The following is a 72,089-nucleotide window of genomic DNA, read 5'->3' as shown; positions in this document are numbered from 1 at the left end:
ATGACACTTTCCACTGAGTATCTGGTACTTGGGTATGTGGGTATGCTTATTAGGGGTGTGAGTATGCTTACAATGGCATATTGCAAATAATAAACTTCTATCTCAAGAAAATTGATGAAGTTTACTATTAATCAGTATTGTATCAAAGTTCCAAACTGATTATGTATAAAATTGAGCTTGATGAACAACAAGCTGATATGCAAAAAAAAATCAAAACAAAAGATCAGAAATCTTGATCAAGATGCCTAGCTATATGATGCTTTCCATTGAGTACCCATTACTTGGGTATGCATACCAACAATGTGTGTACACATGAACAAGAAGATCATAAATCATATAATAATGACATGTTGCAAATGATAAACTTTTGACTTGAACAATGATGAAGTTTATTGTTAATCAATATTTTATCAAAATTTCAAACTGATTATGTATCAAATTGAACTTGATAAACAAAAAGCTCATATGCAAACAAAAGTCAAAAATCTTAATCAAGTTGCTTAGCTATGATGATTTCCATCGAGTATCTAGTAGTTGGGTATGTGGGTATGCTTAATAGGGGTGTGGAAATGTACCCATGAAACATGGAAAAAAATGCTAATGGATGCAAATGGAACTAACAAGACTAAGTAGAAATTAACAATAAAGTTTTATGATACATGGCTTAAAATCCAAAAAACCAACCCATTCATGTTCAAAATGTGATAAGCTTGGACTCAAATTCTAGTTTTAATGCAATGAGTCTTTTTGTGATGTTTTGGATCTTCTGATCATAGTGGTCCAATAAAATTTGAACCAAGAAAGGCAAATCTGAAATGTCAAAACTATAGTTTGGCAACAACTCTTTGGAGAAGAAGAGACCTCCTAGGCTAAGATGGAATTTTAGTTGATTATGCATAGACTAGCTTTCCACTTTTGAAGAGGGGAGAAAAAGTGGATTACTTAAATTGACAAAGAAATAAGTAGCATTCATATGAATCATAATTCTACATCTAAGGAAGTTACCATGACAAGAAAAAGATAATGGGTGCAAATGGATCTAACAAGAGTAAGTAAACATTATGAGTTTTACTGAATAAAAGTTATATTAGTAGCTAGATGCCACAAGCATAGAGAATAAATGGATCATAAGGAAAGTTTGCATCTGTTTCTAGAAGTGTCACCATAAAATACATCATTGATTTAAGTGTCTAGTTAAAATAAAATCCCCATGTTGTTTATGTCAAAAATACTTTCTTTATTGAAAATTTGATTAAGGAAAGGTGTACAAATTAGTTATCTAGAAATGCTAAGAAAATCCAAGCACCTTGTGTCATCACAAAAAGATAACATTCGAGTTGAATGCCTCTAGAGCATGGTATCTTAAGATCAATGAATATTTAATTCTAGATCATTTTGAGTAGTCTCTAGAAAACCCATATCGGTATACTAAGGTTGGGAAGACTAGGTGATTACAAAGTTAAAATATCTATTTTGTCACTTGTGTATTCATTATATGTTCATCAAGAACTCTTTGTTTCTCAAACCAATATGAGAAATAGTTAAAAATATAAAAAAAAACCTACCAATACCAGTTCTAGTATAGAAGTTACAAGATAACTTAAACATTTCAGACCTTGTCATAAAACTCATACTCATTGGTATATTTATTATTGGTTTTGAAAGAGCTTCAATTAGGTACCATTGATGATGTGTTAAAGGATTTTTTTTTTAGTATAAAGTAAAAGGTATCATTTCTATTATCTTGTGTGTCTTGGTTTAGTACATAAAAAATTGAAAACTCAAGTCACAATTCAAGGAATTTTCTAGCATTTTGATTATTGATATTTGTTGCCACACATAGATTGGTAGCTATTTGTTCATGTGATTTTTTTTTCATTGTTATCCTAGATCAATAGAGTACTTGCAAATTGCAACATGTTGAATATGTTGTCTCTCTAGATATAACCATACTAATTGTCTTTTTATTGCTAAGTTTGTAGAATATTGTCCAAGATATAGTAAGATAGAGGATATAACCCTATAAATGTGTAACCCTATCCCCACAAGAAATAACTTGATCACTTCAACTTTAACTAATTAAATCAAAATCCAAACTAGATCCATAGCCTCCCCTCAAAGAATGCATCAACATTAATGCCACCAACCAATAACATTAGCAAGCTACCCATGTTTAAGTAGATAAAACCCTACATCTAATACACTTGATCATGTGGTAGGGAAAATCAATTATTGTGCCAAATGGTAGGTGTAGATCCCCAACTTTTCAATATAAAAGTCCAACCCCTTCCCATCCATAACATGGTCAAGCCCTCCATTACTAAAACCAAAAGAGAAGGAAAAGGAAACCTTACCTTGTCATTATCACAGCCAAATCTTACAAACTCAATACATTCCTCTTTAAATTGCCTAACATCATTCTTGGTGCCCTCAAGCAGAAGTTGCACTTGTGCTAGCATTAAATAGTTGGGCTCATTGTCAAAAATGTGAGTCCCTAATATCATTCTCTGAATGCAATAATATTTTCCAAGAGGTTCATCTCTCTCAAGAGGCCACTGCACCATAAGCAAGGGTCATTCTAGGCCATGGGTGATCACTAGATCATACAAAAATGACATGTTTTTCTTTGGTATACTCGTTCACTGAGAATTCCTCTACTTCCCTCTAAAATGTATCTTTTCTTTCAACATTCATGAAGGGAAAGATGACAAAAGAATTATTTTTTTCTACAAGCCAAATGAATATGAAGAGGTTTATGATTTTTAAATTTTATTGCATACAAATATATTTGCTATATTTTGTGTTTTATTTCAAAATATTGACACAAGGTTTGTTCTTTTTGTTGCCAGTGAAAAATTCAAAGCCTTTTGGAGGTAAAATATTTTTAAAAACAATTTGTGGAAATTAGACTTGAAATAGCAGGAACAAAAACATCATGTTCTAAACTCTTATTCATAATTATAGGATGTCTAAACATTTAATTTAGAGTTTTGGTAAGTATTTTTATAGAGGTATAATGTCATAGTTTTTAACATATGTAAATTAGCAATTGCATCTAGGTATGCAATGTGACATTAAATAGGTATGGAAGGTTGATTACTATGACATTTATTAAATGGTGTTATTAAATATATTTTATAAAAAATAATATTTATATATATTTAAGAAATATAGTTTTAACTATTAGCATTACATATGTTAATAATTCTTTTTATTATGAATATTGGAATAAAAATTTGAGAATCTAAATGAGTAATAGAAATAAATGAGAATTAAATTAAGAATAAAATTATCAATCCATCCATTTATTAATATACCTCTCAGAAGAAAATTGAATCAATTTACAATAGTGATTGAAGAGTCCAAAATGATGAATAAAATTTCTTGGGCCATTTAACAAAGTGTCTAGTATCTGGGAAGATGTAAAGTGAAACTATATTTAGTATGAGAAAAAGAAGGTCCAAGGGTCATAAATGAGTTATGAAAAATAAAAATAAATGTAATCCATTAATAAAAAAATCTTAGAAAAATTGAAGAGAGAAAGTACAAATGACTAATTATTAGTGACTAATTATCAAGTCACTTATTTATTCACTTGTGTTTCAATGACTAATTATTACCAAATAATTATCTACTCACTCAGTTAGTCAGTTATTAAGTAGTGTATTTAGTTATTTCTAGTTGGTTGATCTTGTGATATTACTTGGTGACCGAATTAGTCACTTATTTAGTCACCTATGCCAATAAATTGCAAAGAAATAGTGAAATTTGATCAGTTTTATTCATATGACTAAAATTTTTAATGGTGTAACTAAATGTTTTAGACACATAGTCACATATTTGCCAAAATATACTAGTGATACTAAATTTACTGGTTACTTTTGGAAAACAATTTGTAATAAGTTGAATACAGATTTGATGTTTAGTTCTACATTTCACCCTCAAACATATGGACAAACTAAAGTTGTGAATAGAAGTTTGGGTAACTTATTGAGATGTTTGATTGGGGATAAGCCTAGTAATTGGGATTTAGTTCTAGCACAAGAAAAATTTGCACATAATAATTCTTTGAATAGAAGTACTAAGAAAACATTATTTGAGATTGTTATTGGAATCCTAAGGGAACCACAAAGTTGAGATATTTTCCTACTGAGACAAGAAAAAGTGTTGAAGCTGAGGATTTTGCAATTTTCATGAGCACTTTGCATGATGAAGTCAAAAGGAATTTGGAAGATAGTAATCTAAAATATAAATAACTAGAAAATAAGAGGAAGAGACATAAATATTTTGAGGTTGGAGATGAGGTTATGATTTATTTGATGAAGAATAGTTTTTCAGTTGGTACCTACAATAAGCTAAAAACGAAGAAGTTTGGACCTTGTAAGATTTTGAAGAAATTTGACAGTGGAAATGCTTATGAAGTGGAACTGCTAGAAGACATGGATATTTCACCTGTATTAAATATTGTAAATATCTTTGAGTACTTTGAGTTAGATGGGGAAATGGAAGATAACTTGGATTATCCTAAAAAGAAGAACGACAACATTGAGAAAATTCTAAATAATAGAATAGGCAAAAGAACAAGAGGAAAATATTACATGGAATACCTAATTCAATGGAAAGACAAACCAATTGAAGATAGTTCATGGATTACACAAATTGAGTTGGATCTTTATGATTCAAGTTAGAAAATGAGTAGTGCCTAATGTGGACATCAGTTCTTTATTAATCCCAAGTACCTGATGGAGGAGCATCTTGGGTCTTGGAGCAATCTTTCATCAACCAAAAATATCTCCTATTTTTTGTACCAGTTTGTTGTTTGTGAGGTATCCATTGCTAATGTTGGTTTCATGTTATGCATGGTTAACATGATGATGATGACTTATCCTTGATCCTCCTCCTAAGTGCACAAGCCTTGATCATTTGTATTTATCAAGTGGTGAACTACTTTTTACAATCCCTATTTCTTATGTTTCTCTTCCAACATGGCATGTTGTATGGGTAAAAGCACAAACTTGTGTCACCCTTTTGTAAAGGAAAAGGCTAACAAAAGTATACATGTTCATCTTCAATGACATAAAACTAGAACTATTATTTATAATTTGAAAACAAATTAAACTAATGAAATGTGTACAAATGGATGAAGTTTAGGATTGCAATTTTGTATAGTTATTTGGAATAAGAATTGATATATTTTCATAATTTTTATAGATAATTTTTTAGTTGCTAGAAAATGCTGAAAATTAGGGGTTTATTGTAGGAATTATTTACAATAGCTGGGGGCGCTGGGGGGCTGAATTAGTTATCTAAGGTCCAAATGTATAAATAAAACTTTTCAATGCTTAGTAGACCCATATCCATAAAATGTTATCATGCATGTATCTATTAGATCATACAATACTTAAATTTTGTATGTTACTATTCTAGGTCAAAACAACTTTCCAGGAATGTGAACATGAAGAAACATACGAACATTCACACAATTTGAGACAAGGATTTTACATGGAAACCCAATTTTGGAAAATCCACTAGTAACATGCTACTAATTCTCACTCTTCTAAAGTTATGCCCTATGAAAAGCCAACCCTATTAAAGGTTACAATACACACTATTAAATGTGACTTGGTTAAAGGATTTCAATCACCCTGTTAGGAGTGAGCCTTATTAGAGGACTATAGACCATTTCATTAGAATGTGACCTAGTTAAAGGACTTACAAATGAATGATAGGTCAACCTTAATCCAAATAATTTACCCTAGACTAATACAATGATTAGAAAGTAATAGTAAGGATTGATCTAATAATAAATTACAACTCACTTGCAAATTACCAATCTTTGTTTCAGTCCTCCATTCTACTTAGCATTGATACACTTTGGCTCTGATAGCTTGTTCACCCTTCAAACATTCAGACTCTTAAGCCTTCTTTCTTTGCATGCCAACTGTAGTCACTTCTATTCAATCATTGAATGAAGAAATACCCTACACTCCTTGTCTTCCTTAGGTTCTCACACATGAAAATCTTTTATTTTGACCAGCTATCTCTATAATTAGAGAATTAAGATCTTTTGCTACTTAACCATAATCATCCATTTTAGGGTTAGGTAGGATAAAATAAATCCACCCACTTTTCCATTTGGTTCCTTTAGAAACTTCTTCTACAATCTTCCTTGAATTCACCTCAAAATGGTTTATCTTGAATTTTGTGCCACCAGCTCATCATAGCTATCTTCCACACACTTCACACAATTTCAAGAAAACAAAATAGGTAGCTTAGATTCATCAAATCTTTGATTTAACATTTTTTTTTGTCACATGGGAACTATATTGTTATGTCACTCAGCCAACAATAGTTTACTCAGAAAATAGTAAATTTTACTAATTCTCAACACCAACTAAACTTTACTTGGCATATACTAACAATCACTCGGCTTGCACTATTTTTCATCTTTGCTTGGCACCTCTTGATTTTCACTCAGCTTCCACTAATTTTTGCTTGGCTTGCACTGATTGCTCAGCAAGGTTTGGTAAACACTTTTCTTACTTGATCTTCTTCTAGTCTTGTCTTGAGTAACCTTTCATTCTAGACTTTAAGTAGATAAATAATACACTATAGTGTCAATGTCTTACTTGACCTTAGTGCTTCTTTTACATACCAAATAACTCAACCTTTCCCTAGTTACTATTGTTATCTCTTCTTTTCAAATCCTCTTCATCAATCAACTAAATGATAGCTTTCAGACCAAAAAGAAATTGTCTCACTAGCAGGTAGCAAGTTTGACATCATTGAAAAAATAATGATTGTTCCGTTGCATGTTCTTTTCTTCAATCTTATATAAACATTTAATTTCCACCACAAAACTATATGGAAATAAACTTATTTCCATGTGAACTTGAACTATGTTATAGATAAAATATATGGCTGAAACAATCAAATATAAAATATCTTTAGACCTATATTTTCTCTTTTATAATGATTTAAGTTTTAACTCACCTGACATCAATAGTTTTCATCTCCTACCACATTTTTCAAAACAAATATTTTCTAACCAGAAGAAAAATTATACATTCTGGAAGAGGACTCTCTCCTCTAGAACATCATATAATTTTTAATTCTTTTTTATATGATTTAATATTTTTTCTTTCTCAAAATCATCATCTTTTCGAGTGTTAAAATATGTGCTTGTAGAATTTTTAATTATAATAAATTATATCTAATTAAAACACTATAAAATCTATATGAGAATATTCTTGACTTTGAGCTCTATAAAATGGTGTTTATACATTACTAAAAAAATATCATAAAAAATAGTAAGAGTTATTGAAATGTTAGATTTTCCAAAATAATTATATTTCTTTAGTAATTGGATACTCTAATGAAATAACTTACACTATAGAAGAAATAATATAAAATATTATATAAATATTTGATAATAACAGAGAGTAATAGGCCACTTTGAGGGGGCAACATCCAAATATCTCCAATGAGAACACACTTCACAATATGATGATGAAATAAGACTCACAACCTCCTATATATACCTAATTATGCTTAGGTTGAATAGACACAACCCTAGATAATAGCTAGGCCAACCTACCTAATATAATAATGATGACATGACTTAATTAAGGATTAAGATAGCCACAAGTTAACTATTCATAACCCTATATACACCAATATTAAGGGCATAGCATGTCCCCTCTCTTTAAAGAAGTATTTTCCTCAATGCTAACCAAGTGTGGATTCTTATGAATGAACTCCTCATCCTCCCATGTGGCCTCTTCAACTAGTAAATTCTTCCATTGGATGAGATACTGAGTCAGGGTTTTGTTCCTCAACTTCTTTGTGCATGTTTGAAGAATGCATTCTAGTTCCAAAATTATTCTTCCTTTTTCATCAAGTTCTAGTAGTACTATTTGAGTGGAATATTCTGCCCAATTACCTTTTTCAAACAAGAAATATGAGAAATTGGATTTATCTTTTTTGGTGGTGAGTCAAGCTTGTAGGAAACACTACCAATATTTTGCATGATTTGGTATGGTCCATAATATCTTGGAGACAACTTATTATTCATTTTTTGTTGCTTCATTGAGATTTTTTTATAAGGTTGCAATCTCAAGAAGATCCAGCCCCCAACTTCAAAATTTCTTTCACTACAATGTTGGTCTACTTGTTGTTTCATTAAAAAATTTCATAGCTAAATTCTCCTTAAGTCTTGAAAGTACCCGTTGTTGATGAAGCAAGTGGTCCTCTACTCTTTGAACTCTTGGTGACACCTTTAATGATGATGTGATGGAAGAAGGATGATATCCATAAAGTTCTAAAAAATGGAGACATTTTTGATGAGCTATGAAAATAATTATCATACCACCATTCTGCAAGAGGTAGCCAATCTACCCATTGATATTATTTTTCTAAAGTGAAACAATGTAGATATCCTTCCAAACATTTATTAACCACCTTAGTTTTCCCATCTGATTGAGGATGATATGAAGAAATATGAGCCAATTGAGTACCCAAACATTAGAATAAATCTTTTCAAAAGTGACCAGTAAAAATAGGATCACAATCACTAACAATAGCCTTAGGTGTACCATGTAGCTTCTGGATATTCTCCAAGAAAAAATTTGCCACTATAATTTTTATAAAATGATGTGATAATGCAATGAAATATGCATATTTAGTGAGGTGGTCAACTACTACCGTGATGACATTATGACCTTTAGATTTGGGAAGCCTTGTGATGAAGTCCATGTATACCTCTTCCCAATGTTGGCTAGGAATAGATAAAGGTTGTAAGAGACCTAGTGTCTTAATTGTTTCCCCCTTATTTCTTTGACAAACCAAACATTTAGCCACAAATTTTTGAACATCACATTTTAGCCCTTCCCCAGAAAAATCTTGCTTGACCTAATGATATGTCTTCAAAAATCTTGAATGACCACCAGTTGGTGACTCAAGTAGTTCTTTGAGAATCTTATGTTTAAGAGTGGGATTCTTGTAGAGATACAAGCACTCTTTATACCAAAGAATATCCCCCTTTAAACAAAACTTATCTAGAACGACTAGGGTAACTTTTTATTTGCTAGATGAGATTACTTGTTGCAACATCAATTTTCCACTCTTCATTGGCTTCTACCACCCAATTTTCTTGTATTGAAAGGGCATACAATAAGGCTTCATCCTTTTCATCCTTCCTAGAAAGTACATCAGCCACAATATTTTCCTTCCCTTTCTTGCATACAATTTGAAAACTCATATCCCAACATCTTAGTGACCCATTTTTGTTGCTCTTTTGATGATAATATTTGTTCAAAAAAATATTTTAGGCTATCATGATCTGTCTTAACCTTGAAGCGTCAACCCATTAAATAAGGCCTCTATTTTTTAAAACTACATTAAGTATTTTAACATTTCCTTCTCATAAATAGGTTTGAGTTGATTTTTACCTTTTATTTGATGACTCTCAAAAGAAATTGGTTGACCTTCTTGCATGAGAACTGCTCCTATCCCATTTCTTGAAGCACCACATTCCACAATAAATTGCTTAGTGAAGTCTAGAGTGGAAAGCACTAGAGTTGTACACACAACCTTCTTCAATTGTTCAAATGATACATTAGCAAATTCATTCCAATGAAAAGAATCCTTCTTCATTAGATTGTAAGGGGTGCTGCTATACAACCATAATTCTTCACAAATCATCTATATTATCCTATCAATCCCAAGAAACCCCTTAACTTATTAATAGTTTTGGAATAGGTCATTCCATGATAGCCTTAATTTTGTGAGGGTCCACCTTTACTCCTTCATGTGAAACTATGTGTCCCAAATACTCCACCTCCTTAAGACCAAAAGCATACTTGGATAACTTAGCATAGAGTTGATGATCTTTGAGTAATTGTAATGCTTGATCTACATTTTTCAAATGTTCTTCCTAAGTCTTGATATAAATTAATATATCATCAAAAAAACACTAACACAAACTTTCTCAAGAACTTCTTTAAAAATGCAATTCATCAAACTTCGGAATGTAGATGGTGCATTGTAAGACCAAATGGCATCACCAAAAGTTCATAATGATCCTCATGAGTTTGAAATGTTGTCTTACAAATATTTTCCTCCTTAATCCAAATTTGTTGATAACCCAATCTAAGATCTAACTTGGTAAAATACATAGCTCCATTTAATTCATCTAGAAAGTCATCGATTATTGGAATAGGAAACTTATCTTTAATGGTGTACTTGTTGAACACTCTATAATTTGGACACATGTGCCAAGTTTCATCCTTCTTATGCACCAACACAACAAGTGAGGAGTAAGAACTTTAGTTATGCTTGATAATTCCTGCCTCTAGCATTTCCTCAACAATTTTTTCTATCTCACTTTTTTGTATGTGTGGGTACCTATAAGGACTAATGTTTGGTGGTTGGCTCCTTGGATCTAGTTGTATGGCATGGTCATGATCCCTCTTAGGATGAAATTCTTTAGGAATATCTCCAAGAATCATTGAGTGACGATCAATTATTGCTTGTAAATTTGGATGAGTAAGAGCATTAGATTTAGAGACTTCTAATGAACATAGCTGGGCCACAAATCCATCCACACCTTTCTTAAGAAGCTTTTGTATTTGATGAGAGCTTACCATATATGGGGATTTTTCTTTCAATCCCCTTAACTCCATTACCTTTCCTTTTGATTGAAATCACATGAATAGTTCTTGGAAGTTCATCTCAATTGTTCCCAATGTAGTAAGTCATTGTACTCCCAAAACAATATCCACTGCACCCATGGATATCACATACCTTGAGGTGTCAAGTTGATAATCTCCCATGGATAATTTGATGCTATGACACTTCCCTAAACAGCTAACTATGCCCCCATCTGCAATCAAAACCTAAAGCTCTGGGGCTAGATATAGAAAACAATTTAGAAGAGCTGCCAGCTTTTTGTTGATGAAATTATGAGTACTACTTGAGTCAATCAACACTATTACTTTTTTCTTCTTTAAGAAACCCACTACCTTGAGAGTTTGTGGTGCACTGAAACCTAAAAGTGCATGACAAGAAATGAGTGGTTGAGAATCATGCAATTCCTCACCTGACTCCCTATCCTCCTCTAATATGGGCTCATCCTCTTCTTCCTCACTTGGACCTTCAATATAGAATAATTTCATTTCACTACATTTATGTCCTTGACTATATTTTCTATCACAATTGAAACACAACCCTTTTTCTCTTTTCTACTTAATTTGTTGTGGTGTCAACCTAGTAGGTTGAGGAAGAGAAGGTTTTGAATATCCTATTTCTCTTGTCATATTAGCCTTCTAGGAACTAAGAAATTCTCCTCTACCCTGTGTGCCAATATAAAAGACTCATTTACTGAGCTAGGACAAAACATGCATACCTCATGTTGAATGTGATCCTTGAGACCACTCAAGAATAAATTATTCAAGTTATCCTCTATAATTGTATCCAATATTAAGGATAGATTTTGGAATTTTGGAATATAATCCTTTACTAATCCTATTTCTTGAAGCTTAGCAAGTTGGCTAAAGAAGTTTTCTATCACACTATTGCTATATTTTCCTTGGAGTTCTTCTATAAAAATTGACCATGATACAATGAGACACTTTTTCCTCTTATGAGCACAAAGCCAATGATACCAAATGAATTACCCTAGTTCTAGATATAAGGAAGCCATTATAACCTTTTGTCCATATGGGATTTGATGTACTTCAAAAAAATTCTCCATTAGATTTATCCATGTTATAGGATCCTTTCCATCAAATTTGCACAAATCCACCTTTGGAAAAAAAAAATCCTAGATTCCATAGGATTAATAAAATTTGTGGCATTATTAGGATTTGAATGTTTCATCTTGATTTCTTGAGAGATCCCTCCTTGTTTCATTCATATAGGTGCTTAACATGCTTCATATATCTAATATATCTCCTCATAGGTTACAAATATCCCTCTTAACCTCTTCCTTGAACTTACTAAGTTCCTCATTGGGATTACTATGCTCTGATGCTTCCCAATCTTGATCAAAGGATTTCCCCGCTATGGTAGCATTCTTTTTGCCTCTTGTTGAAGGCCCTATCATGATGGAAACCAATGCTTTTGAAATAAATCACACAAATAAAATTTAAATTCTCTAATTTTTTAAATTTTTTTTTACTATAACTTACTAGGGCCAAGATACCCTTACTTAAAAAAAATCCCAAAAAATTAGCAAACTTTTTTGCCTTGAGAGAGAGTTTTCCTAACTTTGCAATATCTTTCTTATTTTTTTATTTCAATTTCTCCAAGATTTGAGTTTAGGCTCCTCTAATATGTATTGAAAAACCCAATACAAGTTATACTCCAATTCGAGAGGATGTGATAGATATGAAGATCTTAATAAATTGTGTAGAAATACTAATTTTGCAATAATTTTCTCTAATTCCTCTAAATTTTGGACTATAGCTTCGTCAATATGGTCTTCAAAAGGCCTTCAAAAATCTTTGAAAACTTCACTGAAGTCTAAAAGTTATGTTCTTCCCAAAATCACCCCAAAGTTGAGAAAAAATCTTGCCTCTATGGTGCCAAGATCATGCTCTGATACAGCTTGTAATGAAATAACCTACACAATAGAAGAAATAATATGAAATATTATATAAATAATTGATAATAATTGAGAGTACGAGGTCACTTTGAGGGGGCAACCTCCAAATATCTCCAATGAGAACACACTTCACAATATGACGATGAAATAAGACTCACAACCTTCTATATATACCTAAGTATGCTTAGGTTGAATAGATACAACCCTACATGACACCTAGGTTGACCTACCTACCTAAATGACAATATAATAATGATAACATGACTTAATTAAGGATTAAGATAGTCACAATTTGAATATTTATAACCCTATATACACCAATATTAAGGGCATACTAGATACAAACTAATATAAAACATGCATTTAATAAACATTTCCAATTGAAAAAGTGTGAGGCCATATATAGCTTAGCTAGAATGAATTTATATAGATCATATGTTTGAACAAAATTGATTTTTGAATAAAAATACTCAAATTTAATTGTTCTAATAAGTCAACCTAAAAAGTGACACAACTTTTCACTTTTACCAGTATATTTTGGCACGGTTTCTTATGTTAGAATGGTGTGTTGTAAAGTTATAATTGAACTCCTTAGACACGTGTGGATTTGCCTTTGAGTGTGCATTGCTTTATATTTTGTTTGGTGATGGTTTTTTTTTACTCTTCCTAGGTTGGACCTATAATGTAATTAAATGCTTGACCAGCTGACTTGTGGCTTACCTAGCTATATAAGAGGCTTGGTTAGATGTAGAAGGGAGAAAAGGGGGGTAGCATGAAATATTAAAGAGAAAAATAGAATGCAAGCTTGGACTCTAATTTCATAATTTCTTTTGTACAAGGCTGAAACTTGGAAGGCCTCACAGTTGGGTATGTTGAAAAATTTCTTTTAATTATTACATGAGTGTGGTTTCCATTTTCCTAGCCTCATGTAAATATGGTTTTCATTATTTCATGTGATATATATATTTCTTCCATTTGTAACTTTGAGTAGGGTGATTCCATGTCCCTAGGTTAATTTATAAAAGGAATTTGATCATCTCAAAGTCTACCATAAAAGGATGTCAAGAAGATATAAATAGAAAGTGAAACAAAGAGTGTTTGAAGTTGGAAAACATGTGTTAAGAGAAAATAAGAATACCCAATAAGATGTTGGAATTACAATAGGAATGGTAAGCTTCTAAGGGGGCGTTGGGGGTGAATTAGTAGTTTAAACTTGGACCCATAAAACTTTCACCATAAATCCATCTCATGCATTCAATGAGTAAATTAAAATAACGTGTAAAAAATATAGATCTAAATCATGTAAACATGTAAGCATTCATACACATAACACAAGATATGATTACCCACAAACCCTCCAAGTGAGAAGGTAAAACTAGGGTGGGGATGACACCCACAAATCTTCACTACCATAAGAATAAAGTGTATCCAATGAAGGTTACAATGTTTTGACTATGAAACATGATCTACCTTGAGAAAGGTCTACCCTGTTAAAGGCTTACAAGGATTGTTAGGTCTCACCTTGTTAAAGGATTTCAACACCTTGTTAGAAGTGTGTTTGGTTGAAGGAATTTAACTTACAACTAAGTAAGCACCTTGTTAATGGATTTCATATAGCCTATTGGAACTACTCTGTTAAGAGATTTTGATTGAAATCACCTATTAAAATGTCTCAACATTGATCCCATGGTTAACACTTGTTTGCTTGATTACAGATCACCTCTAAACAATGTCTTCTTGATCCTTCTTGATTAGATGTCTCTTTGTTGTATCCTTTTCTCCATCCTCTATTCTTCTCTAACTAATTTTGCAATGTGATTTCACTTCATAACTTCTAAGGCACCATGAATGCGCTTGTTTATGCATGCAAACTATCCTCTTCTCTCCTTCAATTCCTTACACACTCATATGAAGAGTTTAGGGTTGTGTCCTCCTTAAGAAGACTTTGGTGGCTTAGAGTTAGGCATGAATCTATGACTAAGATCCATCCATTTTGTTGCTTTATCCTTCCCATTTTTTGATTGGTTGCATGCAATTGCATAGGGAATCTAACTAGAGATTTGTCATTATCTCAAAAATATCGAAATACTATCTGAAGAGAACTCAAAAATAGTTTACATAGTTGTTTGTGCCTTTACAAAAAAAAATTCAAAACTATGTTACTTGATATCTAAATTCTCTAATGCTCGGCATGTACTAATCTTCCTCCTGTGACTTGACACTTGCATTGCTCAGCATCCATTATTTACTTAGCTTCTAAATCACTTGGCATGGTCTATCTGTTGGGCACTTGAGTCACTTGGCACATGAGTGGCTTGACACTCACTATGACTTGGCTTGGTCTAATATTTACATATTGTACTTGGCATGAATTACTAGTTCAACATGAACTAAGTAAATAACTTAAGTATGTTGACACTCACTTGTCAAAACCAATCAGAGATCAACAATCTCCCCCTTTGACATGAGGGTCAAAAACACTTGAGTATATATTATCATCCATAATCTTATGAGCATAACATATCTCAACTTAGCTTATATACAAAAATTCAAAAATTCAAAATTTTGCAATAACTTAGATACCTCAAAATCTAATAACTCCCCCTAAGTTGATAATTCTATTCTATAACCAAACTTTTATACAACTTTTGAGTCAATGTGTCTCTGCTAATACACCTTGACTTCATGCTTATAATCTTTCATCTGATAGTTCTTTTATCTTGATGATCTCCACAATTTCTCACTTTCCTTATGTCTCCCCTTTTTTCTTTCTTTCCAAAAATATATATCCCCCTTTATCTTATTCTCCCCCTATTTTATTCTCCCCAATTTCAACACTTATGTCAATGGGCTATACACTTATTGTGTGTTTGTCCAAAAATGATTTATGGGTCAATCTAATATTATCTTGAGGGTAGCATCCTAGTTATCACATGCAACATCCAATGACTTGATTTGGATTACAATCTCGACAGCAAGGTGAACTAAGCCATCTAAAGTAGAAAGATTGGGGTCTTTCCTCAGTAGAGTTTTAGCATAGCCTATCTCCTTGTGAAAAAGTTTCATATGAGGGGTGAGGGTTTCTTGTATGCTAGTTAGTTTGGTTCTTATGTTAGCCTCATCTACTGTTAATACAACTAACTAACTCTATGTTTGAAGCAATGTCTTAAAATGCTTCTCACTTTGAGTTGGACTCATTGGTAGTCTTACACCTAATGTGCAAATTTGGCTCTCTAGACTCAGAATATGACTTATAGTCTCTTGGGTGAAGAGTGATGGGTTGCACAATTTAGTGTAAAATGAGAATATGTTGTCAAGGACCTTCTTTGTATCCTCAACCTTAGCTGCTAATGCAACTTGTGTGAGTGCTATGTCACCAAATATTTTCTCATTCACTTTGTTTTGGAACTTCTTTTCTAACCATTCCAATAATTTGGCATTAGTATCGAGGTCTTCATTATCGACCACTATATCTATTAGTTGTTCCATTAGTGGCTTTGTCTCATCAGGAGTTGGTAGACTAAATGCATTTAAAAAGATGTCTTTGATGTCTTGTAGTGCCTACTTCTACATATGATCTCTCCTAAGCATTTCTTGATGCTTTTCCTTTCTAGAGCCTATTGTAATATGCCTTTTTGTTCTAATGTCATGGTATCATAATCATATTCGGGTATCACAATTTCTTCATCAAGGCTTATATCTCCATAATGAATTACCTTTTTAGCCTTTATGGAACTTGGGCTTGGCACTAAGATTTGCAATGGAATAGAATCTATGCTCGACTTCTAAAGAGTTTGTGTGGAAGGAGTGCTAGATGTTGGTAAGGATACCAGAGCTTGAATGACAACTTGTCCCTTCACCTTAGGTGTCAACTCACTCTCTTCAAGCTTACCTTATTCTACCACTATGAATTGACTTGCACCTTGTCCTTGTGTTGTAGGTGTACATAGGTCTATCTGACTATTTCTTGATGTCTTGCTTTGGTGACTTGTTCTTCTACAGTCTCCTTCTCAATAGTATCAATCTTAACAATTGTATCAGCCTTGGTAGATGTATCTTTTGGTATTTGGACCAAAGGTTGTACACTAGTAACTGAAAGGATGATAGAAGGTGGTTCTTGTGGATTCACCTTTTCCCTTGCAACATTAGTCACTAATTTTTGTAGTTCATCTACACTTACCAAAATTGGATTGCCACAAAGTTTGGCTTGTAGTGTAGACTGATCTAATATCTTTTTCAAATTTTCTTTAGTAAGGGGATTGATGTTCTAAGCTGGAGGATTGATACTTGACAATTGTGTGTCTTGCACATTCAGTTCTTTTGGCTACTCACGCTCAGTTGTTTCCTTGTCATTATTTTTCATTTTTGTTCTTCCTCCAATAGTATTATCTTTGTCATCATCTTCTTCAACATCATCCTTGACCTCAACAGGTTCAAGTTCTCCTTTCTTTACTGTGATTAATCCATAAACAAGTCTCCACATTTGTGTTGACTTTTTTACAACATCCTCAATATTGTTTAAAATGCTAAAGGCCCTATATTAGGTGTAAACCTAACTTCATACTTCTTTAAAGCCTTAGCTATTTGTGCCTTAGTTAATTTAGGCATCACATGGGCTAGTGTGGTCTCTCTAATTTGTCTTTCCAGATTTAGACAATAATGCCATTTTTTCTCAACTATGTCATATAGACTATTAGGTATAGAGTTGGAAAATTCTAGTGGTGTTTTCTTGAACTTTGCCATCATGGCATATAGGGCCTTCTCCACTTGGTTTTTCTCCACTTTACCCAATTTATCATAATCAACATGACTGAATTCTAATAGATTTGTATTGTTCTTAACATTTTCACAAAAAAATTTAAGATCTAAAAGAGGGTTGTAACTCACCACCTTAAATTGGTTGTTGTCATCTGGCTTTGTTTTCTCCTCTTTAGAATCTGGTTGAGCAACATACTTCCTTCTTGGTCTCTTCTACTCTTGGCCTCCTTGCTCTACTTGTTTGGTCTTTTCCTTGGCCTTTTATGTAGTCATACGTGTGCTCACTCTTGTGGTAGGTGCAATGGGCTTTGGTTGACTAGGTTTGGAAATTTTCTTAGACTTTTCCACGGGCTATGCCTTCGCCTTCCTCTTCTTTGGCTCAATAGGAGTAGGTGCTTCCTTGGCTTCTTCTCCCTTAGCACCTTTAGTCTCCTCCTAGTCTCCTCCCATACCTTGGGTTAATGCAAGAGGTGCTTGTGCTTGAGTTTCTTCTCCCTCTTCATCCTCTTCTTCTTCTTCTTCCTCCTTGACCCCCTCTCCAAACTTAGCTTTCAATTTCTTTACTAGTTTGTCCTTCTTGATAACTAAAGCATTTTTTAGTTCCATGGTGATCTTGGACTTTTTCACTTCATAATTTCCAAATATCTTTGTAGTTTTATCTACTTCTTTTGCAAGTAAAGCTATTATAGCTGCAAAGACTTCATCCACATTTATCTCATAACCTAAGGGTCTCAACCATATTACCCTTGGTGTGGAAAATTGCACAAAAAAGTATAATCAACATCCATAAGAAAACATACATCATTATAGTGTTTCTCAACTAAAGATACTAGTATTCTTAGTCTTTCCTTCATAAACTTCTTGAAATCTTCAAAGTAACTAGTCATTAAGGATTCCAAATTCTCTCCTAATTGCTCAATGTACTCACCAATCTATACTACAACTTATCTGTTGGTCTTCCATCCCACAATACCAAATGAGGGGAATGTGTTTTGCACATTAAAGAATATACAAACCAAAATTGAACCAAATTTGCACTGTGCACTCTTAGTTTTCTTGATTGCTCCAAGGTTCTCCATCAGTTATTACAATTATAGCTCTACTAGATCATATGTATGATCTTTCTTGACAATCTTGTATCCAACATCCATAGCTATATAGGGTACACTATTCAATCTACTAGATTGATAGAACTTGTGTGATATAACCCTTACAAAAAAGTTAATAAGAGGATCAATGATTGTGTCCATTGTCGTACCTCTCTTATTCTAGATAGCTCTAGTATTCTTTTCAATCACTTCCTTAGATTCACTTCTCATTGTCTTAGGCCAATCTAGGGTTGGGTAACCAATAACCCTATGGGTTATTCTCTTGTTAATTTTAATAGATCCATTGTCCAGCCATAATGAACCATCATGGATTCGTCTAAGCATTATTTTGGTCCATTCTATTTTAAACACATTTGGAAAATCTAGGGCTCATGTTAATCCCTTTCTCTCAAAAATTTTGAACTCTTCCTTCAAAACACCATTATCACAAAGTTTTTTGTATGCTTCTCTAATTTCCATATCCCCAATGTTTCCTATCTTATAGTTGTAGCATTTTCTCACATCTTGTACCATTATTACATTCAGTGGAATCAATGACAATGCACTAGAAGGGTCTTGCTTACATAAAATATTAGGAATAGCTTTGAAAATAAGCTGCTTAACTTCATTAATCACTAATTGAACATTTAAAACTTCTTTCCCTTCAACATTCTTCAAACTTGATGCCATAATGTGAAACTAGGGTTTACAAAAATTAAAATTGTATAGTTTGGCTCTTGATAAATACCTTAGGAAATCTGATGAATTGGTGTAGAATCATTGTTGAAATCCTCTACAAACACTTAGAACAGATCTCCTAATCACCTTCTTCTCTACTCGCTCTTTCTCAAATTTGAAATGATGAAGAATGAGCTAAAATTGATCAAATACCCTTTGAAAACCTTGCACATGCTACTATGTGAGGTGATTAAACAAAAGAAGAAAGTCATGGATGACAAAGCCATGATTGAAGAAGAGAAAAGAATTTTGGCCAACATACTGGAAGAGAAGTCATGAGAGCTAACAAAGATTTCCAAAATGCAATTGGATACTCTAAGTCAAATGATGAATGCCAACTATGAGTTAAATGTCAAGGACATTGAGATAACTACATTGAAGTCGCAGAATGAAAAATTACAGAGTGACCTAAAGAGATAAAAGGAATTTTATAAAAGTTTCAACAAACCAAATGAAGCCATCAAATACTTTGAACAATTATTGAGATCCCCTAGATCTAATAATGATACATCTAAAATGGGATATACAAGTACTAAAGAAGGAGAGTCATCTGAAAGTATACAAGAAAGGAACAACAAATGTAAGAACTCCAAACCTACTTTTCATAATTGTGGTAAGAAAGGACATACTGCTAATGTGTGCAGGAGCAAGACTACAAATCAGAATGTTAAGCCCAAGAACATGATTCACTACCATAAATGCAACAAGCAAGGTCATTAGGCACATGAATGTAGAATCTGGACCTTGCATACACAAATATTTGAAAGATATTGTTACAACTATCAGAAGCATGGACATATAGCTTTCAAATGCAGGTCCAAACCCATGTGGTCATCAAACAAGCAAATAAAGGTAAAGAACAATGGTAACTCCTATAATTGAGATTATAATACAAGATATAACTATCATTATTGTCAAGAATATGGACATGTTCCAAAGAATTGTATTAGGAAACACTTCATTGGTAATTACAAAAGTTGGTTAAGTCAAACCACATGTTTTAGCTATTTAAAGATTGGTCACATTAGTAGGTATTGTCCAACAAGGTCAAAGGCACCAAGTTGTGAATTTGATAAAGGAAAAGGCAAGAAAAGTGTTAAATACATTAGAGATTAGATGAATAAGACATGGAAAAAGAAAGATGATTGCAACACATCAAATGGAGAAGGGATTACTTCACCTAATGGGTCAGGTTATCACACCTCATCAAACTAGGCAATCAAGAGGTATGTGGGACTGATATTTAAAGCCTATATCATACATCAGCTCCAAAAGGAGATAGTATTGAAAAGATTACATTAGTATGAACAAACATGCAAGATATTGATAGGAACTCAAGATAAATATTTAAGTTGCTCTAATTTGAGATTTTCAATTTCCTCAGCTCTATTCTTTTCCATTAGATCTACAATTGCTACATCAAATTCATTTGAGTCTCCATCTGCAAATAGATTAGTACTATCTATCTATCTATATCATGTGTCATTCTCTGCAATAGCAATTTCTTTGCTTCTCTTCACAGAATTCTTTAGGTCTTCTCTTGCTTGATTCAGTTGATGTAGTATGAGAAGTATTTCAATCTCCTAGTTCTCAATAGTCTTTCTCAGCTTGTGGACTTCCATTTCAAGATCTTTCCTCAAATTTGCAAGGCTTCTCTTTCAAAGAACAAGGCTCTGATACTAATTTTTGGAATTACAATAGGAAAGATAGACTTCTAAGAGGGGAGGGGGGGTGAATTAGTAGTTTAAACTTGAACCCATAAGAATTTCACCACACATCCATCTCATGCATTCAATGAGTAAACTGAAATAACATGTAAAACATATACATCAAAATCATATAAACATGTAAGCATTCACACACATAACACTAGATATGATTACCCAAAAACCCTTCAAGTGAGAAGGTAAAACTAGGGTAGGGATGACACCCACAAATCTTCACTGCTACAACAATAAAGTGTATCCAATGAAGGTTACAATGTTTTGACCATGAAACATGATCTACCCTATGAAAGGTCTACCTTGTTTAAGGCTTAGAAAGACTGTTAGGTTTCACCTTGTTAGAAGTGTGCCTGGTTAAAGGACTTTAACTTACAACTAAGTAAGTAGCCTGTTAAAAGATTTCATATAGCCTATTGGGATAATCCTGTTAAGAGATTTTGATTGAAATCACCTATTAGAATGTCTTAGCATTGATCCTGCAGTTTGCACTTGTTTTCTTGATAACAAATCACATCTAAACAATGTCTTCTTGATCCTTCTTGATTAGATGTCTCTTTGATGTATCTTTTTTTCTATCCTCTATTCAACTCTAACTAATTCTATAATATGGTTTCACTTCATAACTTCTAGGTCACCATGAATGCTCTTGTTTGCGCATGCAAACTATCCTCTTCACTCCTTCAATTCCTTACACACTCATATGAAGAGTTTAGGGTGTGGTCCTTCTTAAGAAGTCTTTGGTGCCTTAGAGTTAGGCATGAATCTATGGTTGAGATTCATCTATTTTTCAACTTAATCCTTCCCATTGTCTGATTGGCTGCATACAATTGCATAGGGAATCCAACTAGAGATTTGTCCTTATCTCCAAAATATTGAAATATAATCTTAAGTTAGCTCAAAAATGGTTTACATAGTTGTTTGTGCCTTTACAAACAAGTATGTCAAAACTGTGTTACTCGACATCTTAAGTCTTTGATTCTTGGCATGTACTAATTTTCCTATTGTGACTCGGCACCTGCATTGCTTGACATCCACTATTTACTCAGCTCCTGAATCACTTGGCATGGTCTATCTATTTGGCACTTGAGTTTCTCGCTCACTATGACTTGACTTGTTCTAATATTTACATATTGTGCTTGGCATGCATTATTAGTTTGGCATGAACTAAGTAAATAACTTAAGTGTGTTGACCCTCACTTGTCAAAACCAATTGGAGATCAACATAAGATAGAGAATAAAAGGTAAAATTTGAGCCCAACCAGATGAATCCCTTTGTCATCACAACTTTTGTTAAAGAAGGTGTGTATCAAAGTTAGTAATACTTGAAGAGATGTTCTACTAGATCCCATCAACACTACACATCTCAAATTGCTCTTTGCCTAAAATTCTAGGGGCAAATTCTATATAAGAAATGTTGATCCCAAATAATTGAAAAATAGTGAAAAAAAATCATCTTAGTGAAAACCTAGCACTCGTGCACTTTGATATATAAAAAAGGTCAAACATTAAAAATACAAAAAAAAAAGTTTAAAATTGGGAAGGTCAATTAAAATAGGGGTAAACAAAAGAGAGATAAGGTTGATTCCCCTAATAAGGCCAAAGCTTAAAATTGCATGAACATCTTAGTTAGCAAGCAAGGGATTAGATTAATATGGACATTGTTAAAGGGTATTTAGATGTCCTTCATAATAGGATTTCTTCTCTAGAGGAGGTTGTCCATGTTGTCCTTTTGATAGTATCTCTCAATGATTTGAAAAAGGTGGCACCTTCTCTTTGAAAGGTGTTTGATGATTTGGTGCAGAATTTGATGGTGAGTGTCACTACAGGCAGGAGAAGATTTAAGAAACGTATAAAACTAAATGTCAAGATTGATCTTGATGATTCCAAAAACGAAGTGATAGAGTAGGAAACCTGGATAAAGAACCTTAGCTACCTCACAAATGTTTGAGAGGATTTTAACAAAACTAAATGATTATTTGTTTGGTGCTCTTCCTTTTGGGTTATTTATAATTTAATACTTTAAATAGTCGTCATATTAAGGAGTTTATTTGTTTCACTCTCCCACTATTGTCATGCAGGGGATTTAAACTATGGGTAGTATTGACAAGATATCTATTATGTTTTTGAACTACATCTATATGGTTAATAATAAGTTTACTGATAACTTAAAGTAGTTCTTTGACTATGGTTTGTATAGCTAGAATCGATTTTTTGTTATTTTTGATATTTTGAAGTAGCTCTTAGTTGGTCTTCAAGGGATGTGGCTTATTGTCACTCTTGGTCTTTGTTGTGTTGTGATGTGGCTCTTTGTGTGGGATTATAGCCCTCTCCTTGCCCACTTCATAAAAAAAAAAACTTACAAGAATGTAAAGTGCCTTCTTATTAAATTTCTTATTTGCACTTGTACATATTGGTCTCACCCTTGTCCATATTAGTATAATTGAATGTATATGTTCTTCATGACAAACATTTTTTTGTTTGAAAAATCCCTCAAAATAATCTCATTTAGATATTGACATGACATTGAGAAGAAGACATAACTTCTATGCTACTCTAGAACATATTTGAATAGATCTAATCATTCATTTCTTAAAATTTTATTTATAAAGGCTCATCTTATATAAATTGAAATAGAATTCTATTTGAATAATATCTAGATCTACAAAAATAATACGCTAATCTCTCCATTTAAACTGCTTTCTCAATTTTAACTTTAACTGTATAAAATACATCATTTCTCCAAAAAGAAATTAAAGAAATTAAAAAAAAGAAATCTTAAGTTTTGTTTAACCTATTAAACTTTCCCCTTTATTTGAACTTTCTTATATACAATCTAAACTCTCACACAAAAAAACTCAAATTATATTTGTAAATTTATGTATAAATAGTCTAAAATAGATTTGTGTCGCATCATGATTTTACTTTCTATAGCATTGCTTCATCCTCACCCACTTCTTATGGAGTTGTAGTCAATGCTCTTGTCCCATTCCATAGTCTTATGCCACAAAACAAATTGTAAACCATAACCCAAAAATAAAAATTGTTCAAAATCAGTGAACTACAATAAAATTAGTCCTACACGGAACCATCAATGCAATATGACGGAAGAAAATAAGATTTGATGTATAATAGTTAACTATATCACCAGTGGCTAACTAGCCGACTAGATTATTTATAGAAAAATATTTTAATAAAATAAAATAAAGAAAAATCATGATAATATAATTTTTAAATTAATTATAAAAACATTAAAAAGAGGAATCCGGTCGGCTATAGACGCTGCCTACTATATCCAAACGAAGTACGTCAAAGTCTTGAATATGTTAATGTTTATGAACGCATGATCAGTGGCAGAATTAATTCTAAAGTTGGCACGGATGTGATGTTAAGCCGTCTGGATGTCGAGAGGCACGTTTGTTCATTCAAGAATATTGGTCATATGAAGTCAAGGTCGTCTTTCAACTGCACAACGTCAGGTGGAGGTTTTCTATCAGGCATACAATAATGTATATTGTAATACTATTTTCTATTATTATTTATTTTCTAATTAAAGTAAGTTGAACAAGATTTCAATTTCTGTACAGAAATCTTCAAGGAAACTATTGAGAGTAAGTTCACAGTCGCAACAAATTAAGCAATGTAAGAAATAAAATACTAAGAAATAATCTAACACGAAAGTACCAATAAATATGGATTTCTGAAGACAGTTGAATGACTTACAATAAATCATTTTGTACGAATACGTTTTCTTCTTTCAAAATAATATATCTCTTTTGAGATAAAGAATTCTTAGATACATAATGACAGTTCTGTTTACATCACAGAATGAAAAAGTGAGATACGATCATGAAGAATTTAATAAAAAAATTAGTTATTTTCAGATTTCAAGCAAAGTTATATTAAATTTTGACATTATAGAAATAATCTAAAGTAAATAAAGATAATAACAAATAATCACTTGTAACAAAACATAAATTAATAAATCTCAAACAAATTTATGATGAAAATCGCAGAACCAAATCCATTGTTCTGAATGTGAGGAAGCATTGGTCAGAGGTCTTGGCAAATTAGATTAAATAAGGTCATTCCTCAACTATCAAATATTATAAAGATATATTAATCCAAAATCCAAATCCACAAATTTAAGAGAGATTATGCGACTTAGGATTTCCTTGTAACATTTACATCCTATTTTAAAATATGGGGGATTTTTTTTTATTGATTAGAATGTAATCAATCACCCTTCCATGCTACTCTCTTAACGAGCACTGAGCGATTCTGTAATTGTTGCATTTGACTGATATGAAGAAGTGGAAGCTTCTTCTTGACTTGCCTTAATGTTCCCCGTGGCTACGAATTTTAGTTTTAGAGGATTCTGAAAATCAATCTCATCTTTACTTGAGAGCACTGTCACCACCTCAGACATTGATGGTCTCTGTCTTGCAGAAGCCTGTATACATTGAAGCGCAAGGTTTATCGCTCTCAACACCTCATCCTCATTATACCCTTCCATCTCCTTCAACTCACTTTCCACCATCTCTATAACCTTGTTATCCTCGTATAGGCTCCTAACCTGCCATTAGTTTTTTAAGCAAATGAGATAGAATTTTAAGGGAGAGAATGATGTGATTAAAGACTAAAAGAATGTCATTATTATGAAATACCCATTGAACCAAATATTGCATAGCTGGCGGTTGCTTCAAGTCAATGCTTTTTCTGCCACTCAGAATTTCAAGAGCCACCACACCAAAGCTGTAGGTGTCTGCTTTCTCTGTTAATTTTCCTTGGCCAGCGTATTCAGGAGCCGTATATCCTCTGCAAAAGCCAAAAAAATGTTGTTACTTACTCTATTGCAAACTTTGAAATCAGATAAATGAGGTTTACTCACAGGGTTCCTGCAAATCTTGTGCTAACGTGAGTTCTATCATTTGGAAGAAGCCTTGCGAGCCCAAAATCTGCTATTTTTGCCCGAAAGTTGTCGTCAAGTAATATGTTACTCGATTTAATATCACGATGGATGATACAGACATGGAATTCCTCGTGGAGATATGCCAGTCCACGAGCAGTGCCCACAATAATCTCGAACCTTTCCTTCCAACTCAAAAGTCTTTTATTTTTTCCTACATAAGCGGCAATTTATTAGACTTTCACTACCCCTCATGTTCGATTGTTCTAATATTGAAAGAAAAACTACTACCTCAACGTCTCACCAGAGGTATCCCTAAATCTACATATGAATCTAAACTTTTTAGTAAAGTTAAATATTCTATAAGTCATTATGTGTCTAACCATTGTTTGTTAGAATCAAATCAATCATTTGTAAATCAATTATCTACTATATCTATTCCTAACAATGTGCAGGAAGCCTTAGCTGATCCAAGGTGGAAAGCTGCTATGAATGAGGAGATGAAATTATTACAGGAAAATAATATCTGGGAACTTGCTGACCGTCCAGCAGGAAAGAAACCAGTTGGAGGTGGGTTTATACTATTAAGTACAATGTAGATAGTACAATTGAATGCTTTAAGGCTAGACTAGTGGCAAAATGACACACCCAAACCTATGGAATCGATTATACAGACACATTTGCACCTGTAGCTAAAATTAATATAGTACAAGTCTTGTTGTCTCTAGCTATGAACTTGGGTTGGCCATTACAATAGTCTGATGTTAAGAACACCTTTCTACATGGAGAGTTGTCCGAAGAAGTCTACATGGAACTCTCCCCTGGCCGCATGATATCAAAAATACATAGTTTGAAGGTGTGCAGATTAAAGAAGTCACTATATGAGTTGAAACAATCTCCAAGGGCATGGTTTGGAAGATTCACAAAGTCAATGAAAGCCTTTGGTTACCATCAAAGCAATTCAAACCATACTTTATTCATAAAGAATCAGTAAGGTAAGATCACTGCACTTATTATGTATGTAGATGACATGATAGTTTCAGGAAATGATCATGAAGAAAGGAGGGCTCTCAAGGATCACTTGTTCAGAGAATTCAAAATGAAAGATCTCAGTCCCTTGAAATATTTCCTTGAGATCAAAGTGTCTTGATCTAATAAAATGATCTTTCTATCTCAAAGAAAGTATGCCTTAGACTTGTTCCAGGAAACCTGTATGTCAGCATGTCAACCCACTAATACATCCCTGGAAGAAGGATTGAAGTTATGTATTGAGTCTAATCAGGTACCAGTTGATAAGGAAAGATACCAGACTCGTAGGAAGATTGATGTACTTAGTACACACAAGGCCAGACCTTGCCTATGCATTAACTATTGTTAGCCAATTTATGCATAATTCTGGAGAGCAGCATATGAATGGAGTTATGCGCATTTTGAAGTATCTGAAGTGTTCTCCTGGAAAATGAATTTTATTCACTAAAAATGAGGATTATCAAAGTGTGGATGCATATACTAATGCTGACTGGGTTGGAGTAGCAGATGATAGGTGTTCTACTTCAGGCTATTTCACCTTTGTAGGAGGTAATCTTGTTACATGGAGAAGCGAAAAACAAAATGCTGTTGCATGATCAAGTGCAGAGGCAGAATTTCGAGGTATGGCACTTGGAGTATGTGAAGCATTGTGGCTAAGACTTCTCCTAAGAGATTTGAGTTGTCCGCCTAGGCGGCCAATTCAACTATATTATGACAATAAAGCAGCCTGTGATATTGCTCATAATCTAGTTCAACATGATCATACAAAGCATGTGGAGGTAGACAAATTCTTTATTAAGGAGAAGTTGGATGAGAAGATTGTGGAGCTACCTAAGATTCGATCAGAAGATCAACTAGCCGATACTCTTACCTAAGCGGTTTCGAGTCGAGTGTTCTCGAAGTTTTTGGGCAAGTTGGGCATGTGAGATATCTATGCACCAACTTGAGCGGGAGTGTTGCAATATTAGATTGTTTATAATTTTGAAAGAGCTTTCTTTTCTAAACTATTCTTTGTTTTTCTGTAGCTTTCGTGTAGCTGTTTCCTTTCCTGTAGCTTTATGCATTTTTATATGAATACAATGAATGAAAACATTCTTCTGTATTTCTGATTTTCAAGTGTTTGCTATAACAGATGAAAAAATCACTGGAAGAGGAAAGTTAAGGAATAACAAACCAAATAATATTCTGTCGAGGCTGCCATTGGGCATGTACTCATAAATCAAGAGTCTTTCTTGGCCTTTTCTGCAACATCCAAGTAAACGCACAAGATTTCTATGATGAACATTAGAAATGAGTTTCACTTCGCTTTCAAATTCAGAAATCGCGTGGGGCGCAGAGTGACGTAACAAAAGCTTCTTTACTGCCACAACTTTTCCATTTTTCAACGTAGCCTGCAGATATCAATTAATTCATCGTTTGAATACATCAACACGGAAGCCTAATACGGACAGAAAAAGCTAACAGTTTACCTTAAATACTTCGCCAAACCCTCCTTCGCCAAGCTTATTTTCTTGATCAAAATTGTTGGTTGCCTTTTTAAGCGTCTTGAAGTCGAAACCTTCCGGTCCACGGAGTTCCGTAGCTCCTTCAACATCTGTTGTTCCATACGTTTGTTATATTAGTAGAACTAAAGATCGAATTGAAACGCAAAAGCTCTTACTTTCTTATCTATAATAAGAGGCTTAAGATTTATACCGTGTTTCTCCTCTGGTCGCATTAATATGTGATTCCGGAATACATAAAGACAAATGAGAAGGCCAAGTAGGAATACCCCTCCCACAACCCCAGTTATTATCCACACCGAAGAACTCACCTTTTTCTTCTTCCCTGTATACCAAAACGGAAAACACCTCAATCGTTGTAAAAATGGGGAAATTAATTCTGACAATAATATTAAACAGAAGCGATTAATGCCATTTACATCTCTGAAATTGTTGATTCAATCTTGCTTCTAAGGGAAAGTAAAAAGATTTAGTCCTCTTCAATTGAATATAATTAGATACAAACCTGTGGGCAAGAAACGTGTCAAGTCAACGGTCGCATTGCTTGGGAAAAAGGGTTTAGAGTCATATCGCAAGTAGCAGCCGGCATCGATAGCCCGTCCCTCGGAGCGAGGAAAACACCTATTAATGTTTTCCCGAGCAGTACTGAGGCAAATTTGGCAGGAATTCCTCTGAATCGAACGGAGGCAATAAGCGAGTCCATAGATGGTCGAATTAGACGGGCCCTGTCTCGTCTGCGCGGCAAAATAACCATCGATTCGGGGAGTCGCAGCGCAAAGATCATTTATCAAACTTTGACCAGTACCTGAAAACAAACTGGAATTGGCAGCATCCACATCGCCGCAAATGGGTTTATTCGTTTCATCGGTGTATAGATCATAAAAATAGGTATTCGCGTAACGGAGATAACAGCCATCGTAGTATGCTCTGGCGAAGACGTTGGAGCAGTTGCGAATTCGGTCCTCTGCAACTCTTACGCAGTTAACGCAATCGGCAGGGGATTTATCTTTCCTGCACTGCGCCAGAACATATACGGAATCTGCTGTTGTCTCAGTAGATGCCTCTTTGTCCGTAGTGGCAAATCCAGATGGAGTGACTTGATTCAGCAGAGATGCCAACGAGGAGTTCAAAATTTGGGCAAAGAGAGTTGCGTTGTTGGGGGGTGTGGTGCCGCAAGTATAGATTAGAAGTCCGGTCTCTGGATCAGCTCTAATAGTGGCCTCAATTAGCATGAGAAATAAAATTACGAATCTCACCATTTTTGTCCAGAGGCTGGAGAGATGTATCCGACCACCCTGCATTCTATCATTTGATAAATTGGAGGTAACCTGAATTTATTGAATATAAGGAACCTTGTGCATGTGGATTAGCATTTGGCTCTGATTATTCAGTAGATCATTCAGTTATGCAATTTTCTGGATTCTGTGTCTGTTATGCATATCCCTTGTAAGTGGAACAGTGTGGCTGATTGTTTGGCTAAATGGGTTGGCTTGGAACATTATTGCTCATAGGACGCTTCTCCTTGATTTCTCTCAGATGCTGGTTCAACTTGTGGACCAGGATAAAGCTCTATAGTTTTCTTTGTTTCTTGTGTTGTTCTGCTCTCTTTGATATTCAATAAAATTTTTACCCCTCTTTTAATTGAAAAATAGCATTGAAGATGGTCAAGGTCAGCAAATCGTATAAACTACGATTAAAATTGCACTTAAAGATTTGTTCTAATGTTGTATTGTTTACCATAGTGTTATATTAGTATATGGTTATAATTACAAGTTAGGATTACAACTCAATTCCAATTACTATGATATTAAAATTGCATTTAATATAATTGATTAGTTTTACTTAATTTTTTAATAGATTAGAAGTAAAACTAGTATATCTAAAAATTTAATTAACTTTAAAAAAAAAAAAGAAAATTTTTGAGAGATATCTAATTTTAAAATTTCTAATCTTACAAACATGATAATTAATATCATCAAAATATCTACATATAAAAAACATTGATAAACAAGAAACAAATTTTTATAATTGTAAATATTTTTCTATTATAAATGAAAACATAAAATCAAATTCAAAACTTACTATTATTTATTATTAATTTATTTCCAACAAATATTTCAATTTTTAAAAGGGCACTTTCTACAATAAATTATATTAAAATTTAAAATAACATCAAAATTTTAAAAAGTTAATCACTAGTTTGCTTAAAAATAAATCCAAAACTAAAAATATAGTAGAAATATAACTTTTTTATTATATTAACATCAAATGGTGTATCAAACAAAGGAGCTCTGAGACAAATCGATGTGCAATCTAGCTTTGACCTTCGCTCAAGGTGAGCCCCTCCCTAGATGAGCAATCCCCTCTAGATTTGAAACAACAATGCCCACATATTTTGCTTAACATTACCTCCAATGGGGATCCCCCTATCTTCAAGGTTGCTTCTGACCCTAATAAGTAGTTGACTTTTGAGGAAGCCATGAATGTACAGGATGATTTGGCATTTTTGCATAGTTCTGGTCCCAAGGAAAGCCTAGTGAAGATTGCACATTTTGAGATCTCAAAAATGAATTGGAAAGGTGTGCTCGTGGGACAATATGATCCTAGTACCTCACCTAGGGATACACCAAAAGTGTCACATGGGAATAACGGTCCTGAGATCCTTCTCCCAGATTCTATGGTTGAAAATATTTCTTAGGGTTTCTCTCTACATTTAGTGGGGAAGATTTTATCATTTAGACTGACCATTGAGATTGTCAAGAGATGAGTTTCAACAAAATAAAAACTAAAAGGATTAGTGGAGGTAGTTGTTATGGTAGGTTCTCTCTTCTTGTTCAAATTTATGGTTAATGAGGTCCACAACCATGTTTTGGAGGGAACATGGAGTTATGGTAAGCATATTCTAGCTCTAGCAAAATACAAGCTACATTTTAACCCAAGTGTTGATCTCAATAAAATGACCCCATTTTGGGTTAGGCTCCCTGGACTTCCCTTAGAATACAAGGATGAAAAGGTTTTCAGATGGATTGGAGATTCTTTTGAACATTTCATCAAGGTTGATGTTGTTACTCTACACAAATCTTGGCTTGGGTTTGCCACATTTATTTGTTAATGTGGCTGTTAAGAAACCCCTACCAAGTTGTATTCCTTTAAAATCAAAATGGGGGTTTTGGACACAAATGTTCATCTATGAGAATGCATATTTATATTGCCAAAATTGTAGGAAGTATGTCCATGTCATCACTGACTAAAAGCCCACTATTCATGAAGATGAGAAAATGAAAGGGAAGGTTTCCTCAACATCAAAGAGTGATCCTAGAGAAAAGGACCTGGGGTGCTCCTTAGAGGTGGCCCCAAAATCTACCTTGATCCCTATGGGGGAGGTGGTGAGGTAGATGGCTACCCTTTAGTGACAAATATTGAGAAGCTAGTTTATTATCCTAAGAAGCTAAGGAATATGGTGGGTTTCAATGGTCGCCTAAAGAAGGGGAGATCCCTTCAGATACTACGGATGGAGTGGTGACTTAGGCCTCCCCCAAGTTTGAGAATATAGTCTTAACAGATGTTGCTAAGTCTCCAACAATGGCTGCTAGGATTCTAGAGGACCCTTTTACTATTTCCACTCCATAGACTAGATTGATGAACACAAAGAGTCTTCCTCTTTTTTATACCCAACGGTTAGATTGTCCCTCCCAGAAGGGTACTTTAATGGTCTCCTTACCTTGTGATCAAGATACATTGCCTATATCTAACCCCCTTCTCACTGTTTGTGGATGATGGGGCTTGGAATGAACCAAGGTATAAAACTTGTGTACTATCAAAGGTAGATGTGGGCTCAAAGAAAAGAATTGGCAAGCTGGTGACAAGAGTAGCAAGGACAAAGGAAACTTCTCATGAGATAGCTCATGGGAAGAAGAGGACCTTGGATGACATTCAATAGAAAAGTTAAAAATGAATTTCATCATGTGGAATATGATGGGCATTAATAGCTATCATTTGAAAAGAATTTTTACTAAAGAAAATAATCTTTGATCATGTAAGGTTGAAATTATTCTCATACAAGAAGTTGACATAAATAATCATAATTTTGATAAAAACTGTGGGTTATATTTGGCAAGGTGCTTAGTATGCTTATAGTGAAATAGTTGGTGCCTCTGGGGAGATTGTGACTATGTAGAATCTCGATGTGCTTGATGAGGAGGAAATTCAAATCCATCATCACTTCTTAGGAATGACTCTTTTTTGATAAGATTAGTAGTTGGGTTCTTGCTAATTTTTATGCTCCTAACACAAGGGGGGGGAAGATTACAAGTCTATGAGGAGGCCTCTTTGTGCATTTCCTATTGTATTGGTTCTAAAATCATATGTGCAGGGGATCTTAATACTCCTTTATACCCTTCAGAGAAATTAGGAGTGTTAGAAGACTTCCCTAAGAGTATGCATGATCTCGATGGGTTCTTGAGGAGGAATGCTCTTATTGATATGGAATTATAGGGAGTCTCTTTCACTTGGTCTAACAATCACATGGGTTACAATCGAATTCAAGCTAGATTGGCTAGACATCTTCTCTCTACTGATTGGGACATCCTTCCCTACACCTCCCTCCAAGCATTCCTGAGGACTATTACTGATCACTTTATGCTTTTTATTAATTGGGTGGGCTAGAGATCCAAGAGAAATAAACCCATTAGGTGTGAGATTATGTGGCATTCTCATCCTCAATTTAGAGACTGTATTACTCAATGATAGAATATATGGCTCCAAAGTACTATCATGTTTCACATAGCTAGAAAACTAGAGAATATTATAAGGGTGGTTGTCAGATGGAATAAGTAGAAGAAGAAGGAAATAGAAGGAAAATTGGAAGAAATTTAGGAGGGTGTGTCAAAGAGGGACCTCTCTATTACTACTCATGAGGAGGAATAGGCATGGTGAGGCAGATGGAAGATGATCATAGTTAGGGAATCATTTTTCTAGAAGGAGAGATTGATGTTTCAGTGGCTAACTAAGGGAGATATGAAAGTGACTTTCTTTCATAGGTTAGATTCTAAAAAAAGAAGAGGAATACCAATAATAAAATCTTTGATTATAATAATGTTGATCTTACTAATGAGGAGGAGATTGGGCTTGGACTACAAGGGACTTTCAAAAAATTTATAACCCCCTACCGACCCAGGTGAGTCATAATATAGAAGAAGCCTTGCTTGATGTCCTCAACCTAGTGGTCGATGATAGGATGAATCAAGAATTGAAGAGAAGAGTTTGTGAAGAGTAGGGTAGGGAGGCATTTTTTTCTTTAGGAGCATATAAATCCCCAGGTCTAGATGGCTTTCCCTTGGACTTCTACAAGGAATCCTAGCCCATCATCAAATAGGATTTGGTTCATGTGAAATATGATTTTATCAAGACTAGTAGACTTCTTAAAGAACTCAACTAGACCTATATTGTTTTGGTCCCCAAAACTAGGGTGCCTTCTCATCTAAGGAATTTAGGCCAATTATCTTTCACAATACCATTTACAAGATTATCACCAAGGTGGTGGTGAACTACATAAAACCTATTCTAGATGAAACCTTTAGCCCCACTTAAAATGGTTTTTCTCCTCACCTCTAGCTTTTGGATGCAATGATAACCTCCCGTGAGGTCTTACACTCCATGAAGAAGAGTGAGAACCCAAGTATGGTGATGAAGTTAGATATTGCAAAAGCTTATGATAAAGGTAGGAAGGAATTTCTAGTGAAAATTTTGGCTAATTTTGGTTTTGAGGAGAATTTCATTACTTTAATTAGGGAAATGATTAATTCTATACTATTCTCATTATTGGATAATGGGTCCCCAAGTGGTTTCTTCAAAATTCAAAAGGGGGTTAGTCTAAGGAGATACACTTTCTCCTTATTTAGTTATTATGGTGATGAAGATCTTGGGTCATAACCTCCTTTGTATGAGTGTCGATGGAAAGATTGTGGGAGTTAAACCAACTACTTTTCTATCGCCAAAGGTGTTGCAACAATTTGTTGATGATACCTTTCTATTTGTAAGGGCCATTTCCACTTAATTCCACCCTCTCATTCGATTTGGTTGGTATGGTTGGGGAAGTAAAACAAACCTCATTTAATAGGGAGAATATAAATCCAGAAGGTATTCAAGAGAAGTGTGTTGCCCCTCTCTCTAATCAATACTATCACTACGAAGGTCCTGACCTAAGCATCACCATAGTTTGACCAATATCATCTATGAGGGAAGCTAAATCTTGGAAGAAATTTTTGAACCAATATGCAGAGGTCTTGGGATAACACATCAATTATCAAAAGAGTAAGATGTATTTCTTCAACACGGAGACTGATCTCTGCCATCGAATAAATAGGAAATTGAATTGCCAAGTGGATTCCATCTTGAAAACTTATCTTGGTCTCCCCCTTATAGTGAGAGAATTCAACCTTCAATTCTGGAATATGGTGGTTGAAATAATGCATAAGAAGTTGGCGAGTTGGAAAGGTAAGGTCCTTAGCAATGTGGGGAAACTCCAACTTATTACTACCCCTTTTAAGGAGATCTTGGTCTATTTTTTCTCCATATTTAATATTTCAAGCTTCTTTAGGGATACCTTTGAAAATAATTAGAGGAATCTTCTATCATTGAGAATGGAGGAAAAAATGAGAGTGAGTCTTGTGAGTTGGGAGAAAATTTGTAGGCCAAAATCTTAGGGGGGGATTTAAACTTGAACTTGAGAAGAATATGAGACTTAAATAAGGCTCTTATTTCTAAGATTGGATGGAGACTATCCTAGAAATCTACAAGATGTTTTAGTCATATAAGGGAAAAATATTTACTTGTAAGACCTTTCAACCAGGTTTTATATAAAGCTAACCTCAAGACTGGGTCAAGGATCTGGGTTACCATTATTAAATACAAGAAGTCCTTAAGAGAAGGAGTCAAGCAGAGTATCAGGGATAGGAACTCAGTTAGGTTCTAGGAATATAGGTGGAATGGGGATTCTCCTCTTACCTACACCAAGCTCTCTACTTTGAAGGATTGTAGTATGGCTACTATGGTGCTAGGGTGATCAATTATATTGAGAATGGAAAATGGAAAGTCCTCAATTTGGGTAATCTTAATTTAATGGATAAATCTCTAAATGAGGAGTTGGGGAACCTCATGAAGGAATTTTTTATCCCTTCCTTCCTAGATAGGAATAAACTAATTTGGGGAAAAAACACAGCGATTTATTTTAGTGTGAGATCAACCTATTACAATATCATTAGTATGGGAGGTTCCTTATAAAGTTGGAGGTATGTTTGGAATTCTCACTTCCTCGCCAAGATTAATTTCTTCTAGTGCTTAGTTATGCATAACACTATCCTCAAAATTGATAACATTCAAGGACAAGCATTTTAGGTCATCAACTGGTGTGTGTTATGTAGTTGTGAGAAGGAGACTATCCCTCACCTACTAATCCACTACTCCTATATGCTTGAGGTGTAGAATAATGTCTTCAATCACATGTGGATTACTTGGGTCTTTAGTAGTGATCTCCAACAATTCCTTTTGAACTAGAATTACCCTTCCCATTATCCTCTCATTAAAATGCTATGGAACGCTATCCCACCCTACATTTATTAGAACATATGGAAACAAAAAAATAACCACATATTCAGAGAAAACATTTCTCCTTGTGATGTGGTTTCTCACATTATTATGACTCTTAGTGAATGCACTCATAACTAGAAGTGGAAACCTTCCCCCCACCCCCCATCATAGTTGGACGAGAGATGGGCATAGATTTGGAATATATCTCATTTAATTGTGAAAATGGATAACACCAAGGCCCTAAAAGGGAAGGGTACCAAATGAGAGTCACCCCCCATGCCCCACTTAGTGGAAACTAAATTTTGATTGATTAGGGAGGAATGGTATTGATACTACAGGGGGTGATATCCAAGACAATTAGGGAAATTGTATTAAGAGTTATCTGGATAATTGTGGTAAGATCTCAAGCAACGAGGTTGAAACTATGGGATTTCTTTGGGGTTTTGAGATAGCTATTGATTTGGGCATTCCAAAGTTAGTGATTGAGGGGAAATATCTTCTTGCCATTGAATCCATTAAAGGAGAACGTAGGATGAGCTAGCACACCACGACAATAATTAGATATGCTCAAATATTACTAAATAGATTTAATTTTATCATTGTCCAACATGTGTATCATGAGGGTAACCGAGTGGAGGACAACCTAACAATGTATGAGCATGGGGTCAAAAACTATCACTTTGTGAAAGGGAGTATGATCTTTTGATGGAAATTTTATTTCTTGTGCATATAGAAACACATTTAATGTGATGATGGCCAATTCAAATGAGTGAATTATGTGTGACATGATCAATTTGACACCTTACAAGGTGGATGGTATTATTACAATGATTTCAAACTAGGTAATTTTTTCTATATGTATTTTTATTATACTTCTTTATGGAAAGAGGTCTATAATAAAAGGTAAGATATGGGGTGTTTTTTTTACAATCCCAAAGGACAAGACTTTCCAAATTTTTGATGGCTTTTTATATATTATTTATTGCACAAATACAAAATGATTATGGGGTAGCATGTGGGAAATATTAAATATTATTTTTTCTCTTGCAATAAACCAAAGTATTACCCTAAGATTTAGGACCTTAATATCATTGTAATTTGATGGCATTTGAGAAAATTCCTTATTCTTGGTTCTCTATGTGCTTCACCTAGTTTTTTTGGTTAGTTAGTTATGAATATGATGAAAGCAATGGAAGATTTGGTGATCAATCTTGGAGATGATGAAACTATGGAGTAACAATGCTCGCATTGATCCACCAAGAATTATGGAAGTTATTAGAAAATATGAAGCTTCTTGGACTTTTCTAGTGAGAAGGAGGTTTTACTTCTGTTATGGAATGTATTGAGGGTCATTACAAGAGGGTCTCTAGAGAGTTTGTTCTTTCTTGGAAGGACTATTGGGTGACTATGAACGGAATTTCATTTAAAACAAGTGTGGAGTTCATTTCAAATGCCACTGGTCTTTCCCTAGAAGGATAAAATTGGAGAAAGCAGGTTAGGGTTGTCGATGAAGATTTCTTAAGGAAATTCTTCAAACTTGACAAGGCTCCCAAATATGTCTATGGTGGGTTTTCTCAGCTGAAACTTCTTCAGCCTTGGGGTATGTTCTTTTATGAAATTATGAGGTATATTATTCTCAAAGATAGGTTTAAGGTGATTTAATATTATCCTTTTCCTATCATTGACTACTCTAAGAATACGAAAATTAATTCTTTTCCTTACTTGTAATTACATTCCATGGAGGATTGTGTTTGGAATGTGCATAAGAAAAGAGAAGAGGGTAAGAATTTTACAATTTACCATCAGGCCCTAATGTTTCACCTCTTTAAATTTCACAAGGGCCTTAACCCTTAGGTTCCTTCCCCTTATGAAACAACCCTTGATAATAGGGAACCTTTTGCCACTATGAAGAAATTTAAAATGGAAAATATTGTAGTTCTTGATGTGGAAAGTACTAAGGGTATACCTTAGAAGGAAACCCATAGTTATAGAAAGAGACTGAGAGACAAGAAGCCTAGTACCCCTGGGCCAAGAGGAATTGATTAGTCTAGAATCTACTAAGAACACTGAGAAAAAGGTCATCCTAGAACTAAAAGGAAAGCCATTAGGAGAAACTATGGGGAACATGAAGAAGAGGATATGGTTAGTGAATATAAAAGTTAGGGGACCATGGTCAAGAGTTAGGATAGTTCTATGTGATCATGTGTGCCAAACACCTTTAATAATGAGATCAACACCCCTAAGTCTAAAGCGGGGGCTGAAATTGGTGATCAAGGGATGATCACCTCCCCAATAAGGATCCTAAACATTGAAACTCAAAGCCATGGGCTTGAGAAAAATATGGTGATTTAGGTTGAGAATCCCATTGGAGTTGATAATAACAAGGGAGATAACCTTGGGCCCCAGGAAACTATTGATAAATATGCCCTCTTAAGAAAGATTTATCCAAGTTGGATGAAATCATTAGCAATCTCATAAAGAAGAATGAGGAACTCTAGGACAAGTTTGACAAGTTGGCTAATTTTTAGGTTCATGTCATACATTTAACAAATACCACCCTTCATCTTCTATAGGATCAAAAGGAGAGATCAATGAAAACAAAGATATGGAGACTACTTGCTCACTCTATGGTTTCCTGGTGCATGATTGGCTGCACCTCTTTCTAGAGAACCCAAACAACCAAAATAAGGAGAGTTAGCTCTTGCTTCCCTATCTTTTGTTTTTTGGTGCTTTATGTTTATGCCTTTATATTTGTCTTATGGGGATTTTTTTGGGAAAAATATTGGACTTTTTTTATGCCCATAAACTTAAATTGGGCTATGTTTATTCATAAGTATAATAATTGGTGAATTGATGATTATATTAGTTTTAGATATAAAAATATTTTATCTTCTGTGTGTGGGGTGGGGTGGGGGGGTGTGGTTTATATTAAGGAAGGAGGTTGGTTAATTAGATGGTAATGACATCTGGCTGATTTTCAAGCTTTTTTTAAATCTTTGGGTTAGCCTCTATTTTGGTTGCATTTTTATTTCAAAAATATTTTATAAATTTAATTATTGTGAAACTAAGAAATAATAGAAATAGATAAATTTTCATTTTTTAAAGTAATATCATTTTTTTAAGTTATTAAAAATCATATAGAAGAAATTAGTGATTCCATTTGTCACTTCATTGCATGAAAAAAGGAGAGAATTTTAACTTTCTAATGTGTAATAACTTTTTTTTAAGAATCTAATAAAATAATAGAATGTTCTAATCTAACATACTTTTTTGTAATACAATAATAAATTAGATCATCTTATGAATAAGAAATGCCCAAAATTTAATAATTGCATTATTTCTCCCTTGGAGCAATGCACCCAAAGCATAAGATTACAGTGCCATGGATGTCATTGAGCTATAATTTCTTTAACCAAAATAATTATAGTTTTTATTAATCAAATGCAGGTTAGTTGAAAGTAATACTTAAAGAATAATTTCTAAGCTATGACCATTCCTTTACCATATTTTGATATTTTGACACTTTGAGGTGCTTGAATTGATTGGAGAGGATGGAATTTTTTTATATATTTTATTGGGGGCATGTGTAATGAGCTATATTAGTAACTTTTTTATAATTCTTTAAAACTAAAATTATTGTCAATTAATGTAAAAGTATACAAGAAATATAATGTATAAAATTATTTGCATAAGAAATATAATGCAAGAATCATAATTATACAAAAAAGGAAATATAAAAGAAGAAATTGGAATGCATTCTTAAATTGATAAATACCTACTCAAATTGTATTGATAATTTATACAATGGAAGTTCAAATTCATCAATCTCTTCTAATGACAATGCTTCTCAATTAGGAATGCTTGCTAAACTCATGTTTATTCAGATGATTACATTCAAAATGCTTACTAAATAAATAAATGATTACATTTAAAATTCTTACTAACTCATGAAGATGAATATACCTCTTCCCCTTTTATGTGTTTGATGTTGTACTTCAATGTGACAAGTTACTTATGTTCACTTTCTATAATTGTAACTGCAACTACAAGATGATGACTATCTTTTGGAATTGAAATTATCATAAATTCATTCAATATGCACATGACTATCATACAACCTTTTAGATTGTTTTTAAAATGACAATATCTCTTGTCAAAGTTTCTTGTCAATGGATTTCAAATCATTCAAAAGAATTTATTGTTTTTATATTCGTGTTCATGGATTTTATACATGGGTAAAAGTACAAACCTATGTCACCTTTTAGGTTGACTTATCAGAACAACTGAATTTGTGTATTTCTATCTAAATTTTTTTTTTTTTCAAACATATGATCTTAGATCAATTCATTCTAGCTAAGTTATATATGGTCTCACACTTTTATAATTGGAAATGTCCATTAAATGCATGTTTTATACTAGTTTATATCCGAATACTACATAAATAAATTTATTTTAGAAAAGTGGCCTTTCAATAACTCTTATTATTTTTTATGATATTTTTTATAATAACATATAAACACCATTTTATAGAGCTCAAAGTCAAGAATATTCTCATATAGAGATTATAGTGTTTTCATTAGACATAGTATATTGCAATTAAAAAAATCTATAGGCATCTATTTTAACACTCAAAAAAATGTCAATTTTGAGAAAGAAAAAATATTAAATAATATCCAAAAAATAAAAAATTATATGACATTCTAGAGAGAGTCCTCTTCTAGAATTTGTATAATTTTTCTTCTGGTTAGAATAGATTTGTTTTGAAAAATGTGGTGGGAGATGAAAACTATCAATTTCAAGTGAGTTAAAATTTGAATCACTATAAAAGAGAAAATATAGGTCTAAAATTGATTTTTATTTTTGATTGTTCTAGCTATATATGTTATCTATATCATAGTCTGAGATCAAAGGGAAATACGTTTATCTCCATATAGTTTTGTGGTGGGAACTAAACCCCTAATTTTCAACATTTTTCAATAGCTAAAAAATTATCTATAAAAATTAGGAAAATATATAATTCTTATTCCAAATAATTACTGAAAATTATAATCCTAGAATTCATTCATTTCTACACAATTCATTAGTTTACGACATTTTCAAATTCAGAATAATAATACTAGTTTTATATCATTGAAGGTGAACAGTTATACTTTTGTTAGCCTTTTCCTTTACAAAAGGGTGACATAAGTTCGTGTTTTACCCATGTACTTTCTCTGGCTTTGTTACTCACATTTTGATATTTAAACAAAATTTTATATGAATATTATAACCTTCTCTTTTGAATTATAAAAGGAATTTGTAATTAAGTTATTCTTCTATTGGTCGTTACTATGATAGTTGGACTATAATCTCCCACATATAGGAGATATGGCCTTAACAAAAATCTTCTCAATGATACTATCTTGGTCTTGTCTTAATTATTATAATTTATCTAGCTAACATACCATCAAAATAATTTATTTCTAAGACTTAACTTTACCCCTTTTATATTTACATTCACAATACATTTAGAGACTTATGTCAAGTTCATCATATTTTTGTATTGAGCATTATTTTGAATGAGATTCACAATCTTTATGTACCATGAGTGTTCTCCTAAATGTTTAACAATTCTATTCCTTTTGCACATTTGAATGTATATTGTAAGTTATTAAACATTTTTCCTATAAAAATTGCTAAGTCTTTTAATTCTCATTGTTTGCATTCCATCATTTGATAATCCCCTATGTACTAGTATCCTCGTTGTAAAGCCATTTTCCTTTAGTAGTATGTATGGTTAGATGAAAACATTATCATCTTCCCTTGGATTTTTAGTTTATATGATTGTTGACCTTGACACCATAAGCTTTTTATTCTACAATAGGTACACGTGAATGTTCACTTTTTAATTGCTCAGTATTGAGATATATCTTTACTACAACTTAAGCTTGATATACTATGTTCTTTATAACCATTTCACTATTACTTTTTTTCTCTTGACAAGGATTAATAGGTTTCCATGCTCATTGGTTGCATTAAATATTCTCATCAAAATCTTTTTTTAGTGTCTTCTCTAAACCTATATTATCTTAAGCATCATCTATTAGTGTTCTTTAATATACTACGTATACAAGTAACTCATTAATTTTTTCTTGTCATAAATTTAAACCAATTATTTATCTTTCTAAGTTTGTCTCATGGAAACCTTGATTGTGAATGTTTGGCCTTATTCCCCACTATAAAAACCTCTATGAAATTTTAATTTTATCTCCTTATGTTGAGACTATTATAGAGTAATCTATCTCTATTATCATGCTTTTTAGTTTTCTTTGAGACATTTTTCATCTTTGTGTTCTACTACTAGAGAAATATCTTATACGACTTCTCAATATTGTCCTCCTTACTTTTTTACACACAACACTATCTTTGTAAGTCCCTTATACATTCAATCTGACCTTTACTCATACACTACTAATTTTTCCATCTTATAATTATTTATTTATTTCATATGCTACTTTAAATGTTGGCCTATTTTATTTGGATGCTACTTTTAATGATTTTTTGCTAATTGTTGGCCTCTTCTAATGGTTTAATAACTAAACCCTAAAGCTATAAATAATCAATTAGGTAGATGTGCCAAGTAATTATCTTACTTACCATAAAGTTTCATTTTGTTCCAAGACCTAAGGACATGGACTTGAAATGGATTGGGATTATAGATGTAGTAGCCAATCTGTCCTATAATTGGAAAAGAAATAATACTTAAACTAAAATGTTGGAAAGAAAGTTACAATCTAAGATTGAATCAAAAACTAAATTTTACTAGAATAGATAATAGAGTCACAAATCTTAGAAATAAGACATGAAGTTACTCTATTATGTTTGACTGAAGGAATAGGTACTGAACACAATCTTGGTGACTATAGTAAAAATCAACTATTAAGACTAAAACTAATTACTAAATCAAATGGATAAAATTTCATCAAATTGTCCTTCTTAGACAAGCTTTCCTAGAAACTAACTTAGGTATAACAAATTATAATATCATTCTATTCATTGAAAATATTGTTACAATAAATAGTAATATGATCTCCTAGAGATGAATATGATTTGCATACTTATTTATTAGAAATATTGGTTGAAGAATAGATTTGGTCTGCTGAAGATAAATATGATAAAAAAGAGAGGTTTTCTATCTCACCAGTCCTCGAAAAAAAATGCTTTGTTTCCTAATTTTATCACTCAAAAAAATTATGGAATAATAACCTCTTTATTATGAGTAATGAAGTTCCATATGATAGATAATTTTAGAGAATTGATAAGGGTGAAATTTCTTTCCAAAAAGCTATCATCCTTAGTATTTAGGTTGAATAATTTGGGGCCATTTGGAGAAGGGTTTAGAATATAAATTTTAGGACTTAACTTTCCTTCCAAGATGAGGTGAGATTTCTAGCATCGGGGTTACGAATGCCTAATCTACCTTGTTTTTTTTGTGAAATTGGTTTCCATAATATGGAAGGAAGTTTTCACAAGAAATTTTCCATAGGTTGCATAGTGATAGCAATATCACTATTGAAGGCTCTGATGTAATGCAAGAATGCATTACCAAGGGAGGGCTTTACTATAGTAGATATTCTACCCCATGTCTTTTGAAACCTATAATTAAAATTAGTCATATATTCGTGGGGCGCTCTCTTGATAGTTGTCAGTTGCTCTAAAAGTGAAAGGTAGTCACTTTTATCCTTAAAATGTTTGCATAGGGTTACTCCTAACCCATCCCAATCAGTTATAGAGTTATGAGGAAACCCTCTATACCATTGTAATGCTTTCCCTTGTAAGGATGAGGCTAGAAGCTTGACTACTACATCATCCTCTATAATACCATGTATATTACAAACATTCAAAATTTCTTGAATATGTTCTACAGGGGAGATGGAAATTTCACTAGTGAAGTCAAGTATACTTTTGAGGGTTGACACTAGAATATCATGTCTTTGAGCCAAAAGGAGAGGGCTCCCACCATTGAAGGTGGCAAATGCATGTGATCTAGCCATATAAACAAGTGGTCTATTGATATGAATAGATGGTATTCTAGATTGAGATCTAACAATAGGAGGAGTAGAGATGGATCTTACAGGAGTATGTGTCACTATTGCACTCCTAACTGGTGATAAAGATAGTCTAGTATTATTTCTTCTAGGATTTAAAAATGAGAGCTTTGAATACTAAAAAATTACCTCTATAAGATTCCCTTGTGTCAGCTTTGGGCATGCATCACAAAAACTTCCACTAAAAACTAGATTGTAGGATAGAGTCGCTAAGTACTTGAAAATGAGCTTCTTGAAGGCTTGAAAATACTGAGAGCAACACTATCTTCTCAGTACGTATCAAGGAGCTTTTCTTCTTTAACACTAGTGAACCTATAAATCTTGAAGAGCATATCCCACTGGGCATGCCAAAAACTATTATCACAAAATTTTGCACCCTTGTCCAAAGTTTTTACCCAAGGACAACCTTGTGAAACATGAAAACAACCTCCAAGTTGTGGGACTTGAACAATGAGGTTGAGTCTCCAGAGAAGGTCAGATTCCTTTGTTAGGATACACCTAGACTATACTTGGAGAGGAAAAGGGAGAATGAATGCATAAAAAAAGTTACTTAATCTATTCTAAGGAGGTGATGCATGAAAATAGAGTATTCAAATCAATCTTTGCCCATACATGCATAGTATAACTATCATTACAATCCAAAGATATACAGATTCAGACTTCTTTTAACCCAATAATCGCATGTAGATCAGACAACCAAATGAGTGACACAAGGAAGAAGAGATTCAATTTGTATCATTCATAGGCCAAAAGAGATATAGTCATGTAGGTTATAGATATCCTCAATACATTGAAGAGAGGCAAATAAAGCTTGCATAGTACACCAATGGATGAAAGAGATAAGACAGACTGTCATATAGTTCAAAGGCAAAGAGAATTTACAGTAGTATGCTAGAGAAATACTAGAGAAATAGAAAAAATTCCCCCCTTCAAAAGATTACAAAATCTTCTTTTATAGTACCAACATAAACTGAATAGCTTCTATCCTAAGATAGAACTCAACAAATATATTCAAGATCACACAAAATAGTTATTGCAAATCTGGGAAACATCTGATCATCACACACATCTAGATGTGGGAAAATCACTTCTTCACCAAAAAAATCCCTAAGAAGACAAAAATGGTGGTCATAGACATTCTGACCAATTAGATGTACCAACTGGTAGCAATGGAGTGTCTTTCTTCATTTATCAAACATGGGGAATGATGAAATTGGTTGCAGAGATTGAAAAGATTGGATCTCCCATCAAAGAGTTGCCTCCTCTACCATTAGTATGCCAAATAATTTGTGTCATCGATCAACTAGAGCCAAACCTCAAGCTTTTCCACATGGACCAATCATCTTCTATCATTTTGCCACTCTGCCAAGTCTTCAAACTTTGACCATCTCATACGATCACAACTTTGCCATCTTTTCTTTTGATTAATATTATATGCCTGTGACCGAGTGATGAACTATGATTCAAACTACCAACATGACATTCATGTTATCATGACATGAACCTTGACTTAACATGAAGTGCCCATGACCAAATGAACAATCATTATCATTGTCTTGCAGCTCTCCCTCAACATTTCCTATTGAACATTACCACCTTGTGAAGATCATAATCCTTAACTATGTTTTCGTCATAGCCATCTTGACCTGAGGTTCATTTCTTAACCTTGCGACCAAGTGATATAAATGGAATCACTCAATCAAAACTCTAACTATAGTATGCTCCTTAACTACTATGATAGTGTGCTGACCATAGATTTGAAAGATCTAATGGTGTGAAATGCATCTCTGAAGCACTAAAGGTTTTTCCTTGACCGCACTGTCGCAACTTAAACCGTGGTCTACCAAATTAACCTTGTGAGCTAGTGAAACATAACACATTCACCCTATTGGGACCCTGACCTTGGTTGATCCAACTAATTCTACAACAATGGGAACAAAGTATACTCACACCTTCACAACTTGAACTCTAGTTAATGCTTACTCCACCGTGACTATACAAACCAAAGGGTGATTCATAAGGTCACAACTCAAAATATTTCAAAGGTATAACATAAGAGACTGTGTAGAATTAGGATAAAAAAGATATTGCCAACATTAAAAAATTTCATGAAACCTTTTAGTATTTGAAATTTGAAACCCTAGGTGACCATTGAGTAGTTTATCATTTCAATTTGATTTTTTGGTAGGAGGGCTTTTTGGCTAACACCAACCTCATCCTAAATATTAATGTTCAAACCATTAATATATCTAGCCACCTTCTCCTTAGACAATTCTCTATGTCTAGACCAAATAGTCAACTTGTAGAACTCGTTTGTATAATCTTTCATAGTCATATCCTTCTACTTTAGATTATTCAATTTCTTAAATAACTTAAGTTCATAATCCACTGGAATGAACTTAGCCTTTAGTTTAGTCACCATCAATCTCCATTTATTGATTTTCAATTCACCTTCTTTTTCTCAATCTCACTGTAATTCTTTCCACCAAGAGAAACATGTCTTTTCAACTTAGTCTGTGCCAACCTCACTCTGAGTGAATCTATAATATCCTCTAACTCAAAGTAGTCTTCCAATTCACCAATCCAATCAATCAGGTCTTTAGGATTCAATGTACAAAGAAATTTGAAATCTACATCTTCTACTTCAACTTCAATTGAGATCTAGATCTAGCAAACTAACCAGCCCTATTTCCAATAGGTTTATCCACATGATCAATTCTATCATCACCACTCAATCCAACAACCTCAAAGTATACAACAACTTTCTCATAACCATTTTTAGTACCCACATGCCAAGGTACACCACCTATAGAACTTATGATTTTAACAGTCATATCACTCTTCATTAGTGCCATCTCAGATCTAGAACTGGCTTTAACCTCCTCCATTTTAGATCTAAAATCTATTTTAACCTTCTTTGTGATCCTTTCTTCCAAAACATCACTAAGATCATCAATTGCGCTAGGGTCCAATCTTCATGGAAGCATATTCCAAGATCCATTGCAAACCCAAAGCAATAAATTCACAAATCCAAAAGATCAATTAGCTCCACAAGATCAACCTTGTCTTCTAGCCTTCACCCAAGTCCTAGTGCAAACTACCTCAACTTTAGCAATCTATCTACATGCTCAAGAAAAGCTAGATTTGATACCACCTAATGCAGTGCAAGATAGGAGAATCTCCAAAGAAGATGTCCTAGCCCCTAGAAAATAACCACACAATGGAAATAATACAACAATGCAAGATCTGATACCAATTCATAACTCTTTATTCATAAAATAACTAACTAGAGGCAATATGTTGAGCGATAAGGTCTTCTCAATTATGGTCAAATACAAATTAATTATAATAGTTCTATAAGATCCCTCAAGAACCAAACTAAATCCTATCTAACCCATAGATCTATAACATAACAACAATTCGGTCCAAACCTCCAACAAGATCTAAACTTGTGCTCGCAAGACACCTAGCAACCTCCTTGTTTCTAAACCACAACCACTGGCTCTTCTCCAAATTTGCTATATCACCTACACCTATACCGATGATAAAAAATCCTCCAAATCATGATACACAATAAGAATCTTCCTAGAATTATTTCTAGATGAACTGAAGCTCCTTATATAGCTAGCTAAGCATAAAATTGGCTATTCAAGCATATAATTACATTATAGGTCTACCTTGGAAGAGTAAACCAAAACTATAGAAAATATGAATAAACTCGATACCAAGTTATATTTAGGTCCACACATGACTCAATAACATGTCCCTAACTTAACAAGATCCCATTTCATCATGCAAAATTGCGTAAGATGAAAAACTCCATAATCCATGAAAAATGGCCAAAAATTGATACTTGAGGAAAATGGCAATATCTCCCAAGTCCTGATGAATTAGGAGATGCACTTTTACCTTAAGGTAGTATTTTAGGTCTTATTTCGAACCCTAAACATAAAAATTATGATTCATTAAGGATCAAGAGCTACATAGCCTGCAACGAGCATGTGAAAAACAAAAAATACAACTCCAGTCGCAAGGTAAAACGACTCTAACTTCAACACAATAACACCAATCTCTATGCACACTTAAGGAAAGGTTCCCCAATGTGACTTGAAAAAATCCCTAACCATGCAAATCATAATTTCATATAGGATTTATGACTTTCCTAATATTCTCTTGAATCAGAAAAATAGTTAAAACTAAATTCATACAACATTATAAAAAGAGAAATGTCAATATCTTAAAAATTGGACTTGATCTTGCCATGCCATTTTACTAACATTCTTGTATGTAGAAAATGAATATTTAGAGAAGTAAGTGGAATAATCCAAAATAATTATTGGTGGTAAACTCTACGCAAAAATAGCCCTTATTAAAAAATTTGAAAATATCTTTGGGTGACGCAAGATTTCTCTTACACCTTCAATGCTCTTGCTCAATAGTTTAAATTTTTAGAAAGACATAGACCATGGTACGCAGCTATAACCTTTTTTATCCATTAAGATCAAGTTAAGAGAACACTAAAGAGGTAAGCGATGAGGAATACTTTGATTCAAGTCAACACATTCATTAGTCAATAGTAACCACCAATAAACCTTAGAAAATTACTCAAATTGACTAATGTGACAGAGGCATTCATTTCCTAGCCAATAGTGTTCTCAAAATAGGGTTCTTCATCTCATACCAACCTTTAAACACACTCAATTCAAAATAATACATCTAGATTTAATGACATCATTCCATAAATAATATCCATTAGGAAGATTGTTAGATTTGAGGAATTCTATAAAGGAACTTGTATTTAAAAGATATTCTTTATGCCAGATAAGCTTCAATATACATCTATTTCTATAGCATCTCCAAAATTTATTGTCATGAAGAATCTTATTAAAATTTATGATACTTCACATACAAAGACCTCCTAATCTCTTGGGCTTGCAATAAGACTTCCATACAATTAGAGGGATTCTCTTCTTCTCTTCCACACTCATTGAAAATAAAAATTATATGTTTTAAAAAAAATGTTAGCAACTTTTTGAGGATATTAAAAAGGCTCAAAGTAAACATATGCAAGTTCTTAAGAGCATATTTTAAAAATTTAATCTTACCAATGCGATTGATCTTGGATCACTTCTAGCCTAAAAGTTTTCTAATATTTATGGGTCAAAATTTTATTAACATTATAGTGGAGAACAAATCTAACAATAACTTAATAATTAGAGTTATATAAGGCTGAATTTAATTGTTTTGATTAAAATAAGAAGCAAATGGATCTAGCCTTAGGATAAAATAGTAAGAGATTCTATTAACGTAAACTTTGAAGATAATATATTAGGAAATTGTTTTTTTGAAAAGTAGAGTAACACTAAAATAATCCAGACTCTAAGACATATAGTCACATCCTTAAGTAGCCTCAATGAGAGTCTTCTCAGTGGCACCAAGTATTCATTTTCCTATCAACTTCTCTTCTTATATTTACCATATAATGGAAGATATAATTAAGGTTATAATTAGTATTTGGGTTGCATTTATATTTACGGTTAAGATTACTGTTAAATTAGGAATGAATGAGTTAGAGTCTAGAGCATTAGGAATCAAATTTTGAATCAAAATAGAACCTAGAAACTTTCCTCACTCCCTTGTAGCATTCGACTAGATTAATCTTAAAATAGTCTATTGATAATTAAAAACTTCTAGCCTACCTCGAAATCATTATGTGTGTCAAAAAATATATCAACTAGACAACCCATCATCTTCATATATCAAAATCCAAATTAAATACTTTTATTACTAAGAAAAGTGATCACCACTTGATAGGGAGGCTTGAGGTGGTAAACAAGTTTCAATAGTTGTGTTTGAAAAATGGATCAAAATCCCTTAAGTCACTAAGAGTTCCTAATGCACCAATATGTTCAACTTGAACCAAAAATCAACTTCACTAGGTTCCCTATTGATTCTAAGGTTTTCAAACAACTATTCTCACCTTATTCAAGGTGTTTTTCCAATTTGTAAACCTTCAAGTAATTTGAATCTATATTTTTTGGACCAAATATATCGAATATCCCCATCAACACCAAATTTAGGCCTAATTAGGTGAATTTTAAAAAGTAGCACCAAGAAATATTTAACCCCAAACCTCCAAAACCTCAACTATAATTTTCTTTTAATGTGAACTAGAGGATTTAGAAATCCTTTTCTCCCTATGACTCCATTTGATAAGTTAAACACAAAACTATCACATGAATGTGCTAAAAACAAGGGCTTTCTAGAAAAGGCACTTCCCTTCACTTCCAATACTCAACAAAAGACCCAACACAATCTCCTTGAAATTACCTAATACTATTTTTCATATAAATTATACCTCATTTGAGTAGTTTTTCTACTGTTATACCCTTGTCATCAATTTCACAAGCTTTTCCCTATCATGGTTACAATGCATGCCCACAAATTTAGTCTTCCTAAAAATTAGTGTTAGAATCATAATGTGCACATTAATTTGATCCCATTACATGAAAATTAGTGAGAGGCATTTAAAGAATGGCTTTGAGATTCATAAGATCCTTCAACCAAGGAAAAATAATTTAATTTCTTGAACTTGTTAGCACTGAAATATAATAGATAGCTACACAAGTCTACCAAAGCATTAAAATTATCTAAAAAAATAATAAATATAAAGTATTATTCATTCACCATGAAATTTCAATTAAATTTATCATAATCTAATTGGTCAAAATGCAATGATTTGAAGGAAACTTGAAATCTATATTGATGCTTCTGTTACCAATCCATACAATTGTTCTTTCAATCACCATACTTAATGTAATGCCTCTTAGAGGCTTTATACAATCATTTTCCAACTTCACAAATTGGCTCCATTAGTTAGGATGGAATTAAGGTTTCTAATGTGCTTAAAACAAGTTTCCCACTATAAGGCTTACCAACCATTATTCAAAATTTTGAGCTTATAACCTTATTTAATTTAACTCCCTAGAACTTCTAAATCCTCAATACATTTGATTTGATCCATTTAGAATATTTCAACATTATTTGTGACTCAGTAGACCCCACTTTACTTATTTGGCATTATTTTACCACATTATTATTGGAATTTACATCAATTTCATTATATTGGAAAGCCATAATTGGCTTCATAACTTGATACTATTATGTTAGGGTTCCTTAACCTCCATCATTGACCGCTAGTTCCTATGTGCCTCCATTTGGTCTTCTAGGTGCTCTTGTACTACCACTATATGACGGGTTATATAAGGTGAATGTTTTTTCCAATACTTTTTAAATCTTGTCTAATTGTAACATACATACATATATACATGCACAATTATAATTTTACTACTATTACTACTACTAAATTAAAAATTACTCAAATTTGTATCTATTTGATTAATCAAATTTTGAATAAAAACTGGAATAAATTTCGTATAAAACTCTACCATAACTATCTTCTTAAAATTTAACCATATAGACATTATAAAAATAATTTGTATTTTCAAGTTTAAATTATTTTAATATCTTTGACATATGTATAAAAAAATTAACATCTTGATATGTATCTCATTATATTAATCAAAATGAAGTCTTGATCCATTCTCCCACATTCCTATCATCAAAATAGTAATTTATGGTGTTATTAAATAAAAACTTTTTCCTACATACAATTTACAATTTGAAGTTGTCACCAACCATTGAATGACAATCATAGTCATTTAATAGAGTTGGCTTTACCATTTAATCAAGGTTCAAAACAGTATATAGTTGTTAAAATGTATGTCTCTTGACATATCTTACATGTTTTTAAAATATAAATATTATAAATAAAAATTAACAAGTTTCACTTTGCAATATGATTTATGTCAAATGTTTCAGGACAACTTTGATCAACAAAATTTTGGAATAGAGTAGGAGTTTCCTCACAGGGTTCCTGCAAATCTTGTGCTAACATGAGTTTTATCATCAGGAAGAGGTCTCGCCAGCCCAAAATCTGCTATTTTTGCCTGAAAGTTTTTGTCAAGCAATATTTTGCTTGATTTGATATCACGATGGATGATACAGACATGGAATTCCTCGTGGAGATACTCCAGACCACGGGCAGTGCCCAGGATAATCTCCAACCTTTCCTTCCAACTCAAAAGTCTTTTATTTTTTCCTGCACGTAGGGCAAAGCAACTAGAGTCTCAGAACCTATCATTTTTGCTGAAACCAATGAAGAAAGCGAAAGAGGAAAGTTAAGAAATAGAAAACCAAATAGTATTCTGTCAAGGCTGCTGTTGGGCATGTACTCATAAATCAAGAGTCTTTCTTGGCCTTGTCTGCAATATCCAAGTAAACGAATAAGATTTCTATGGTGAACATTAGAGATAAGTTGCACTTCGCTTTCGAATTTGGAAATTGTGTGGGCAGAGTAACCAATCATCAGCTTCTTTAATGCCACAACTTGCCCGTTTTTCAGCGTACCTGCAAATATCAAGAAACCCATCAATTGTGTACATTAACACATTTGCCCAATTTAGGCGAGAAATAAATGTTAATTTACCTTAAATACTTCACCAAACCCTCCCTGTCCAAGCTTATTTGCTTTATCAAAATTTCGCAGACAAAAGGCAAGTCCGTAGATAGTCGTATTAGACGCTCCTTGTCTCGTCTGCGCAGCGAAATAACCATCAATTTGCGGAACCGCGCTGCAAAAATCGCTCATCAAACTTCGACCTGTCGCCGAAAATAAAGTAGAAGCGGCGGCGTCCACTGCGCCGCAGAGCTGTTTGTGCGCATCGTAGAAAGCTTTGGCGGAGAGACTGGAACAGTTTCGAATTTGATTTTGCGCATGTCAGGACTCATTATTTCGACATGCTTTTTATTCGGATTTATTATGTGATTGACTTTTGACTAAGACTATGTATGACTCAACTTGAGTCGAATATTTTATAGACTCTGATTATAATTTTATCATATATTAGATGGTAATGCTAATTTTTTTGCCATTGTGATAAGTCGTTGTATGTTGAGTTTATGAGATATCGAGATGACGGTTAAAATTGTGATTTCATTAATATGTTTATATTTGATGATGAATGTAGAATGTTTTTAAAATTTGTATATAAGATATTATTTATTCATTTTGATGATAACATTACTGATGCATTGGGTGATGTCGAGTTTGTTAGTGTGCAAGTATTGAAGGTGCAAGGGTGGTTGAGGTAGAGGAGTTTAGCTCCTTGGCAAGGTTGGTCCGGAATTTATATGGTGTAGTTGCACACACACACACAGTTTAATTTGATTTTAAATTATTTGCTTTGAATTTTAATTTATCTAGATGGATTAAACGTTTAGTTTATTATTGTGTAGTGTAAACGAATAAATGAATAATTGAATGATTAAATATTATTTCTTTAGATATAATTATAAATTAGATTTTTAAAATAAATAGTATACTCTAAATTTTATTTTTCCTAAATAACTACAAGCATGAATTTGAAATGATAAAAGTTAGTCAAAAAATTAAATGGTAATTAATAGTTTTTCTATTTTGAATATGATGGATTTGAATTAAATGTGGAAGCTTTAATAGAACTTGAAGTTTATTTAATATTTTTGGACAATTGGTAGCCGTAAATCCAAAAGAGAGAAACTTGGCAATCTCATAAAAAAGAACAGCAGTTGGGAGAAGACGTCATACTGGCATGAAGAGCTCACTGAACCTCTTAGCAGGAGAAAAGGCGAATTTGGGGGAGTAAAACTCGAAGAGAAGTGGAAGAAAATGTTTTCATTTATACAAGTGTCAGCTAAATTTGAAAGGGGAAGGAAAATGAATTGGAAAGGGGAAGAAACCGATTTAAAAGGGAGAAGGGAGAACATGACTGAAAAGGGAGGAAGGAGAGTAGGGGACAAGAGGAAAAAAAGAAGGGAGCACTCAGTGAGAAGCTGGAAGGAAATTTTGGCCATCTCAAATTTTCAAAACAGAGAAATCCAGTAGCAAGGATTAGCTATAGAGACGGTCTGAGGAGGATATTTAGATTTCAATTTGGAGGCCTTGAGAAACACTTGATTTTATTCCAGGTTCCCTTATCTACTTTCATTTGAAATTTATTTTCTTGTGCTTGTTTTAAATTGTGCATGACTCTTATTTTCTGAAATGTTTTCCATAGAATCCTATTGTACTCAAGCTTATATTTACGCTATCTGGATGGAAAGTTTTATTGTCTTAATTGTGTCATGTTTTATTTGTTTACTAGGTGTGGATATTGTTCAGTACTACATGAGGATTTTTATGTTTTGGAGTCTAGAGTGTTTTTAAAAGTTATTTGGAACCTATGATAGAAAGTAAGATCCAACTTGATTTGATTATTGCTATAGAAAAACTGTTGAGATGATGCCAACTTTAGAGAAATGGGGGAATGATTTGTTTTATGAGTTTGGACCCCGAGTCACTCTCTCCCTCTCTCAACAATCACACCTGTAGAATCATTTCACTACTAACATCTAGTTTTGAATCAATATTAGCATAACTCCCAAAACTCAGGGGATTTCTACCATGGAACCTGCAGTGAAATTAGGATTTTGGTTGTATCCATTAGAATTTCTGTTATCGTTGTTTTACTTTTACCTTCACAATCTGTCAAAGATGGTTAAACTCTCTAAAATTTGATCTTTAGTTACGGTTGAAGTAAAATGGTTTGACTCACTATTTTTTTTCCTGCGGCTTCATATAGATATATTTTTAAAAGTTTAAATGTATTTGATCACTAATACAACATTTTATTTGTAAAAATATGTTGTAGTCTTCTTTGAAATTATTGTAATTATTTTTATTCTGTGGTTATATTTTTCTTGCTTTATCAAAATCGTCAAAATTAATTATATAGATATTTGAAATGATGTTGAAAAGTCTTATATATTAAAGATTTAATTTTTCCTTTGAAATTGAATAGACATTTAAGACGTAAACTTCCATAAGGATTAGAAGGAAGCATAAGAAAATTTGTCAATAGTTAGATCTTTTATAATTTATTACTATTACTTGCTAAAATATTGCATCACATGTATGTGTAGATATGATAAGTATGTAGATTTATTTTATTTTATATAATTAAGTTATTCATTTGACTTACCTGTACTACTTGAGGAAGCAATTTATTGTGGAAGGGTGTTGAATGTGGGAGAAAAGGGGAGGGTAGAAAATTGAAAGTCTTATTATTCCTTCATTACTACCTACTAGTACTTTTACATTAAACTAGTTATTAGCTTGGCCAAGCTTAAAAATAGTTATGCATATGATTGAGATGCATTGGTTATTTATATTTGTTTCCCTCTTCCACATCCTTGTGTATGTTTCTACTAGATATATGTATAAGTAGATTTGGCACAAAGGCTATACCAAATCTTTCCGATCCAATTGTGTTGAGTTGCTAGCCTTCTCATGCCAAGGTTAGGTAGTTCTCCTTAATTGGAGAACCGTGGGGAACTAACCACTCCATGGTTGGGTGGTAAAAGCGCCTAGACCACTCTTCCATCTCATGATAGTGGATGGACATTGTTGTGATGGCTTAGAGACAAGATTACATGCAAATGGACACTAATGTTTGATGGCATGTTAATTTTATATGATTTATGCTATACATGATTTATATCATATGATGTACTAAAGATACATTCATGTTTGATGTGCAGGTCAACGTAGTTGCGGCAAAAGATGTTATGTTCATATGATTCATTTTCAACATTTATACTTGCTTTGTATAGGTTGGTTTTTTTGTATTATCAAGTGTATTTAGAAAGAATGATGATATGTAATAATGCGTGTGTTTCCAGTTATCCTCGACTATTTGTTGATATGTATAATTTTTTCATCTAGAAATGGACATTAAATTATATAGTTATATGTGAATAAAATTGACTTTTGACTTTTTAAATTTCATATATTTTCGTATCTTGGGGGTTGTTTGCATGGCTAGCAATTGTTGTGGATTTTAGTCTTTATAGGTGGTATCAAAGCTATGTTAAACATTAGGACCTAAGGTCTTACTAATGCTAATGTTGTGTAGTTTACTCTTGGTATAGGAGTGACCAGTCATCATGTATTCTCATAGAGACAATAGGTCTAGAAGCAACAATGGTCCTCAAGATAAGCCTGAAAACCAAAGGCTTGACCAAATTTTGGTGCTCCTCACTAAGCACGAACAATGCATGGATGACATGGAAAATGCCATAAGAGGATGACAGGTTGAGGAGGATGAGCACAAATAAACTTTGCTTCAACAGGAAGAAGCATAGAAGAAAAGAGAGGACCAAATGCTTGAGGCTCAGAAGAAACAAAAGGAAGACGTTGACCGTAGGATGGTTGGACTAGTTCATGATAGGGTCCAAATTGCAAAAGATCTCAACAAGGACTCCAAGAAGGTCACACCACCTACCTTTAATGGTAAGACTACAGGTGAAGAAGAAAAAGCTTGGATAGCCACCATGGAAAAATATTTTCAAGTTCGTAATTTCACCGAGAAGTCCAGAGCAGTATGGACTACTTTTCAGTTGGTTGGTGAAGTAGCAACATGGTGGGAGAATGTTATGGCTGAGAAGAAGCTACAGCATGGTGAAATATCATGGGAAGACTTTTTGCAGTGTTTCCATAAGCGATGGTTACCTCAGCTATTTTATGATAAGATGGCATTAGAGTTCTATAAGTTGATTCAGGGAGTCATGTCAGTCACACAATATCATGAACAATTTTTCCATCTAGTTAAATATGTTCCTTAGTACTAGAATGATGACTTGTTTAGGACTTGCAAGTTCGTCATGGGGTTGCACCCAGAAATCTATAATGAGGTGGAGATGCATGAGCTAGAATCTATGGACTATGCACTAAGAAAGGCACTAAAACAAGAACAACGGTTGAAAGATTTAGCTCTAGTAAAAGCCTACAATAACTTATTTTTCAAGAGAAAATTTTAGGATAATAATAAGTAGCAGGGTGGTTGATAGCAGATGTATAACATGAAAAGAAAGGGACAAGAAGATTCTCAAAATGGCAATAAAAAAAATTTCCAAGGACAGAATAGGGGTAGAGGAGGTAATAACAATAGGAATAACAATGGTAACAATATCAAGAACTAGAACAGGAATGATAAATCACCAACTCAAACAGGACCTCATGATGGTTTCTTTGTATGTGGAGTTAATCACTATGCAGCTAGATGCCCTCAGAAGAGGGCACTTAGGAATGGAGTGAAGGTTCAACACCAAATTCATGCAACTGTGGACCATAGCTAGGTAGAGTTTTAGGTAACTCCTTTATAGTTGACTGGTAAGCTCTATGGTTGTGAAGTCTCTATTTTGATTGATATTGGTGCTACAGAGTCTTTTGTAGATCCTAGTGTAGTAGCTAAACTTCCAATTAGCGCTAGTTACATGGAAAATCCCTAGTTAGTTGAGTATGGAAATCAGATAGAGTGTCGAGTAGAGCAATGTCTATCCTACAGTGAGTTAGAACTCCCAGCTTTTCACATGCAAGTAAATTTATGTGTAGCTCCACTTGGGTCATATGGTGTCATACTTGGTATAAATTGGCTTACCGAGCATAAGGCTATAGTAAATTGTAAAGATAAGCTAGTTGAATGACTGGATGATTTTTGGAAATCTAGTAATAGTGAAGGGGATTAAGAGGCCAATAGTGCTTAGGTATATATTAGCTATGCAGTTGAAGAAGGCTAAGAGGAAGGGTTCTCATCTTTTTCTTACACATATTAAAGATCTTGAAGATCCTATACCTTCCATAGATGATTATCCAATATTGTAGGAGTTTCGAGATGTCTTTCGTGAAGATTTACCTGAGTTACCACCTAAGAGAGGGTTTGATTTCTCCATTGATATTAAGCCAGGAGCTGAGCCACAATCTAAGGCACCTTATAGGATGACCACCACCTAGATGTACAAACTCAAGGTTCAGTTACAAGAGTTGTTGGACAAAGGGTTTATACGTCCAAGCATGTCACCATGGGGAGCACCAGTGATTTTTGTAAAGAAAAAGGATGGAACCTTGCACCTATGCATTGATTACAGGATGTTAAACAAGGTTACCATAACGAACAAATATCCACTTCCATGGATAGATGAACTTTTTGATCAGATGAAAGGGGCTAAGGTATTTTCAAAGATAGATCTACGATCTGGGTATCATCAACTACGAATTAAGGATGAAGACATAGCTAAGACAACTTTCAAAACATGGTATGGGCACTATGAATTTGTAGTTTTACCTTTTGGTCTTACGAATGCACCTGTAGCATTCATGAATCCCATGAACAGTGTACTCTAAGACTGTCTAGATAAGTTTGTTGAAATTTTCATTGATGATATTCTAATTTATTCAAAATCTATGGAGGAGCATGAGGAAAAATTGCGTATTGTCTTGCAGCACCTTTGTGATAGGAAGTTGTATGCAAAGCTTACCAAATGCACATTTTATCAGTAAAAAATTCACTACCTTGGGCACATCATCATTGTTGATGGAATTTCAGTGGATCCTTCCAAGATTAGGGCTATTCTTGAATGGCTGAAATTTGGAGCTTCATTGGTTTGATAGGCTATTATCGAAAATTCGTAGAGGGTTTTTAAAAAATGCAGCACCCATTACCTCATTACAATGGAAAGGGAAGAGATATGTGTGGACTAATGAGTGTGATAGAGCCTTTCAGTTGTTGAAATAAAAGCTCACCTCCGCTCCTATTCTTGTGATTCCCCATCTCAATGGGCGTTTCACTATGATAACCGATGCTTCAAGTGATAGTTTAGGTGGAGTTTTGATGCAAGAAGGTAGAGTTGTAGCTTATGAGTCCTATAAGCTAAAGCAACATGAGGTTAATTATGCACCTCATGATCTTGAGTTGGTTGCCATTGCTCATGCATTGCAAATGTGGAGGCATTACCTTATTGGTAAACCATTTGAGCTAAAAATAGATCATATGGGTTTGAAACACATCTTTACACAACCAAATTTGAATGCTAGATAGAGGCATTGGCTCGAATTCCTTAGTGAGTATGACTTAGGTATTGAGTACATTAAGGGTAAAGAGAATAGGGTGGTTGATGTTCTCAGTAAGAGAAGACATATTTTTGCTATATCTACTACTAGAACACGACTAAAAGAACATATTATTGAAAACCTCATAGGTGATGACCATTATGAGATGGTTAAAACCACATTGCACACTGATCCATCTTATCACCATTTTGATGGATACAGTTTTGATACAAAGGGTCTTCTAAGATATCAGGGTCGTATGTATTTCCCAGTCGTACAGGGTTGAGAAAAATTGTGATGGAGGAAATGCATGGTACTCCTTATTTGGGTCACCCTAGAGTGACTAAGATGGTTGTAGATATTAGAGCACTTTATTTTTGGCCAGGATTAAAGCGTGATGTGACCACTTTTGTTGCCCTGTGTTTAGAATGCTAGTGAGTTAAGGTTAAGCATATTCATCTAGCTAGATTGTTGTATCCTCATGACATACCAAAGTACAAATGACAAGTGATTTCTATGTATTTTATACAAGGTTTGCCTATGACTAGGCAAAGGCATGATGTTATATTAGTTGTGGTCAATAAGTTGACCAAGGTTGCTCATTTTATACCAAAAAGTCTGAAGGATGGATCATTAGCATTGGCCAATAAATTTGTGCAAGAGGTATTCAAGCTACATTGTGTACCTGAGACTATCATCTCTAATAGGGACACGAGAATGACATCAAGATTCTGGATGACCTTGAATGCTTCATTGGGAACTCAGTTAAATTTTAACACTGCTTATAATCCACAGATTGATGGTCAGACAGAGAGGGTGAATCAGGTTGTAGAAGATTTACTTCTTATGTATTGCATGGATCATCAATATAAGTGGGAAGAATACCTACCTTTAGTTGAGTTCACATATAATAATTCTTATCATGCATCTCTGGGAATGGCTTCTTTTGAGGCACTTTATGGGCATAAATGTCACACACCTATCAGTTGGGATAGAGTGGAGGATCGAGTTGTGATTGGTCCTGAGATGCTCAAGGAGATGGAAGAATAGATGGTTATGATTTGTGCCCACCTGAAGGAAGCTGTAGATAGGCAAAAGAGTTATGCAGATAGGAAGTGTTCTTTTAGATAGTTTCAAGTTGGGGACAAGGTTTTCTTGTGTGTACGTTCGCATAATAGTTCAATTTCTTTCGACAAGTCTTCTAAGCTTGCGTCGAGATATGTTGGACCTTTTGATGTTTTGGAGGTCATAAGTCCTATGGCTTATCAACTTCTCTACCACCAACTCTAGTCTGTATCCACAATGTTTTTCATATTTCATTGTTAAAAGCCATATCATCCGGGTGCTTCTCATATTATTGATTGGTGTGCCTTGTAGGTTCATGATCCAGGGGTAATGTAGGTGTTACCTACCAACCTCATGGATGAGCATACTATCCGAGTGCATGATAGAGAAGTATAAGGTCCAATGGGAATAGTTCTTTGTTGATAGTGCTACGTGGGAGGATGCTGATGTTATGCATCAGTCCTTTCCACATCTTTTTACTTAGATTAGTACTTTTTATTGCTAATGTAGTTACTTTATGTTATACTGATCTTTGGATACTGATGGACAACAGGTCGATGTCTCTTCCTAGTGGGGAGGGATGTCACGACTCATTATTTCGACATGCTTTTTATTGGGACTTATTATGTGATTGACCTTTTGACTAAGACTATGTATGACTCGACTTGAGTCGAATAATTTATAGACTTTGATTAGAAATTTATCATATATGTTATTAGATGGTAATGTTAATTTATTTTGTCATTATTATAAGTCATTATATATTGAGCTTATGAGATATTGACATGACGGTTAAAATTACGATTTCATTTGTATGTTATATCTAATGATGAATTTAGAATGTTTTTAAAATTTGTATATAAGATATTATTTATTCATTTTGATGATAACATTACTGTTGCATTGGGTGATGTCAAGTTTGTGAGTGTGCAGGTACTGAAGAAGGAAGGCTGGTTGAGGTAGACGAGTTTAGCTCCTTGGTAGGGTTGGTCCAAAATTTGTATGGTGTAGTCGCACACACACACACACACACACACACACACACACACACACACACACACACATAGTTTAATTTGATTTTAAATTATTTGCTTTGAATTTTAATTTACCTAGATGGATTAAAAATTTAGTTTATGATTGTGTAGCATAAACAAATAAATGAATAATTGAATGATTAAATATTATTTCTTTAGAAATAATTATAAATTAGATTTTTAAAATAAATACTATACTCTAAATTTTATTTTTCCTAAGTAACTACAAGCATGAATTTGAAATGATAAAAGTTAGTCAGAAAATTAAATGGTAATTAATAAGTTTTCTATTTTGAATATGATGGATTTGAATTAAATGTGGAAGCTTTAATTGAACTTGAAGTTTATTTAATATTCTTGGACAAGTGGTAGCCGTAAATCCAAAAGAGAGGAAACTTGGCAATCTCATAAAAAAGAACAATAGTTGGGAGAAGATGTCATATTGGCATGAAGAGTTGACTGAACTTCTTAGCAAGAGAAAAGGCAAATTTGGGGGAGTAAAACTCAAAGAGAAGTGGGAGAAAACGTTTTCATTTATACAAGTGCTAGCTGAATTTGAAAGGGGAAGGAAAATGAATTGGAAAGGGGAAGAAGACGATTTGAAAGGGAGAAGGGAGGACATGATTTAAAAGGGAGGAAGGAGAGTAGGGGATGAGAGGAAAAAAAGAAGGGAATGCTCAGCGAGAAGCTGGAGGGAAATTTTGGCCATCTCAAATTTTCAAAATAGGAAAATCCAGTAGCAAGGATTAGTTATAGACACAGTTTGAGGAGGATATTCAAATTTTAATTTGGAGGCCTTGAGAAACACTTGATTTTATTCCAAGTTCTCTTATCTACTTTCATTTGAAATTTATTTACTTGTGCTTGTTTTAAATTGTGCATGACTCTTATTTTCTGGAATGTTTTCCGTAGAATCCTATTGTACTCAAGCTTATATTCATGCTATCTAGATGGAAAGTTTTATTATCTTAATTGTGTTTTTTTAAATTTGTTTACTGGCTGTGTATATTGTTCAAAACTACATGAGAATTTTTATGTTTTCGAGTCTAGAGTGTTTTCAAAAGTTATTTGGAACCTGTGATAGAACGGAAGATCCAATTTGATTTTATTATTGCTGTAGAAAAATTGTTGAGATGTCACCAACTTTAGAGAAATGGGGGAATGCTTTGTTTTGTGAGTTTGGACCCTGAGTAACTCTCTCCCTCTCTCAATGATCACACATGTAGAATCATTTCACTACTAACATCTAATTTTGAATCAATATAGGCATAACTCCCAAAACTCAAGGGATTTCTACCATGGAACTTGCGGTGAAATTAGGGTGTTGGTTGTATCCATTAGAATTTCTGTTTTCATTGTTTTACTTTTACCTTCACAATCTATCAAAGATGGTTAAACTCTCTAAAATTTGATCTTTAGTTATGGCTGAAGTAAAATGATTTGACTCACTATTTTTTTTCCTGTGGCTTTATATAGATATATTTTTAAAAGTTTAAATGTATTCGATCACTGATACAACATTTTATTTGTAAAAATTTGTTGTAGTCTTGTTTGAAATTACTATAATTATTTTTATTCTATGGTTATATTTTTCTTGCTTTATTAAAATCATCAAAATTTAATTATATAGATATTTGAAATGATGTTGAATAGTCTTATATATTAATGATTTAAATTTTCCTTTGAAATTGAATAGTTATTTAAGACTTAAACTTCCATAAGGATTAGAAGGAAGCGTAAGAAAATTTGTCAATAGTTAGATCTTTTATAATTTATTACTATTACTTGCTAAAATATTGCAGCACATGTATGTGTAGATATGATAAATATGTAGATTTATTTTATTCTATATGATTAAGTTATTCATTTGACCTACTTGTACTACTTGAGGAAGCAATTTATTGTGGAAGGGTGTTGAATGTGGGCAAAAAGGGGAAGGTAGAAAATTGAAAGTCTTATTATTCCTTCATTACTACCTGCCAATACTTTTACATTCAACTGGTTATTAACTTGGCCAAGCTTAAAAATAGTTATGCATATGATTGAGATGCATTGGTTATTTATATTTGTTTCCCTCTTCCACATCCTTGTGTATGTTTCTAGTAGACTTATGTGTAAGTAGATTAGGTACAAAGGCTACACCAAATCTTTCTGATCCAATTGTGCCGAGTTGCTAGCCTTCTCATGCCAGAGTCAAGTGGTTCTCCTTAACCGAAGAACCTCGGAGAGTTAACCACTCCATGGTTGGGCGGTAAAAGCACCTGGACCACTCTTCCATCTCATGATAGCGGATGGACATTGTTCTGATGGCTCGGAGACGAGATTACATGCAGATGGACACTAAGGTTCGATGACATGTAAATTTTATATGATTTATGTTATATATGCTTTATATCATATGATATACTGAAGATACATTCATGTTTGACATGCAGGTCGACATAATTTTGGCAAAAGATGTTATGTTCATATGATTCATTTTCAGCGTTTATACTTGCTTTATATATGATATCAATATGTGGTCGGCTTTTTTTGTATTATCAAGTGTATTTAGAAAGAATGATGATATGTAATAATGCTTGTGTTTCCAGTTAACCTAGACTATTTGTCTATATGTATAGATTTTCCCATCTAGAAATGAACATTAAATTATATAGTTATATGTGAATAAAATTGACTTTTGACTTTTCAAATTTCATAAATTTTCGCATCTTGGGAGTTGTTTACGTATCTGGCAATTGTTATGGATTTCAGTCTTTACAGCGCAAGATTACTGCAATTAAGGCAGTCGGCGGAGGACAGATCCTTTCTGCATTGCGTCAGAACGTATACAGAATCTGTTGTTGTTGCTGTAGAGGCATCTTCGTCTGTAGTGGTAAATCCAGATGATGGGACTTGATTCACCGCAGACGACAACGCGGTGTTCAAAATTTGGGCAAAAAGGGTTGCGTTGTTTGGTGGGTTGCTGCCGCACGCGTAGGCTAAAAGTCTGTTCTCTGGATCTGCTCTAATGGCGGCCTTTGTTAGCACGAGAAAGAAAATAATTAACTTTACAGAATTCTCCATTTGATAGCTTCTTCCTGCCATTGCTCCTGATTCTTCCATTGATATTCGTGAGGCTTAGAAAACGATAATCTGCTGATCATAAATAAACAAATACCTCTGAAGCTTTTTTCTGGTTGTTTGTCATGTTGAATATTATTCAGCTTTCACCAATGGATGGACTATCTAGAAGGTAAACCACATACTCCATGTTTGAACTTTCTCAACCGTACAAGTTGCCTTGCATAATCTCTTGGAAAATAAGTTGATCTAATCCTTCAATTCACTATTCAAAACTTGAATATCCTATTTTGTATAGAAAACCTTGCTATCCAAACTAATAAATGTGAGACAAACAATATCTGAAAATGAAACGCTAACCATAAAGTAGACAAATTTCTGGGAGTCATTTTGTAGTTGTCTTTTCATGCTGTAATATTATTCAGCTTTTACTAATGGTTGGACTATCTAGAAAGTAAATCATATACAGCTATTGGAGCATTTAGACATGGGGTCCTTACTCCTAGAATGTAAAATATTCCAACCTTTTGTATGGCACTAGTTGTCTTGCATATTCACTTGAAAAATAATATATTTATCTGTTGTTTGAATAAATTATCTATTCAAATTTGGAAATCTTTAAAAATAGAAAAAACGTGTTAAACATTGAAATTTGAAAATCAAGCTTACACAACTTTTGGAGAGAGATTGTGAGGAAATTTGACACCATAGGAAAGTTATGCTCATCAAAAGAAATGCTTTGAAAACTAAGGGGCAATATGTTGAGCATTGCAATAGAAAATTTCATAAACATATTTTGAAAGTATATTTTGAATTCAGTTCACAAAAATTGATTGGGAAACTAAAATGACATGAAGTCGTGGCTAGAGGCTATTATGGATTATTAGTTATCAATTGGAAGCAATTACTATCAGTTATCGTGGACTCTATACTATCCCACCAACTACTGTTTTGCATATTGTTGTTCTGCTATGTGGATGGTTTCACCCCTAGTACTCCGCCCTTCTCGACTAATAAATACTATAATAATTTTCATTTCATTTTCAATGATGAAATGATAGAGCAAAGTTTTTTCATTTATATTTCTTTAAATCTTTTTTCTATAAAATGTTCCATAGGTAAAGGCAGGAGCCCAAAATAGAAGGGGTTCAGTGAGCGAAATTGATGGTCAAATTATATGACATTCATTATTTCTTGGGCCTATCTCACTTTCTCATCCACTATATATTTATAGAACTGTTATAATCGATAAGATTTGTACAAGAAGCATAAAGTGTCTTCTTTCTATTTATTTCATGAGTGTTTACTTGTGCATATTGAGCACACCCTTATGGAGAACTTGTTTCTCTTCTTCATCATAAATTTGATAATCAAACTTCTTGAACAATCCCTCAAAAGCATGACACTTCATATTAGTAATTAATTTTGCATTCATAAGAGAGGTATAATTTTCATCTTATTCTAAAATATCTTAGAATAGATCCAGTCATGTAATAAAGATAGTTTAGTGAGGATTCATTTTATACAAACTAAAATAGACTTGCATTCGAGTTTCAATTGATTTAACAAATTTCTTTACTAAACCTCTCTATTTAAAATAATTTTAAAATTATACCTTCCACTTTATGAAAGAGATTTTTTGTACTTCAAAAAAAAAATCCTCCCAAATATGCCATATTAAGCTTTTCTTCTTCTTTTAAATTTCAAAAATAAATGTAAATTCCTCAAATCCAACCTTTAATGTAGGACAAAGTTGTATTGCATCATTCTTAAACTTTCAAAGCTTTATTCATCATCACCCATTTCTAATACAATGCACTCAATAAATGTGTCTTGTTCCAGACTCATATGAGAACGGACAATTCTACCGAGTCTTGGGGTGAGCATATCCAACAACTATTGTAGCGAAAAAACTTGAACCCCATGGAACCATTCGTTGAATGTGAGGTGGATGTAGAGGCATAGATGCATTTAGTAGTTGTTTCTTTTAATCTCTACCTATGTTGACGTTTTCAATTAAAGTGTATTTGTATTTAATTAATTTAATTAATGTGAGTGGTCTTTTGAATTAATTTTATTAATATAATTCTAATAAGAATATGAAAAGCACAAAATAAATATGATAACTATAAATTGTTCATAATATAACATAATAATAGTAAATCATCAATAATTTTATTTGGGATCAAGAATTATTGAACAATAACCAATTTTCTTAATTATGATATTATGCAATATTACTCTACCTCTACCTAAAAAATATTCAAATATTGCATTCTTGTAGAATGTGTTATAAGATCATTATAAATTATTGTTAACAAGGTTAGAAAGTGATATAATGATTATGGATATTTTGATCTAAAAATTAAAGATAAATTACAACTAAAATTTAGAATTATATTCTTGTTTGTATGATTTGTTTGAAATTCTTATTTGCTACTAGTTTAGCTTTATTAACACAACTTTGATATAATGAAAAATTAAAATATGATAACTATATGTCATATATAAGACATCAAAATATTACATTATTAATAGTTTCATTCAAAATACAAAATTATGGGGCAATATCTAACTCTCTTTATCTTCATAATTTGGAGATGTGCAGTATACATCTCTCTATATTATGATAATATTACAATTTTGCATTTTCTTAAATTGTATTGTAATCAATTTAAATTATTATTAACAACCTTAAAATCCAATAAAATGATTATGGAGAATTTGATTTAAAATGTTATAGATAAATTATAAGAGAAATTTAGAATTATATTTTTCCCACTAAATCATGTTTGAATTTCCTTTTTAATCTAGTCTAACATTATTAGCATATAGAAACACCCCCCAATCTCTCAATTCTTGATGGACCAATTTGAACTTTGATGGCTCATCGCTTGTAAACTTGGGTCAAGTGTTACCTCATTAGAAACTCTAGAGGAATGGTTATGGTTGTGTATGTGGTCAATTTGGTTACTCAAACAACTAATGTGGCTAAAATATTGGTCCTTTTCATAAGTGTTAAAATTATGATTGAATAAGTTTTTAGGAAAGTGATTATGAAAGGAGGTGTGCTTAATGTGATTAACATTGTTAACAATAAAGATGATGTGGGATGGAATGAAATGGACATTATCAATAAGACTAATAAGCTACTTGCCACGATGGATGATGTGACCTACCAACATACTTTTAGGAAAGGAAATAATGCGCCTAATGAGTTGGCTTGCCTAAGGAAGTACATAGAGCACAAAAAAAAAAGGGAAGACATGTTAGAGGCTCATGTGATGATCATGCAAGATATTATCATCTTGAAAAATAATGACAATGCAATCAATGAAAGTTATTCTTGCCATTTCTTACCCTTTTTCTTGTTTTTTGGACTTGTTCATCTTCCATATTTCCTTTTGTGAATTTTTATTTTTTAAATTCTAGTGATTTTTTCTTGTCTGCAAATTTGAGCAGTTTAGAATAGCTATTTTTTTGGGTTCTGATATTTTGGCCTTGTAATTTCTGAGAGAGATAGCTTGGATGCTACAATGGTTGGTGACTATTTCAAATTGAGCTAGATACATGAGAGGAGTTTAAAAGTGTATCCAAGGTGTGAAAGATAATGGAAGGGGGGAAAATGGTGTTGTATGTGGATTGCATGAAGGTATACAACCTGAAAATTTCCTAGAAAATTTTGGATTTTCAGAAGAAAGGTAAAGTTATTATTGGAAGGGTCTCCTTTCTGTTGATGCCTAAAACCATTGTGATTATTACTATGATTAGCATGGAAGGCACTAAAATTCCTCAAAATACCAAGGTTTCTTTTAAAGAAGATTTCAAATTGTTCTTGGACCCTAGGGAGAGAATCTCGAGACTTCAAAGTACATTCAACAAGGAGCACCTATCAGGAGAGTGGAAAGTGGTGGCCACTATCCTCATCAATTTTTTTACTTTGAAAGGGAGGTATAAATGTTTGCATTCCCATTTATTTTCAATTCTCAATCATTTTAGGAGGAATATAAAGTTTTTTAGCTATTAGATTTTTTGGTCTCTATCATTGTATATAATGAAAGACAAGATTAAGGGTTTACCCTCCTCCATCAAAGATTAAATTATAGGTTGTATTAGTTTCATCAAGATTTAGCTCCTCAAGAACTCCCTTCCCCCAATTTGGTTGTTGAGCTCAATAGTCTTGTCTTTACCCCTACCTCTTCCTTGATTAAATGGTCTTAGACCCTATAGGATCCCCCTATACTGACCTATATCTTAGGAACTAGGAATCTTATTGATCATAGAGCCAAGCATAGAAAGGATAATCAATAGGAGTAGTCTTGGTAAATAATGGAAGACTCTAATTACTCAATATTTTCTTCTTCTTGATCTATGGATTCAGCATGGACTCCTAAATCATCCACTCACTACTTTGTTCCCAACACTCCCTCCACCTCATTTCTCCCCACGCTTCCCCCAAGATTTTGATGAGCTATGTTGAGGACCTCCAAATCTCTTGGAATATTTCTCCTACCTTGCTCCCCAAAATTGATGATGGAGATATTGACTTGGAATCCATAGAACTTAAGTTGAATGAGTTGTCTATGTATTATAATATGCTCAAAGTAGCCACCAAGTGGTTGATGTTCCTTTTACAAATGGTGATACAAAATATTACCAAGATGAGGTTATTACTAAGGAAAAAAGAAATGTTGAGGACTAGACCATAGGAAAAGTGATGAGGCCTTGTGGGAAGTTGGGAGAAACATCAGAGAAAAAGTCCATAATTGGGATTTAATGGAGGATGAAATATTAGAGATTTGTGTTGGAAATATTCAAGACTATACTAGGTTATTGAGAGGGGAGGGGTGAATTAGTAACCAAAAAACTTTATCAATTATAGATCTTAATTGCAATAATACAATTAACATTTAGTTTATCATATCTGATCTAATTGCATGAATGGAAAACTAGAAACATAAAACATTTATAACACTTGAACACAATGATTTGGTGACCCAGAAACCTTCCGAATAGAAAGTAAAACTAGGGTGGGGATGATACTCACAAAACTTCAATACTACAACATAAAGTTGGCCTGTTAAGGCTTACATTGATCACTTCTAATGATCTTCCCTATTAAGAGCAATTAGGACTGGTAGGTCCACCTTGTTAGAGGTTTTACAAACACACAATGAAGTATGTACTCTTTTAAGAGATTTAAGAAAGGTTGTTAAGTATACCTTGTGAAAGGATTTTGACTAGTTCACCTAGTAGGATGAAACAATAGATCTCTAACTTACAACTAGATTGCTGATAGAGATTCCTTGGTTGTACTAATCACTTTTCTATGATAGATTTGTCACTACTACTCCTTATGTTGATATGACCTTCATAAATATTTATCTGCTACTTACATATGCATTCTTGCACTTGCATTACATTCACATTGCATTTCATACTTCCTTGATATGATACAATACATCACATTTATATCACAACAATTTGCAAAATTACAAATTCGGCCAAGACATAAGTTAACACAAATATGACAAGGTCAGCCCAAGTTAAAACTCTCGGGTTCTAAAGATTGAGTTGGTGAAGTTCTGATACTCGACGCCCACTATCATTACTCGGCATCATCATGCACTCAGTAGACGTAGAAGCTCGGTCCATACTGATCACTTCAAAGTAGTCTTGAACTCAGTTTGCACTAGTGACTTGGTAGATACTGTATAACTTGGCATAAACTGAATCACTTGGTAAACACATAAGCTCGGTTTACACTAGCTTCGTATTACATGAACTGCAAACTCAATAGAAACTGCAATGCTCAATAACCACTGAAATGCTTGGGTTGAATTGCTAGACTAAATCTACTTGGTTTGAACTGCTAGGCTTCACACTAATTGAATACACTTAGTAACCACTAAAATGCTTGGTAGCTACTGGAATTAGTCCAAAAAACTTGATAGCAACTATAGAACTCGGTGGCTACTGAATTACATGGAAAACACTATAGATTGTTCAATGAGCTCGGTATCCATAGAAAATCTAAATAAGTGTGTGTCATTAATAACAAAGTTGATTGATATGTCAACAATTTGTGCCCTTTTAACTTGGAAAACTTGGTGGACTGAATCAAGGACATTTCTTCCCAATAGAGAGCAACCCAAGATAAGATGGGCAAGGCCATTGGTGAGATATAGGGGGAGGTAGAGGAGCGAAATATCAAAAGAAAAATGAGAAGAATCTTGTGGGAAAGAGGAAGATTTAATAATTGCTACTAAATAAGATTCTAGTTTGGGGATGTTGCTTCTTGTTGCTCTTCAAAGAAGCCTTCATTTCTAGAAAAGCTCAAGGGTCTTAGGGAGTAGTTGACCTAGGTTGATGGTGGTTGTAGTACTAGATGGTGTTAGTGGGGCTCTATTCATTTTTTTGTTCATTTTTGTTCCTAGAGTATTGTTGGTTTGCTATTGTTGGTTTTATCTAGTCTAGTTCTCTTTACTTCTACATAGTTTTTAGTTTTTTCTTTTTCTTAGTTTATGTTAGTTCTATTTCTCTAAGGTGACACCTATTGTGAACTTATAGAATTGTGTCAATTAGATTTGATGTTCTATTTTTGTTAATGGGTGTGGCTCATTTCCTTCTTTACTTATCAAAACTTTATTAACATATATTTGAGATAATAAAAATTAAAATCTATAGTATAACATATTACATAGACAATGAATAATTATAAAATAAAATTAATGAAACTCATATAATACCAAATTATTTAAAAATAAAATATGCTTTGAAATTTTATAAAAAAATTGTAGGAAAATTTTAATTAATATTTTTTATTTTTATTAGTGCTACCATTTTAATTTTAATGTGTGTGTGTGTGTGTGTGTGTGTGTGTGAGAGAGAGAGAGAGAGAGAGAGAGAGAGAGAGAGAGAGAGAGATATTAAAATTATACTTAGTCTAAATAAAATTAAAAAGCTTACTAATATGACAATATCAAGATGTGATAAATTATAATTAGACATAGTGAAAGAGGGCTCAAACCCCTAACAACCAAACAAACTTCAACTCCATTAAGAAACAATAAGGGGTTGACTAGAAGTGAGACCCAACTAAAAAACTAAACAACGAAAAAAATGAAACTAAACCAATAACTAAACCTTCCTATGTTGAGTAGCCAAATCCAACATCTATTCGCCCAAATGTGTCTAGGAATCTTTTATGAAAGTCAAGGTACACATAATTGTTAGAATGATTTGGAATAATTGAGAGGGGGAGGGGGGTGAATGATATATCCTCAGGTCCAGATGTACCAATTAAACTTTAAGCAACTTCAAACAATCTCATTAAACAACTCAACAATTTAACATTATTTAACTTTCTATGAATCATATATCCTCAGGTCCAAATGTATCAATTAAACTTTTAGCAACTTCAAACAATCTCATTAAACAAATCAAAAATTTAACATTATTTAACTTTATATTCTATCTATGTGTTTTGACTAATAGTAAAATAAACAATGGTAAAAATAGCATGCATAAATTAACATCCACTCATGTAAATAACACTTTGACACTAGGATTCAATATCAAAATCTAATTTGGGAAAAACCACCAAATAAGATGCTACCAATTTTTTACTCTTCTTAAGTGAGCTTAGTTAAGAGTGATCCATGTTAAAGGTTATACAACACACTACTAAATGTGACCCTATTAAATTATTTAATCACCCTTTTAGGAGTGACCTTGTTTGAGAACTTTGGATCATTCTATTAGAATGTCACCTTTATTAAAGGATTTTGACTATCTGTTATGGTTAGAATGTAATGAAATAGGTTTGATTTGTAAAACACAACTCACTTTGCAAATTCAAATTTCCATTTTATCATTT

At 33.2% G+C, this 72,089-nt stretch overlaps 1 protein-coding gene and 1 pseudogene across 1 annotated transcript; both read right to left on the bottom strand.

The window, feature by feature from the left end:
- Positions 1–25,014: 25,014 nt before the first annotated feature.
- LOC149536990 (cysteine-rich receptor-like protein kinase 2) lies at positions 25,015–29,650 on the bottom strand. Its single transcript, XM_089806393.1, has 7 exons — positions 28,855–29,650; positions 28,543–28,674; positions 28,317–28,441; positions 28,022–28,238; positions 25,801–26,032; positions 25,577–25,727; positions 25,015–25,485 (listed from the first exon to the last, which is right to left on the bottom strand). The coding sequence occupies exons 1-7, from the start codon at positions 29,648–29,650 to the stop codon at positions 25,171–25,173; spliced, it is 1,968 nt and encodes a 655-aa protein (XP_089662519.1). The 3' UTR covers positions 25,015–25,170.
- Positions 29,651–51,948: 22,298 nt separating this feature from the next.
- On the bottom strand, positions 51,949–64,252 carry LOC149536989 (proline-rich receptor-like protein kinase PERK5; annotated as a pseudogene).
- Positions 64,253–72,089: the final 7,837 nt, after the last annotated feature.

The sequence above is a fragment of the Cupressus sempervirens genome, chromosome 10 (genome assembly GCF_028749045.1).
Source record: "Cupressus sempervirens isolate cs-2001-9-10 chromosome 10, ASM2874904v1, whole genome shotgun sequence".
NCBI lineage: Eukaryota > Viridiplantae > Streptophyta > Pinopsida > Cupressales > Cupressaceae > Cupressus > Cupressus sempervirens.
The sequence above is the reverse complement of the archived record's forward strand: the minus strand, read 5'-3'. Positions and strand labels throughout refer to the sequence as shown.

What these genes read in the sequence shown, in the direction of transcription:
- LOC149536990 (XM_089806393.1), bottom strand. Translation starts at nt 29,650, where the DNA reads ATGCAGGGTGGTCGGATACATCTCTCCAGCCTCTGGACAAAAATGGTG. An exon ending in GCGACCAGAGGAGAAACACG is followed by an intron (nt 28,442 to 28,542) that starts GTATAAATCTTA and finishes ATGGAACAACAG; the next exon opens with ATGTTGAAGGAGCTACGGAA. An exon ending in GGTTTGGCGAAGTATTTAAG is followed by an intron (nt 28,239 to 28,316) that starts GTAAACTGTTAG and finishes TGATATCTGCAG; the next exon opens with GCTACGTTGAAAAATGGAAA.